The sequence below is a fragment of the Abrus precatorius genome, unplaced genomic scaffold (assembly GCF_003935025.1).
Source record: "Abrus precatorius isolate BTA unplaced genomic scaffold, Abrus_2018 Scaffold3, whole genome shotgun sequence".
In the NCBI taxonomy this organism is placed as follows: Eukaryota; Viridiplantae; Streptophyta; class Magnoliopsida; order Fabales; family Fabaceae; genus Abrus; species Abrus precatorius.
In genome coordinates, this window is record NW_020874373.1 from 33717220 (window position 1) to 33778167 (window position 60948).

Sequence of the window (60948 nt, forward strand, 5' to 3'; positions counted from 1 at the left end):
ATTCTTAACAATTAAATAAAAATAATAAAATAAATATCATAAGTATATAAATATTTATATTTTACAAAAAAAGAGTAAAAATCATTTACATAATAGAACTCATGATATCTTAATGGTTTAGTTATTCATATTAATAGTAGTAAAATTAATCAAATTACAAAAATATTCATAATCTTAACTTAAATGTAACTACAAAATAAGTTTTTTTATTTGGTTAAACCTCTAATTTAGTCTCTGAAATATATAAATTATTTATAATTAGTCTTTTAAATTTTAGTTTATAAAATTAACAATCGTCAATCACGTTAGTTCTGTCGTTAAGAAACGTTAAAATTGAGTAACAGAGTAATGATTTATCATGTTAAGTAACCTGTGGTAGTGACACAAAACGATGTCATTTTAAAATCTTTTAAAAATATATCATTTTCATCCTTGAATTTTAACATTTTTGAGCAATAAAGTCTTTCCTTTTCTTCTATGTACTTCTCTTTCTTCTATGACATCTTCTTGCTTTTCTTGGTGATTGGTACAATAGATTATCAAGAATAAAAATAATAAAACTAGTATTTTCATCAACATGCTCAAGAAAAACTACAAAAATATATTCCTTGTTAGCTTCAAAAAGATTTTGAACTATATAGAAATCATTGTAAGGGGCTATAAGGGTTTCATAAGTGACAACTTTCACAAGAATCCACACTATTGTTAATATCTCACATATGAGACATCTTCACTAAATTGATAACAACTGGTTGTCCACCCATATATTTAAGACTTGGATATGGTGTTTTAAGTGAGAAAACTCAAGATGAAGAAGCCTTTGAATATCATTATACTAGTAGTTGGAGGAAGGAAGAAGATTTCATCGAAGAAGGAGAAGTAGAAGACGAGGAATGACCTTATTACCTGAAAATGTTAAAATTTTAGGAAAAAAATGATATATTTTTGAAAGATTTTAAAATGATGTCTTTTTGTGTCATTGCCATGTGTTACCTAACATGACAAATCATCATTTCATTACTCAATTTTAATATCTCTTAACTGCAAAGACTAATGTGATTGATGATTGTTAATTTTTGGGACTAAAATTTAAAATGTAAGGGATTAATTTGATCAATGTTGCATATTTTAGGGACTAAAATAAAAGTTTACTCTTATATATTAATATGCTCTCATTTCATATAAAGATAAATCTTACATGTGTATGATGGTTTCAAGGTTTTAATCTTTGTTAATGGAAAGAGATGAGACAAGAGATTGATGAGGAATAAATTGAAGAATAGATGATAAATTGATATGAAAAATAAGATATAATGAATAAAAGAATTACAAAATATACATACATAAAAGATAAGAGAATCAATGTTTAAGACAAATTGATTTATCTTTAATAGTATATTTTTCACAATGCCTTTAGAAGAAGAACTAGTTTTATTTGCAATCTACACAAAAAATTAAGCAGGGTTAGATGCTTTCATACCTAATTGATGATAAAGAGAAAGTAAAATAAGTTATTTGAAAATTCTAAATCATGAAAGCATTGAAATCATGAGAAAGAATGATGTAAGAGATATGAAAATTTCTTAGGTCTTCTAATTTTACAAGAATATTAGTAATTGTATCTTCATCTTGCATAATGCTTTTTTCAATAGGAATGTAATTCTTTTTTCTCTACACATTTATTTTTCAATTTTGCATTACCCTTCTCTTGTACTCCTCTTAATAAAAGTTATAAGGTTAGCAAGTGTTTACCACTTTTGGTAACTTGACAATCTTTGGAGAAGAGAGATTTTTAAATTTAATATCAAATTTCTGTTTAAGCATACTTTCTCTAATTTTGCTTGTGTTCTTCTTGTCACCTTCTTAATTCCCTTAGATAGGAATAATATTAAAATCTCTTTCTAAATGTTCATTTTCTTTCACTTCATTGTGCCTTACTTCAAATTTTATGACTCGTTTCTTAAAGTTGAGTTTAGGTTGAGTAGGTAAAGCTACTTGTTATCCTTTGTTTTAAAAAATTAATGATTTAGCATAATTGATTATTTAATTTTTAAATTGTGATTGTAAATTTTAATTTTAATTTTGAATCTTGAACTTTTTTCACAACATTCTTTTTAAATAATGACTTTTCTTCTATTGTTTAAATCCTTGTAGAGCATTAGGAGGTTGGTAGACATTTTGAGTGTGGCCTTGATGTTGATTGACTTGGCTGTCCAAATAATTTGTCTCTTTAACTTGTTGGACAAGGTGAGCATTCATTAAGCATTTATCAGTGTCATGACTCATTGAACCAAAAAAGTTTCATGTTATTTATATAGGAAGAGCAAACTAAAAATGAGAGAATCTAAGAATTTATATTTTTTTATTAAGGGCTTTTTAGCTAACTAACAAATGAAATACACTATTAACTTAATATTTTCTAATAGGAGTAAACTTATTTCTCATTAAATGTTTGTTTGAAGCTTTTCACTAAAGACTCTTAGAGGCCAATTCTTCAGTGATTCTATAAGTATCAACAAGCCTATATACTCCTTTATAAGTTGCACTCATTATAACCTAATTTATAAAAGAAAAATTATTATAAAATATTTGCATCCATTGAACTATAATTTTACAAAATTAGACCTCTAACTTCACCTATAAGCTTTTTAATATTTTCTTCCTTTTATCTTTTCCTAGAATAATTCTTGACCATATAGCTAATCACTCTATCTAATGTTACTATGATTCAATGACCATGTAATAATAATATTTATTTTTTCTTTTTTAATATTTCTAATGATTAGACAAGACTATAATAATGAGAAAAATACAAAGAAAAAATAATTTTAATAATTTAGTAACCTAAAAATTATTAAGAATAATCAATTCTTAATAAGAAAATAAAAATGATCAAGGAAATACCTTAGGTACATAAATGTTTTCATTCTAAAAAAAATGGTTAAAAACTAAATCACAGAGTAGAATCTACCATAACCCTTGACTATATATTTAGTTATTCATATCCATGAAAATATAAAGCTAACTAAATCACAAAAATAATTCATAATCTTGGAGAACTAAAAAGTAAAATTGTATCAAAATGTTTTTACATTAGAGAGTAAGTGATTGATCTTTTGAGTGCTTGATGTTTTTTTTTTTTTTTTTGATACATGGGAACAAAAAAAAACAAGGAAGACAACAACTAAGGATGAAGAGTGGCAAGACCCATTCAATGCTTTAATCCTTTTGTGAGGGAGGAACATGTGAAAAATAAGAAATTGATGAAGAAAAAATAAAGAATAAATTAAAGAATGGATGATAAATTGATCTATGTATAGTGAGATAAGATAATATATGAGGGATAAGATAATTATTAGATATACGAAAAAAATATCAATTTTAATTTAAAATTTAATTAAGCATAGTTGTAAAGACTTCAAATTCTTTAAAAATTATTCAAATTTGAAATTTCTACCCAATGCACCATTAAGTCTCTTTACACAATTTTGCAATAAAAAATAGGTAAAAAATGATCAATGAATAAGCTCAAATAATTAATAATTTATCTACTATTTAAAAAATAAGATGGTAGCTTGTTAACACATCCACACTTAAACCTATGCCAAAATATTAAAGAAGACAAAAAGAAAGAATACAATCAAGAAACCTTAAAATAAAATGCACACAACAAATAATTATTTTAATTTTTAACTAATAATTAGTTAGTTCAATCATAAGTTAAAGTTTTCTAAAATTTAATTTTTATTAAAGGATACTCATCTCACTACTTTCAAAATTTTGAGGGTAAAAGGATAGTGTTCTATCATTAGATTTCATGTATGTAAGAATAAAAGGTTTTTTTTTTTTTTTTCAAAAAGTTGTAATGAGACCTTAAGATACACAGAATGTTAAGTATAGAAGACAAAAGATAATTCATATGGCTCACTATCACATTTTTTATCACTACATTTCCATCTTTTTTATTTTGTTTGTTTTCTTTTCTTTTATTCTTTTTTTTTTCTTTACTTTTCTTCTTCTCTCTAATTTTTAAGATATATAACTTAAAGTAAGTCTTTACTTTCATTGCTTCCTATGGTCATTTCATGAAGAGTATTACAAATATTAGAAATAATTAAGCTTTAATAATATGTTGTTAGGTACTAAGAAAAACAATTAACCTTTAAATTGAAAGAAACAACAAAGAAATAACTATTTAAAATGAACTTATCTAAGAATAATATTTAAAGTGTTTAATTATTTTTAAATATGCAAGAAGATTATGATTTGTACATGATTGCAAGTCAAGTTTTAATGTACACAAAGTAAAATAAGAGTCATTCGTTAAATGAAGAAAATGAGTGTAATGAATCTTATTTTATTTTTTGCCTTTTTTTTAGTTTAATTCTTACATTTTAAAAGCTAATTATGATTAAGGATGGAAATAGACTAGACTTTGCATAAATAGGTCTAGTCTATTTAATAATTTTGAAGTTTGACCACAGACTTTTTATAAAGTTTAGTCTGACCTTTTTAAAAGTTTAATTTGGCCTATTTGTCTGTTTAAAGGCCTACTTCGTATTGAGATAGTTAACGAATCATTAAGTTTTCTTGTAAATAGGTTATTAAATTATCTAAATAGGTATGTCTTCTTAAAAGTTATAAGACTTATATCTAAATAACCTATTAAAAAATAAAATCAACGCCTTAAATACGTATAATAAAATTACATATTTCTATTTATCATTTTAAAATCACATATTTAATTTAAATATGCAAATCACTACACATACAAAAAATAAATTAGTGTAAATCAGAATCAACGATAGACATAATCAAAACAACACAATGTTATATGTATAGCATTTACAAAAGACTCCAACAAGTAGGGCTCTCTCACTTTGAGGGTATATAGTAGAGACTTTCTTCAACTCTAACGAAAAAGATTAGGATTTTTAATTTAAAATTTTATTATTTTAAAATTTAATTATTATTATATTATAATTTTTATATAAAATTATCTAATATATTATTATAAATTTTAAATAGGTCATCCTGATAGGCTTAATAGGTTTTTTTAAGCTCAAGTTTATCCTATTTAATTAATTAATTTTTTTTAAAAAATTCTAAATTAAATAGGCTAGGCCATGCTAAGTTTTAAATAGGTTAGATTGTAGGCCTCCTATCAGACAGTCTGACCTATTTCCATTTCTAATTATGATTAAGGGTTGTCAGGCAGACTATGACATCTTTGAAATGGAGGGCTTCAATTCGTTCATTCAGGAAATGGAACTTGTGGATCTTCCACTTGTGGGTAAAAAATTTACATTGATAAAAGGGGATGCTTCTATGATGAGCAGGCTGGATAGAATCCTTGTTTCTAGTTCCTGGCTTGATTACTGGGGAGATGGTTTTATTCAGGTTCTGAGCAGAGATGTGTCTGATCATTGTCCCATTATTCTTAAGCACAAAGTGGTTAACTGGGGTCCGAAGCCGTTTCGATTTAATAATTGTTGGCTGACTCATAAAGAAGTTGTGGAGGTGGTGGAGGAAGCGTGGAAAAGAGATATTACCCTCCCATGGGCTGCCCAGAGAGCTAGCTAGAGGTTAAGGAATGTTAAGATTGCATTGAAAAAATGGAATATTAAGGTATTTGGAAATGTTGATAAGGTGATCTCTGATTTGACAACTGAGTTGAACTTGATTGATGATAAAAATTCTGTGATAGAACTTTCCGATGTGGAGAAGAAGCGTCAACAAATGTTGGTGGGTGATATTTGGAAGGCTAGGAAGAATAGAGAGAGTCTCATAGCCCAAAAAGCTCGGGTGAGATGGGGGAAAGAGGGTGATTTAAATACAAAGTTCTTTCATTTATGTGTTAATGGGAGGCGGCGACGAAATAATATACATGCGCTCCAAATTGGAGAGAGATGTGTCGAAGAGGTTAATGAGATTAAAACAAGTGTGGTGTCCTATTTTGCGGCTCATTTTAGTAGTAGAAGTTGGCTTCGACCTACTATTGATATTAATAATTTACCAAGAGTCTCTGTTCTACAGAATGAGGCGCTTGTTAATGCTTTTTCGGAGGAGGAAGTAGGAAAGATGATTTTGGAGTGTGAGGGTGATAAAAGTCCGGGGCCTGATGGTTTCAATTTTGTGTTCCTTAAGAGGTTTTGGGGAGTGATCAAGGAAGAAGTGATGGGTATGCTTACTGAATTTTGTAGAAATGGGAAGCTACCTAGGTCTTTATTATCTTATTTTGTAGCACTTGTGCCAAAAGTGTCTTGCCCACAACAGATATCTGATTTTCGGCCTATCTCATTATTAGGTTGTCTTTATAAGATTGTTTCCAAGCTTTTGGCAAATAGGTTGAAAGGAGTTTTGGATTCAATAATTTCAGAAGAACAATCAGCCTTTATCCCGGGAAGGAACATGTTAGATAGTGTACTTGTGGCTAATGAAGCAGTTGATTATGTGCGGAGGTATAATAAAAGGTGTTTTGTGTTAAAGCTTGATTATGAGAAGGCGTATGATTCGATAGAGTGGGGATATCTTTTGTTTATGTTACGTAGCTTTAGATTTTCAGACAAATGGGTCAGTTGGATGGAAGCTTGTGTGTGGGGGGGAAGTCTATCAGCTTTGATTAATGGTTGTCCTACATTGGAAGATTGGCAGTTTCCCATTAAAGTATCTCGAGTTACAGTTAGGTGTTAACCCGAGAAAGCCTAGTGCATGGAATGGTGTGTTAGAGGCTCTTAAAAAGCGGTTAGCGTCATGGAAGCATAGGTATTTATCGATTGGAGGTAGGGTGACTTTGATTAATGCCGTTCTTAATTCTATGCCATTGCACTCGTTATCCTTTTTTAAGGTGCCGAAGTCGATAATAAAGGAAATTGTCACTATCCAACGGAATTTTTTATGGAAGGGTGTTAAGGATGAATCTAAAATTCCCTAGGTGAAATGGAAAACTGTATGTAGACCGCGGAAGAATGGTGGCTTGGGCATTAGGAATGTGCAGTGGTTTAATTGGTCGCTTCTTGGTAAATGGTTGTGGCGAGGTGTTAACTGTTCTAGTTCATTGTGGGTACGGGTGTTGGAATCTAGATATAGAAGATTAGCTTCTTCTTTTCAGCGTTCATCAGTTCACAACAGATGTTCTTTGTGGTGGCGTGATTTGCTGGAGGTTATTCATCAAGGGAATTCATGGCTGGATGAGAAGTTTGATAGAAGTGTGGGTGCAGGTTTACACACTCTTTTTTGGAGAGATAAGTGGGTAGGAGGGGTGCGATTGTGTGAAGCATTTCCGCGATTATTTACAGTGGCGAGAAATGCTGAATCACGTGTATTGGAGAATGGTTTTCATGATGACACTAGATGAGTTTGGAATGTTAGTTGGCAAATAGGACTCTTTCAACATGAGATCTCGAGCTTTAATTTTTTGTTGGAGCTTGTGGATGGAGTTTCTATTAAGTTACTACAAGAAGATAAATGGGTATGGAGGGCAGATTCTTCAGGTTGTTATTCAGTGCAATCTGCGTATTCACGGCTATTTGAACTTTTTGGTGGTCCTAATAGTGTAGATCAGTGTACGGCAGATGCCTTGCAAAGGTTATGGAGAGGGAAGGTCCCTCTTAAGTGTCTGGTTTTTTCTTGGCAATTGTTGTTGAATGCACTTCCTTGTAAAGGTTTACTGATTGATCGTGGTGTTCAAATTGATGATATAACTTGTTGTTTCTGTCATGGTTTGGAGGAACTTCCAACTCATTTATTTTTAACGTGCTCAGTTTCATCTCAAATCTGGTACTTTACTGCGCGTTGGCTTGGATTCTCACTGGTTTTGCCTTCAGATTTATCGACTCACTTGCTTTCTTGGGTTGGTGTTGGCTGTAGTAAAAGAGAAGGAATATGCTTATTAATTATTTGGGTAAGTACAGTGTGGTCTTTGTGGTTGCATAGAAATAGAATTATATTTTCCAATTGTATTTTGGATGAGAGGGAAGTCCTAGATTCTATTATTCTGAGATCCTGGAAATGGTTATCACTTGTTAGTAAGGGAGAAGCTATTATGTTAGCTGATTGGTATTTGAACCCACGAAATTGCATCTGTCTTAATTTTGTATAAGTATATTTTTTGTTTTTATTTCTCTGAGTAAGTAATTTTTTGTGTATATGGGTTTTGAGTTCCCCTTGAATTCTTTTTAATAAGATTTGTTTTGCCTATAAAAAAAAAAATTATGATTAAGGGTAGAATAAGAGAAATTTTATATTAATTCTTAGCTTTTTAATGAACACACTGATATCACTTATCCTATTATATATTGTATCCAAAAATATTTGAAAATTCTTAAAATAATGATTTCATTAATTTTTATTATATTAAATGACAATATATCAAAAGTAATAATTTTTTTTCTATTTTTTAATGTATATAAATTTTAGGTAAATTGAGTCTTGACAGATAACTAGGATACTCAATGCTTAAAGGTTAAAAGAGCATTTACAAAGATACTTATTAATTAAAAAAGTAATGTCTTTGTTGTAAGATATAAATCTAGTTTCTTTTATTGAATCAAATTTCATTGGTAACATTTTTACTTCTTAATGTATAAATATTATTTTAAATATAAATCTCATAACTAGTTATTTAATATATAAAAATATTGAATAAAATAATTTAAATGTGAAAACATTAATAAATACAAAATTACAAAAATTAGAAAGCTACAAACAAAACAAAATAAATAAATCTATCATTATAATGATTAGGGTAACTCTTGTACTTGAGTTGCCTCACTTAAGTTATGATTGTTTGCTAGTGTAGCCTTCATTTATAGTGTATTGTTGAAATGTTCAACTACTATAAATAAGTTCTCATAACTCTTAAGTCAATAATATAACATCTCTTTAAATATATAAAGACAAATTTCTAGTCAACTTCAAGTCTTAGCTACAACTAACATTCACAACTCCAATTCTTGATGACCTATCTTAAATATAAAGGATGGTTAGGAATACTTTGTTCTAATACAATAATCACCTAAGTTTTTTAGCTTACAAAAATTAAATCATTCTAATAACAAATCTTATATTTATAATATAACAAACCAAAATGGTGTGAAGTAATGATAAAACTTTCAATGCACTCCTTTTTTGACTCTCAAATATAAGCAAATTTAAACTAAAGTATGATGGTTCAAAATATAAACTAATTTAAATTGATTTTACATTATTTAATAAAATTATCTCTCAAATACTTTTTTTTAATTTAATTTATTTTCAATGATTTCTTATTTTTAAGATATAAGTTGATAATTTCATACAACTTCTAAAATAAAAAGAGAAATATCCTTGAAACTAGCTACTAAAATTTAATTCTCTTTAAGATGTTAAATGACTTCTACATTTAGCATGAGAACTTAAACCATCAATTAATGATATTTAATGCTAATAAAAATGTTAAATCATCAACAAATAAACTTAAAAGATATGTTAGATAATGTAGTTATTTTCTTATAAGATTGTAAGCATTATATGAAATTAACTAATTTTCTTAATTATTATAATTTAGTTAATTTTGCTTATATTTAAAATATAAATGAGTATTGTACTTTAAAGAACATAACCTATTGTATACATCACTTCATTTTTTCTTAAAGTTAATATCTTGTTTTGTCTATGGACTTTCTAAAAGTTCTCACTCGTTAGACTAAAAAATAAATAAAATTATTCTCAAAGGTTTTTCTAAACACACACATGAATTAAATTAATTTTGAAAAATATCAATTAACATAACAACTCAAGAAATTGAATTAGATAAATAAAAAAGTGATAAATAGAAATTGAACCGATTCAAAGTGACCTAATTTTTTTTAAAATTTTTAAAAACTTCATTTATATGTGTTCATTATACATGCTTATGTTTTTCATAGTTTATATATATATAAGTATGCTTTTAAAATTATGCTTATCAATCTAAATAGTTTATCAATCTAACTTAAATTACTCCAATAAATAAAAAGTTCTCAATTTAATGACCAAATGAAAGAATAATATATTTTAATTAACTTTTTCTTCTTCTATCCAAAGAAGAAAAATGATATGTTGTTACTTTACATCACAGTCACTAATTTTGTGTTAAATTATTCTACGAGAAATATGTATTTTGAATAGTTGAACATTTTATTTTGGTTAAGCATATTAAATGAAGGAATTAAGTTATCTGAGAATAAACTTAGGTCTAAAAAAAATAAAACATAGAAATAAATGTTAGGTTCAAGCTAGAATAAATAAAACAGAACATACTTATCTTAGAGGAAGATATTATAATTTGAATTGTTTTTTTTTTCTTGTTATTTACATTACTTTTTCTCTTGTTATAATTTAAAATTTGATTTTCAAAATTTTGTTTAATACATTATAAAATGAAAATTTGAAATTTTTAATTTTTAAAAATATAAGTTACTCTTAAAAATTAAATAAAAGTATTTTGCAAATGAATTGTGAAAATTAGAATTTAAAACTTACTTTTTAAAATGTATAAAATCACTTCTAAAAATTGAATGTTAAAATTTATTTAAATGAATTTTAAAATTTAATTTTTGGTAAAAATATTAAACACACTGTAAAAAAACTAAATTTTAAAAATGACAAAAATATTAATAACAAAAAGAAAAAGCCAAAAATGATTACAAAATGGGGTTTCCGTACCAAAACTTAAAGACCTCCTCTCCACCTAACATTCCACTTAGAATTGAATTATGTTTAAATTGGCAGAAATGATTAAAATAAAAGACTATATAATAAAATGACATTAGTCATCAATATTTAAAATTTTAAAAACAATGTAAAAATAAAGATAACGCATTTGAAAGATGAAAGATAGAATATAACAAACTTATTCTTAACTAATATAACTTGCAAATATTTACTATTAACTAAATAAAGATATATTTTTTTAATCATTTGTTCTCTCCTTTGACCTGTGAGCAGCACACTTGACAGGTTATAGGTAGTGTGACTCTAAATCAAAAGTGCATAATTGTATACCTTTTTTCTTCGTTGGCACGCCAAAATGAAGATTGAAATACTCCTATAATCCAAATTTTTTAATATTCATATTTTATATATAAAAGAGTTTAGTAAAAGATAATATAAAATAATTATAAAAAATATTTTAACAGAAAAAAGTAGTCAATGTTTGGTATAGACAACGATCTTAGGTGTTAATGGCATGCTTCACGGGTATTGTAGTGTCATTTTCGCAGAGATAGGCCTACAGAACATACACGACTTTCAAGAAAATTGGAGTGATATTGTTACGTAGGTAGACATGGTCGTGCTCTTTTTCACTCTCTGTCGCTCATTTTAACTTTCTGTCTCTCTGCCAAACAAATCATGGATCCAATGATTAGCGCATGTTTCGTATTATTTCCCTCAACATTGTTTTCTGTAATCACAGCAAATCTACCCCCTTCATCTCACCACCTATAATGATATCCATCACAGCTTCTGCATCAGGCTACTTTTTTTTTTAATATGGTTTTTATTTTTTAAAATATAAAAAATATGAAATTTTCTAAAAATTACAGGAATATGAAATTTAAAAATTACCGTTTGACAATTTTTGATGCAATATAAATCTTTAAAGATAAAAAAAAAATAAAAAAGTGATAAAATTTTAAAAGTCACTAATAGTAATTTTTCAAAAAAATATTAAAAAATTAAAAATTGTGAATGATGATTTTTAAAAAAATAATTAAATATTTAAAAAGCACATAAAAAATTATCCGTGACAATTTTTGACTAAAATTTGTCAATAATTTTTTAAAAAAAATTATATTTTTCTAACTTTTGCAAAAAAATTTCAAATTTTTTGAATTTTAAAAAAAAATTTATATAAAAAAATGTTTCTCTGCATCACCGGTCTATACGCATACAATTTACAAATATTAAATTAAAAGGCTTATGTTAATATAGAAATAAATCATTAATAGTAAAAATTTTATTAAAAATATTTATTATATTTTTATAATTTTAATATAATAATTATATATTTTTTTATAAAAAAATTATTTATAACTACTTAAATTTAATTCTAAAACTGAAGTTAATAAGTTTTATATTAAAATAGTCTTTAAATTATCATAATTAATTGATTAAAATTCTGAAATACCATTTGAATGTGTGATGTTAGCAATTGATAATTACTTCAATTCTTAAACTATTACAACAGACAAAAGTAAATAACATTTAATAATTTTAAAAGTTTAAGTAATATTTTATAATTTTATAATTTTAAAAAATTAAATTAAATAATATTAATTTTTTTATTTAAATATTCATGAACCTTAGGGGTAGAGTTTGAATCTTATTTAAGAAAATGTCTTTTATTTTTTCTCTCTCCTTTCCTTAATTAAAATTTATGAAAATTTTAAATATATCTTAACCCATAACTTTTAAAAAATTATTGGATATATAATCATGCTACAATACTTCTTTCCGTTCCTTCAATAAATTCCAAAACATTGACGTGTGGTAGAGAAAGGAAAGGAGGCAAGAGAGGGAGACCCTTCATAAAACCCTTCAATATTGAAGATGTATGACATCTTTTGTCAACTGAATTGATGCTTACACCTAGTTTTATATAAAATTAAAAACACTAAATAAGATTGACCAATTAAATTTTATATTTTAAATAGAAGTTTTTTTTAAATAAAATATTTATTAGCAGAGATTAGTTCGAGTTGTAAGTAGTTTAGTATTACTTAAGTAAAGTTTTAGATTTAAGTTCTTGTGTATACAAAAATTTTTTAGTGATAGACTCAGCCAGCACATCTAGACACCACATCCAAGTGTGCAACTTAGGTATGATCCAAATCAAATCAGATAGAAAACCAACTAATAATAATGTGTAACTTACCTTCTCTTTTATTGCAATTAGATTTAGAGATAAAAATTGTTAATTAATTTTTTAATTACATTTTATAAATTTTTAAATTTTTTGTGAATGCTTTATATATATAATAATTTTTTATTATGTTATATTTGGTGGTTGTAGAGTTAAAATATATTTAAAAATTTTATTATTAAAAATAAATTTATTATATATATATTGTAAAATTATATTCTTTTATTATTAAAATTTATTTATTTATTTTAAAATAAAATAATTGTGCGTTGCACAAGTTACTATGTAATTTTTTCAATTAGCGTTATCTATTTCTATATTTAACAGAAAAAAATATATAAACTAGTGATTCTATTGAAAAGACAAACACAAATAGTAGTAAATAAAATTGTATTTACATTTATCAAAATTATTTTTAAAATATAATAAAATTTTATGTAGAAAATTTAATATAAATAATTTAATTTAATACATGTTTGGAATCACTTGTTTATCAAATATTAATAGTTCTCTTAATGTTAAAACAAATTAAATCAAACACTCACTAAATAAATCACATATTGACTTAAAGCATATTCTTTATTAGTAGTTCAAAAATAAAATTTAAAGACATTTAGTAAAAGTAATAGGATTCACTTCTTTTAATATTCTCCATCACAAATTTTTTTTTTTTATTATCTTGGATTTCTTCTTTAAAGATAGTGTTAAAAAGTCAATTTTTAAATTATCTATAACTACAAGTAAAAGAGGTAAGTGAGACGAAGTAATTGATATAATTAAAAAAATAAAAAATGTAACTATTTCTATGGTTAGAGATAAGAAGAGATAAGTGAGATAAAATAGCAAATATAATTAAAATAGACTTAAAACGATAAAATATTATTAAAAAATATGTTGAAAAATAGATTTAAAACAAAACTTAAGTATAGTACTGTTGATGCAGTTACCCAATTAGAATTGGAGGTTCATCTTGATGATTTGCATAATAGGATTTATGTATCCAGATTAAGCCTCATTATTGACATATTTTTAATCAATTAAAAAATAAATTACTTAAATTTATATTTTTTATTAATTTTTTGATCCAGTTAAAAATACATATTTAATAAGACTTAACATGTGCAAAATTGCACAAGATATATAAATCCTGCATAGTAAAATTTGACATTAAAAGTTAACAAACTATTATTAAAGATTAGTATACATTTTCAAGATGAAACTACAACTTTGATTAAAGAATACCAAGAACAATGATGGTATTACACTTAAATTTTATTCATGAATTCAAATCCCATAAATGAAATAAATGTATAAAATGATAAAACAAAAGTATATCAATTCTTAATTTAAAGTTAATTATATTTATAAAATAATTAATTTTAAATTACGAATAATTAACTCTGATCACTTTCTCACTTTAAATGAAATAAATCTTTAAGGAATGATATAGCGCATAGCTATAATGTAGACTTGCGGTTATACTTGTAACGAGGGTAAGCTGGCACATGATATACGTTGTTTGGTTATCCCGGTAGTTGGTATACGTGTGCACTCTCTGTATAAATACTAACGTTGCTTTAAAGAGTTGAAGAAAAGGAGATGGAAGTGAAGAAATTGTAGGGAAACTAAGTTTCTCTCATGGAAGGAGCATCAGGTGTGAGAAAAGGCGCATGGAGCAAAATTGAAGACGACCTTCTCAAAGCTTGCATTCACCTTTATGGGGAGGGAAAGTGGCACCTTGTTCCTCAAAGAGCAGGTGTGTTTTTTATATCCTTATTTTGCACTATAAAATCATATCTAATTGATGTAATCACAAACATTTTCATACGTTGTTGTGTTTGGTATGTAGGGTTGAATAGATGCCGCAAGAGTTGTAGATTGAGATGGTTGAATTATCTTAAACCAAATATCAAGCGGGGAGATTTTAGTGAAGACGAGATTGATTTGATGATCAGATTGCATAAGCTTTTGGGAAACAGGTTTGTGTGTCTATGTATCATATTTAAGCCATAATGATAGAAACATCTACAACTAGGACGCAATTGTGCTACACACTTTCGAGTGTAGCAATGAATAAATTAGATATACCATACATTTGATATCTTAATCCATATAATGTGCATAAAAATGTATATTCATTCAAAAACACAAGTATAGAATACTGGTTAGAGAAAGTACAGATAGTTTTCTACATAAAATACTTTTGAAACATAATTTAATTAAGTGTTTTTATCGAAATATTTTCTTACGCGAGGATTTTACCATACATTTGACTATAATTTTTAAGAAATCTAAAAAGAAAAGTGAAACTATTTTAATAAGTTGTTCATAAATGATTTAAAACTAGTACGCGCACACACAAAAAAAAATGTTTGTGGACGTAGATGGTCGTTGATTGCTGGAAGACTTCCTGGAAGAACACCAAACGATGTGAAAAACTATTGGAACACCTACATGCGCCGTAAAATAGAGTCTCAGAAGAAAGACAATAACATAAACCAGCAAGATGTCAAATTAACAGTGACACCCCATGAAGTTATAAAGCCTGTACCTCGAACTTTCTCAAAAAAATACTCTCCTTCTTCTCAAGGGAGATTCATTGCCTCAAATGAAAATGGTTCCATAGTTGGTGTTAGTGCAGCATGTGCAGATTCATCAGGACCCACGAATTGGTGGGAAACTTTGCTAGAAGACAAAGGTGATAGTGTAGATACGACGGATCTCTGGGATGAAGAGCTTGCTTCGGCAACAACAGCTTGCGACTTTCTTTCTGAAGTTAATTATAATTGGAGTAATTTTCTTCTTGAGGTGGATTTGTTGGATACTGTAATCTTAAACGTTAATTAGAAGATTATTAGATTGGTGTGCGTATGTCTTTAAATTCAAATAATTTAGCTGAGTGGACTAAGACAAAATTTTATATTTGATAGATTATTAGATTATACATCCTTTCTCATTAAAAAAACCACTACCAAATAAAAAGTGTGCTAATGTGTTTTTCTATGTTAAGGTTCTAAGCTCCAATTTAAGCTTCCTTAGTAGATCAATTTTGTTATTTGTATTTGTGAATTTATATTTAAGTGATACATATATTAATATTATAGATTTATGGAACGGATTTACAGGAAAATAAATTCGTTAGAGTCATTGAGAAAAAAAAATGGCTGAAATTAAGATAAATTTACAGGGTGTGTGTGATTAAGATAAATTTGTGGGCGTTCGCGTGTACGTGTTATGTTGTTTTTATTTGAAACTCAACTCTTGTTGTTCAATTTTTAATGTATTTTTTTAATGATAAATTAAATAATTCATATAACATATTTTAAAGATATTATCAGCATTCGGTAGGATTCAAAATTACGTAAAAGTGAAAATTTGACAGATTGCCTACCAAGAAAGAAGTAATAAGAATCGAATATTTTATTTATTTTTAATAATAATAATAATAATAATAATAATAAATAAATAAATAAATAAATAAATGCTACAAGTGTATATAAAAAAATAGAAATTGTAGGAAGTGAGAGGGAAAAAAAATTACTAGATTATAATTAATAATAAGTAATTATATAAAATTGTAGGGCATATTAAATATGGGACATAAACTAACTATAGCTGATTACTTTTCTTACTAAAGCTATTATATACAGATCAAAATCAAATCTCAAAAACCAGTTTTGAAATAAAAGAAAGTGAAATTTGTTAAAAATGTGTATTTTGTTATTTTATTATTTGAAAAATCATATGTTATTGTAAAAAGAATGATGTCCATGTTTTAATGTGTAACATCGTTACTCTTACCCATCAGCTGACCATTATTTTTGAAATTATATAAATTTTAGCTCAAGTTTGAGTTAGACTAATATTCTGAATCTTTATTTTCAGTTTACTCTTTCTTTTTTTTATTGCCGGGTAAGAGTAATGAAGGGAATCTATACATTTTTGTGGAGTTACACAAGTACAAAAATAGCTTTCTACAAGAAGAATCTATATTGGTTAACAAAAAATCGATGCAAAAAAAAAGCGGTGGCATTTTTGAAATTTTAACAAACCTTTCTAAATCAGTTTGGTCAAAACCGATGTTAAATATCTTTACTACATTGGTTATAATTGACAACAGATATTAAATGTTTTCTACATCGATTGTTACATACAACTGTTGTAGAAAAGTGTTTTTACTACATTGGTTGAAATTTATAACCGATGTTAAATATTTTTTACATCGGTTGTTACATATAACCGATGTAGAAGAATGTTTTAAACTTCACTTTACCGCTTATGACAATCACTTTTTACTTGTCCAATACACAGAGCACATCAGTTTTTGTTTCTTCCTTCTCTCGCCCAAGGTATAGAAGCTTGTTTTTACAACTCAAACGCGTCATTCAAGGTACGTAAATTACTCTCAAATTTGATTTTATATGTTTCAACCTCATGTACGCGTTCTTCTCACAAGTTTCATGTTTAGAGTTTATTATTTTCCCTTCGTATAACCTTAGCGACAACAACAATCTCAATTTTGTGAAGATTACTTCGAACTTTGTTGCGGCTACCTTTGAAGTAAGTGACTTTACCTATTTGTATGATAGTTTATTAATTTGCTTTGATTATTGGATCCAATTCCATCCTTCGTTGCTGAATAAATATGGATTAATATTGTATTGTTTCTTTTATTTAACACAAAATAGTGTATTTTGAACTCTGTCATTGTATGTGTCAGTTTTTGTAATTCTTACTATATGCGCACGTTACCAATTTGATAAAACTCCTCAATGAAATATTTAGTGGAATAGGTGTAACGAGATTGAATAAAAAGCATAAGAGTTAATCAAGTCAGTTTTTGTATTCCATCCTTCATTGCAGTTGAATTGAGTGTTAGGTTTGAGAAGTTGTTTAGCTGTTCAAGTCAATTTTCAAATACTAGAAGATGTGCCTATTAATCAACCAAAGTCATTATTTTTAACGGATAATTGCACGACTATAGCATTGTAGTCAATATCCAAAGTAGATAGTTGTTTCTATTCAACTTAACAAAACATAAGGAGGTGAGGGTATTTTTGGTAGCAAATGCCATGACTTGCAAGGATTAGAAATCTTTTAGAGCTTAAGGCTTTGATGCTAAGTCAGACAAAAATAACATCTGAATTTACTTTAAAGGACACATCTTAATCAATTGAATTCAATTCAAGTAAGGAATTAAACAACCATTGACCAGAAATATGTTTGACTAATATTGGAGATGTATCTTTTTTGTTGTCATTGATGGATAATTAGCAATCATGGTTCTCTCTTCACAGGTCAATATATTGGAGAGGAGGATATGATTAGTATTCTTAGAAAAAAATATGGAGGATTTATTAAGATTAATATTAAAACCATAAGCAGAGCAAAAAGATAATAAGACTTTCTGAATATTCTCAGCTTGTTGCAAGTCAGCTTTAGCAATAAGGAGAATATCATCAGCAAAGAACATATGAGATAACTTGGAGCTAGATCCAGCAAAAGAAAAAGGGATCCAATCCTTATTAAAAACTTCATCCTGAATTAAGTGAGCAGATTGAGGGAGAGATACCTTATCCTTTTCTGGTTTTTCTTATTTTTAAGTAATTTTTGTCTTATTTAACTTCTTAAGATAGTTGCTAGATCTGCTAGTATGCTTATTATTATTTCTATTATGGTTGGAGTACTGTAGTGGGACTTAGGAACAAGGTCCCTGCTAGTATTCTGGGAAATATGGTTACTTGAGATACCATCATTCACCAGCCCCATTTGGGATTCCTGATTGCCTAAAACATCAAACTTGGACCCTGAAGTATAGTCCCTACCCTTATACACAAAGTGTGAAGAGCCACTAATCCTAGATTAACCTATTTTCTTCTTCATAGGTTTTTTGGCCAACATCCATGGTCCAAAACTACTTTGGCTTTCCTCTTTACTTCCTATAAGAGAGTCATCACTCTTATTTTCATTGTTACTAGACTGAGGAGGAGATGTATCATTTTCCTCCATGGGATCAATATGAGGTTTAAGAGGCTGGGTAGAATTTATACAATGCTCATATCTTTGGCCATATTTTCCATAAGAGAAACAGATAAGGTGCAGTTCCTCATACTCCACCTTGAATTCTTAACCTAACACCTTGAAGGATTGGATAAGCTTTTTCCTTAAATTCAATTCTACACATAGCCTAGCAAGCCTACCCCTGGAGCGTAAAGAGGTGTGGGGGTCTATCTTTAACATAGAACCCAGGCAAGCTCCCATCTGCCAAAAAAAATTTTCATTGTAAAGTTCAATGGGAAGATCAAGGATTCTCACCCAAGTCACAATTTTCCTAAGGTCTTGATCTCTAGGCCTGAATAAAGGCCTCCATCATTGCTTGAACAAGACCTGTTAAAATTGTGACTTGGGTGAGAATTGTGACCTTAGGATCATTAAACAGTGCCAACGTATAATCATTCAAGAATTAGCCAAGGATCATTAAACAGTGCCAACGTATAATCCTCACTATTATCAAATTTAACAAGAAAAAAATCATTATTCAAGTCCAAGATTTTTAATGTCCTAGATTTACCCCATATACTTTTTAACTTCTAATTAAGATAATTGAAATTCACTGATCTACCTAGAAGTTTGACTATTAGGGTTAGTTTCGACGGGGAATACTACTGTTCATAATCATCTAAAGAAACCCTAAGCTCTGGACAAATTTTCTGAAAATCATTGGGTTTATTTCTTGATCATCGTTTTCAGAAATGGGAATATTAAGTTTTTCCATAACAGTGTTCACAATATCAATATTATGAAGAGACATGTTAAAATTCCTAGATTTTAAAACTTTATCTCTATAAGAAGTAAGAGGAAAATGATAATAGGAAGAAGACACCTTTTTGGCAGATCAGCAGAACACTCCTCTGCTTGTCTAGTTGCTTGAACATCCTCAGTCACGACCTTGGCCTCGATCTTGACTTTTTCTTGCTTCGATCCACCAGCTCTTGCTCTTTGCTAAACCGTTTCTCCGCTTCAAAGTGCTCCATTTTGTCCATGCTCGTGAGATAGCAGGCTGTCTGGGATAAAAGCCGTTCCCTGTAGCTTGGTTGAAGGAAATCGAGACTGACGTCCCTCTTCAAGCCAGAGCCAGATCCAGAGGGCGGAGGAACCCTAACAGTGCTAAGTGGCGCCTTTTCCTCTAGGAGTACAGTTTGACAACAAAATCCTAGCAGAGTAACTCGAGAGAGAAAACCCCAGCTACACCTCTTGAGTCTCCTTGCAATGGAGATCCCTTCCGTCATAGATCCACGATATGCACAGGTAAAGCTCTCCCCGAGCCAGAGAAGCTCGGGATTTGAAACCTAAGCACAACTTTAGCGGCACCCCTCTCCAAGACTCTATCTTGAAAGAAAACCCTAGTGTAAAAAATAAATATCAAAATATTTTAATTTAAATTTATAACAACTAATAGTATGTATAAAATGATAACTATTTAATAAAATTATAATAATTATAAAATCTTTAATTAAATGTCGACAATTAACAATTATAAATTTATGAGATAAAATTTTCAAAATTAAAATTAAAATTAAAATAAATTAAGTTGTACTCTTATGTACAATAAAATATACATATAAAAATATTTAAAGAAAGATCGCAAGAAAAAATTTGAAAAAAATATAAATTTTAAGAAAAAAAATATAAATAAAATAGATTTTTCAGTTTCTAACAAAGTAAAGATATTTTTTGTTTACACAAAACTAAGGACGAGTAATTGTTATAAATTTTGATTAAAAATATTATAAATTATAAATCAAATATGATCAATTTTATAAATATAAGTATTTATATTTTTTTAAAAAGTTTATATGAGCTAATATTTTTTTTATAAATATATAAACATATATTCATAAATAAATTTAAAGTTTATATAAGAAAATTTTTATAGATGTGAATAAACTCATAGAAGTGTTTGATAAATAAAATAAAAAATTAAAAAACGTATAATTATTAAAAGTTAAATTTTCAAAAATTATCTAAAAAAGTTTTAACTTAAAAAAAATTAGCTACTAATATTTGCACTATATTTTTATTCTTTATTTAAAAATAAAAAAACTTATCTTTTACACATTTAAAACTTATTTAATTTTATTACTTTTTTAGTGCCATTTAATCCTTTTTACCTTTCAATAATTAATATATTTTTCTTTAAATTTTTTATATTAAAGAATTATTTTTTCTATTAACATTTATAATTAAATTTGCACTTTTCCAATAAATATTCACTATATTTTTATTTTTATTCAATAATATTTAATTTTAATATTATATTAATATAATATGATATTTTTTAAAATTATTGAACACAAATTAATTAATTAAAAAACTATTTTATTGAATAACTTTTTAATGCAATAAATTATTTATATAATTATAAACTTTCAAGTACAACTTCCCGCATTGGGATATTTTGACGTCTTCAAGTACAAACTTGCTATTTTAAAGTTCATTTTAGCGAATAAATGATTGATCTTTTAATCCCTGTGGCCCCCATCTTTGCTCAAGTACTGGGTTGAGAATGTGAACGAACGACATTTAATGTTCCTGATTTCTATTCTGCAATTCAATTGTTTCTTTCATTGGATTGTATATCAAACATATTTCTACAATGGTCCCATTTCCGTTAAAATTTAATCATAGATTTAATAATAAAAATTTTAATAAAAATTCACATAATTATTATATTAAAATTATGAAAATACAATAAATACTTTTTTTAATAAAATTTAACTGTTATTAATTATTTATCTTCAGCTCTTAAGAGTTGAGATTAACAAAATTTTATTATTAATTATAATTTTTATATTAAGTTAATATTGACATCCTCTCCCTAAATTCTGGGAAGTGTGTTGGGTTGTGGTGGCACCAACCACATCGTCTCAATGCAGCCATATATTTTAGACACGGGTTGCACTTCATTCTAAATAATGTGAAGAATGTCAACATTATATAATGTGAAGCTCTATATTTTAATTTTTTAATAAAAGCAAGTAAAACATATAAAATTACATAAACTATATAGAGATAATATAAAGAGTCGTATCATGAGGTTATTGAAAAAAGTGATTGAATGGGTATTAAGATAAAACAGTTGTATCAAATAAAATTATTTTAATTTTTGGCTTAAGAGATCAATCTTAATTGTAATTTAATAATAATTAAATAAAATTATTATAAAAATTAAATATTTTTTAATATAATAATTTAATAATAATTAAAAAATAGTTATAGTATATTTTTATTATATATAAAAACGGTTTAAAACCGATTTTAAACTAAATTCAAATTTTAAAACTAAATTTAAATTAATTTTTAAAAAAATTAAAATAAATTAATTTATAATCTAATCTATATAATTAGATTTTAAATAGATCTAAATTGATTTTTAAAAAATCTAATCCATGAACACCCTATTTACCTTTTATAAGTAACATGATTTTTAAGTATATAAGGTCAATCATGCAAAATAATGACGTGGGGGGTACTTTCGGTGTTATATATTTAAAAAAACTTACCATACAATTACATTAAATTTACCATATAACTCAAGCAAAATGAATGTTGGGATAAACACAATGTAATATGATACGGATAAAAAATTACATTAAATTAACAAATATAGCAAATAAAATGGGATTTTGAATGAATGCATTAAAAAAAGTTAGAGCAACATTTATTATACAAAATGGTAAAAACATGCCATAAATATTAGTTTGGACATATATGGAAAGACTCAAAGAAGCTCTAATAATTGAAAATATATTGAATGAGATATAGTTCAATCATAAAATTAGAGTTTAATATTTTGTCTATACGTAAACATGATTTATGAAAAAATATTATATATGGAATGATTTGTTTTATACAATCGTACTTGTACTTGATGAGAAAAGACGTGAAATGAGTTTGACAGAACTACAAATAGACTAACCGAAAGTTGAAAAGCTGAAAAATTAATTGATCGAATTAAAAATAATCTTTTAGAAAAATTAGTTAACTAGGTATAGATGAATAAAAAGTAAAATTTAAAGATATTATGAATTTTTAGTCCCAAATTTAAAATTTAATAGTTATATATTTTAGAAAATTCAATGAGCATAAGTAAATATTATTAAAAAATAATAAAGACAAAAATAAAAATATTACTTTCACCTAATAGCTAAAAAATAATGTAAAATAATACTAGTTAAAGTAGTATTAAAAAAACACTAATTATTATCCTTTTTTTTTTTTTACTATTTTACTAAATAGAGCTATTCTTATTAAACAATTTTTTAGTTAGTAAAACAAACTCTTAGTTAACTAAAATACCTTCTCAAGCTCACTCCTTTAATTATTATTGTAAATATAATTTTAAACAAAAAAAAATCTTCGAAGATAAGCATGATAGAATTTTTATGTTTTTACAAGGTTGATCACCATGCATTGAAAAGGTTTTAGACCAAAAATTTAGCTGAATGTTTAAGTTAACTAGAAATTAAAGATGTATTTTGTTTAAAAATTATAATATATTTTTAAAAAATTTAATAAATAAAAAATATTTTGTGAAATTATTTACTGAAATAAAAAGCATTTGGAAAGTTCCCTCAAATCTTGTTCTGTCATAAAAAAGACAGAGTAAGGGGAAATTGCTCCCTGCCTGTCTTAGAATCAGACAACATGGGACCCTCTAATAATATCAATCTTTGTCAGTTTCTCCATATTCAGAGCAATTCAACAGTAAAAAGGCTTCAATGGCAAGTAAACAAATATTTCAAAAATGAAGCCTCAATCATAGCTTAGTTCCACAATCCACAAATGCTAAAAGGAAGAGCTTCTGTGTTTTTCATTATGGTGAGTAGTAAAGATGATTAAAATAGAGAAAAAAAGTGAGAATGATAGAAATAGAAAAAATAGAGTAAAAATGATGTGTTGTTTGAATGTATAGACAACTAAAAAAAAGAGTGAATGAGTGTAGAAATAAATAAAGAGATAATATAAAATATTTTTATATTAATTTTAAAGATAAAGTTTATCTTATTTAAGAAACTGAAATTTTCATTATATAATTTTTCTTAACATAACACTGCATTTTAGGACAAAACAAGAAAAATTAAAATTGTCAATCTCACTACAATATTCAAATTTCATGCGTTTTTCATTCATATATGAAAGTAGACTAAAATGTTTAGTCTATAGTATTTTAAACCCTTTCATTACATTGAAAATCAATATAGTTTTTCAAAATTAAAACTAGATTATGTGCCTAATTAAATTAGATTTTTTTTTCTTTGCCAGTGAACGACTGTTTCAAATAATTAAACACAGAATTAATTTAGCCATACTATAAATATTTTTAGTCGAATACAATTTCTTTTAGTGTAGTTGTAAAAATAAACTTCTACTTGGCTTTAATTAGAATGCAATATTTGAAATCACAAAATCCAAACACACTTGTATTTATCTTAAACATATTAGTTTTAATATGTATCTGTTTTCAAAGATAAACAAACACTCAATCTTGACACTTATATAGCTCCCTCATCTTCTATCCCAGATATGTTTATATAATTATATAGCCCTATTTTCTCCATCATCTTCATGTTCATAAGTAAAAGGCAGGGGTACTGACTTGAATGCTCGATAGTTGCCAATATTGTTCAAGTGCTCATTCTCCAACCTGTTCAATGTTAACATGAAAATATCCAATCTTATTAAACAAGTAGTAATAACTAAATAAATACTGAGCTTATAATGCACTGAATGGCAAAAATACTCATAACTTGCACATATAATAATATACACTAACAAATAGGACAATAAATAGCCAAATTACAAGCTGCAAATTCTTGAAGAACATTAGAAATCTAATATTGTTTGCCTCTGCATATAATCTCTATAATTGCAAACAATATTAGCAACTTCAGCTATTGAACATTATGAAGCTCTACTTTTGCAGACAAGGGTATACGTCAAATCTAGTTATAAATTTTCCGTCCCACATCTAATATTTTCTTTCTACCATACCATAAATTAAAAATGCTAGAAGTGATCTATATTGTTCCTTAGTTTCCAGCAATGGCATGAAATTTGTGCTTCATCTCTTTTAAAATATTTGATTATAAAGAAAAGTAACCAAGCAATTCAATTTTCTTTTTTATAGAAAAGGGTGATTAATGCATTCTTGTCTAGAAGACAAGTATCCTGTTAGAAAACTCTTGCCTAAACAAAAGAGTTCACAACACTATCATTTCACAGTAAAGAGAAATTTTAGAGATTAATTCTGCACAACCAGAAGTGTTGTTGGAAAAGATAAACTAATAGGAACCGTTCCTTCATCCAAGAGTCAATAAGCATGCTAACTTATTATGTCAAAACAGTTCTGGCTATTTAGCATTTTTCCAATTTTAGAACATTGAGTTTGGATTACCCAATTGAACCGCTTCTTAGGCATAAAAGGTATATCATATATCATGCAGAAATCCCATGTTTGGTTAATCATGGTGCATCAGGATTCATTCTTAAAGAGTGACCAAAACCAGCATGCACTTCCATGCACATACACATTCTGCTACATTGCTAGAAAGGCTTTTGAATTAAGCACGATAAATTAAAGTACCTGAAAAAATTCCAAACGCCACGGCGAAGGATCTCCAAGCAAGCTACAAAAGCAGTCAAAGCTGTGCTATGCAGGAAAGGAGCTTCCCTAATGTCTAAAACAGATTGCATCCAAGCAAGTCGTAGTATAACATTCAACACCTAAAATGTCATATTTGCAATAATCAGAACAACAGTTCATAATCATAATACACATGCAATTTATACTACTTCGGGTCTTATTATAAAAATAACTACTAATATATTTTTGGTTCTAAATATACGAAATAATTACTGTTTTTCAATGTATTAATTGTTAAAAAAATTTATACATTTTTTTATTGTAAAATTTATGTTAACAAAACATTTACACTTTATTCATAAAAATAGATATATTCATTCATTTAATATAAAATACACTAGTTTAACCATTTAATACTATAAATATTTCTGAAATAAAATAAATTTAAATAAAGATATAACTATTTTTTTATGAGTCTTAATAACTTAATAAATTAAGTATTTGTTACCTATGAAAAGACTAGAAAGTAATAACTTACCATAGCACCAAAATATACACTTTTGTGTGGAACAGACAGTTTATCTCTCAACAATGGATTTCTTGAATTTCTTCTCATCAAACCCCAGTCTATGACAATATCCCAATACGTATTAACAATGGTTGCAACGCCTGAAGAAGTTGCAGCTACGATTTCCGAAACCATTCCTCTATGTAACTCATTAGTAGTCCTCATGACTAGTGCAAATAATGTTGAGATGTATTTTAGCCCATTGAGCCCATGCATTATATTTCTTTCTTCAAGTAAGCGTCTAAGGCACTTCAAATAATAAGTATCATGTAAGATTCACTAGACAATGATTAAAATTGGACAAATTCTATACACCAAAAAGAAACTCTGAATAAAATGTTTATCAAGTGAGTGTTTCCATTGATATACCTATATAACTATTTATTGTCACTCCATTTTAAGTGAATTTTTGTCAAATATTCTTTTTTTTTTTTTTTAACTATGACCCAATTTAAATAAACTTCTTAATGAGAATTTTAAAAAAGTAAAAAATTAGATAATAGTATAAATGAAACCTCTCTCATAAATTAAAATAAATTTATATTTCATAAATTTTAGAAATTATTTTAATTTAATTTCACTAAAACTTGAAAAGTTAAGTTATTTTTAATTTATGAGAAAAAATTATTTATTTTTTATATATTTTTTTTAGAAAAACTTATCTCACCTAAACTGAGTCTATATCAATAATAAAGGTATTTTACATAATTTATTTTTTTTTAAAAATGGGGGTGACTATATTCGTTTCCCGGAAAAATTTTGTATCACATTTCGTGTATGTATTGTTAATGTTTTTATTAGTTGTTAACGTCTTGTAGTTTTCTCAAGATAACGAGATGAATGATATTTTATAAGTCTATTAGGTGCATACCTGGAGACAACGGATCCAGAATGGAATAATAGCTACAATTAGATATAATGTATTATAAATGTCACTTTCAGTGCACTTGTTTGATCTGGTCTTGTAGTTTCCCCAGAAGTAGTGGCAAACATAGAATTCCAAACTTCTAAAGGCCTGCACCTGAACCCAAAAGTAGAGTTGTATTGGCTTGAAACAAAATATATACCTAGTTGGACACTTAAGATTCTATTAGTAGATGAAAAAAATATAATAATCAGAACAAAAAGAGCCAGTGGTTGTTCCATTAAAGCATAGATGAAATCTTAAGTTATGCAAATTCAGCCTCAAACAAATATGAGATTACACATTATGAGTCTAAGTGGTGATCAATATTAAGATTTAGTATAAGATGCACTTTTAAACCTGGCTGGTCAGCTGGTCTGCCAAGAAATTATCTGGGAGATTGACCTGAAAACATTAACAATCAATATTAATATCTTGGCAAAGTTTTGAGCATGAATAAGAGGCGTGTGCTTGGAATTCTCTCTTCCTTTACCTTGTAAAGAGGAGCACAAACACAACGAAATGCACATTGAACAAGAAAGAAGCGGCTTGATTTATATATAATGTTGAAAGGACAAAATGTTATAAGAAGCAGAACCTGAAATACAAATTCCATCAGCATACATGTTCATGGTCCAATAGAAAAGACAATAAAAATAAAAATAAAAATACAAACATCAATAGCATCATTATATCATTGAGTGTCAAAATAAGTTTGAAAAAAATATTTTTTTAGAACATACAATGACAAGGCCTAAAGGGGCTAATTCTGTCAATGAGAAACTTTTTGTTGTTTGGTCCATTTCCATATCCAAGTTTGAGAGGACAGTAGCCAATGAGAGTAGTGCAAGGCCAGTGCTAAGAAGAAAGACTTCTCTGTAGCCTAACTCTGTTCCTTCCTTGAAGCCAAATATAAAGGGGTAGTTGATCTTATAACGCTTCCAAAAGTATACATTTGCTGAGTACATGATCATATGCAAGACAATGTATCCAAAGAGACTGCAAAAAGTTGAGGTTCGTTAATCATAGCATCATTTTGCCAAAAGGGGTATACCAAGTAGTGGAAAACCATCTTAACATTTTAAATTATTATGGAAAAACAAAATTTGGGGTTGCATAACTAGATATACATGAAACTATACACACAATTATGTAATACTAATAGCATAGTAAATATTCAAACAAACATCTTCAACTTACCTATAAAGAGGAAATATATTTTGCATATATAAAATTCGACCCTCGCTATATAGAATATTTCTTGCGTACATCAGTACAATCAGTGCCACAATGAGTGCAATTGAGCCGCCAGCAAACAGCCCTGACATGTGAAATAAAAATGGCTTATTATTTCTAAGCATAGTACTGAGACAGAGAAAGAATTGAAATTTCAATGAGCAAAAACGAATCAAAGATGGCCTACATTATACACGAGAGCTACTGGATTAAAACTTGTTACGTAGACAGAATTAAATAGATATGGTATTACTCCATATCCATTTTACTTTCTGTTTGCACTTCACCTTGATTATTGTTCAATGTTCACCATGACACTAATGCAGCCTAGGATTTGTTACCATTAATCAACCTCTTCTTGGTGCTCTTACCCAATAAGAATGTAATTCTATGCCTCTCCCTCTTTGCAGTTGGTCTCAATGTGTTCATTCCTTTTCTGTGATTCCCATTTGCGAAGTGCTTAATGAAGGAATGCTCCACCCTTTCTATGAGCCTATTAACCTGTGTAGTACATCATGGAACAAGACAGCATTTTAGGTTTGGAAGAAAACTTTAGATTAATTGAACGAATATGATTTTAAGATAAAACCTCATCTGAGCTTCCAACATACGAACTGTCCACCATCTTTAAGTAATCCTTTGATGCATTCCTTGAACTGACCTGCAACGTTATCAGTCAGATAGCACTAAGCTCTAAACATTAGAAGCAATAATTATCATTCAAATGATATATCAGACCTTGTCATACTTCTTCATGATTTTTGAGAATGCCAACAGGTTTAAGAAGCTGCATACCAATCAAGCATAAAGATTAGCCTTGTAAAAACAAAATCAAGCTCTCTTCTCTGTAAGTTAAAAAAGGAAGAAGGAAGCTATGTAACCTATAGCTTTTTAGAAGCCGAAGCTTATGATAGAATTCCTTTAAGGCTATACTTATTTGTTCCTCTGCTTTCCTGAGCTCTTTCTTGCTATATGACAGGTCAGATTTTGAATTCAAGAGAATACTTTTTATGGTTGATATAGGAGTTTCTGGGGTGGTCATGTTGATCTTCACATGATCAAGGATCTCCAATGAAGCCGGTTTAAAGCCCTTTACTGAAGTCTTAGAAGTGGTTGGTTCTACAAAATTTCTACTTCTGTCTTCTAAATGCCCACTATTACTCATCTCAACTTCATGAATCACATCCAGCTGTAGACGTGAGTGACCTTCAAAATGATAATAGACAAGTGGGTTATTTTACAACTCCAAATCAACGGGCACCAAAGGTAGGAGGATTTAGTTCTCATATTTATTCCATATGGTGCATTCAACATCATGAATTGCATATAATTCTTATACTGTATGCTCATTGTATAATTCAAAAGAATATCCATAATCTTTGTTATCATATTTATTTATCTAATACAGTGGAGAATCGGATACAAAAACAAGAACATGGTCTGGCTTACTTGGGGTGGCATCATTTATATGATGCTTCATGGAAGTTGAAGTTGAGCTCCTATTGCTAGCAAGATTTTTGAATCCCACCTGATCCACCTTTATTCTGAGAGCAATCAAAGCATTCATTTGCCTACTCAACTCCTCTGCCTCCTCAGCCACTTTCTTCACCATGTTCTTGTAGAAGTTATTGACATTGTTAAACTCATGATCAAGTTTCTTGAAAAACACAAGATCTTGTTCTGTCCCTTCTTCAGAAGGCCTAAGGAAGATGGTCTGGTACAACCCTTCTGAACCTTCACCCTCCTCAGCATAAACAAGTATAACTTCATCCTCACTCTTCCTTGGAGACCCTCTTTGTCTACAAGTAAGACCACTGAAAGCTCTATAGAGTGTTAACCTTCGCTTCAAAGACCCTTTTGAGGTTGATGCCATTTGTGCTGACTCATTTAACTGCCTAAATTTTGACATGCCTTTCAGAATAGCTTTGAGAAAGTTGTAATCCATGTATGCTTCTTGCCATTCTGGCACCATTTGTGATGCAAATTCTTTCCCAAACTTCATTTTTTTTCTTACAACGAGAAACTTGTGCTGAATCCGCCCAAAACAACAAAAGTATACATTTCAATTTTATAGTAAGCTTAGAGGTACGTTTCTGGGCTGCAATGACGATAGGTTGGAGAATAACATAACTTTATTGTCTCACTATAATGTGGTATGTAACTTGAGAACATAAACAACAAAGGAAACTTGACAAGAAAAATGTAATAGGAGAGATTGAAGGTACTTTTTGTGTGTCTTATAGTATCACCTACCTACTTGGTTTGTTTTGTCAATGTCGTGATTACCTTATCATCCAACTTTTCCAACTAATTCAATTATTCCATTCAAGTCTCGAAGGAGTTAGGTTTGTCTTGTACTACTTTCCAAGCTTCTTTGTAAACAAAAGCTTAACGTGCATGTTATTGCCTACAATCACGGTTTGTACGGTTTTTATGTATATTCCTGTGTGTCTTCAAATGTCAAGGTAAGTGAGAATTTGTTGATCAGTTAAATGTATTATGTGGCCTCTAAATTTTTTTTTACACAATTCTATATGAAATTCAATTTTCTTAGATTGGAGCAAAAGTACCTATGCATGCTATGCTAGTTGTGACATAGGAAAAGGTTTGTGGCTGTTTTAATGTTGGCACAAGCTTTTGATGATTTTCTCAAATTGTGTTGAAGTGGGACCAAAACCATCCTCGACACAGTCCGGGTTCACTTTAAAGAGGGGTTTGATGTAGCTGTGAATAGACTGTGAACGTGCTAGTTATGAACATTCCCATGTGTCTTCAATTATATAACTATTCTTATTTTTTAAACAAAAGGAATGATGTTATTTATATGAAATATATCCATTAACATCTCCAAATTCCTAATTGGTGGAGGAAATTTTGTATGATAAATGTTTGTCCAAAATAATAAGCCTTATATTTATGTTGATGATATAAGCCTTATATGTTGATAACTTTTTTTTCATTGAATGTTGACATTTTTATTAATAAAAAATAACGTGAATTTTATTACTGAGATAAAAGATAGCCAGAAGGGAACAAGGATACTGAAAAAATGGAGTTTCAACAATTTTATTGTTTCGTAAAAAGAAATTTAAAAATTGTTGATACAAACGTATTAATTGAGAATGTGAACATGAATAGATCATTAAAATCAATAAGTACATCTTACATACTTTTTTTAAACCAAATGCGAACAAAGAAATACCCTCTTCAATTAATTAAATAAAAAGTTTAATGGGTAAATTACATATTTAGTTGAGAGTTCATTAAAAAAACAAGACTAAAATGATAATACTCGTAATTTTAATTACCGTTCTTCATTCCAAACAAAAAAGAGAAGAAGCTTTTTTTCATTGTTCATCCAAATTGAGAAGATTCGAATTCCATTATAGCAATGTCCAATTGGATGGTTCTTCATCTAGTTATTGGCCACGCATTGTTGTGTTGCTTTGTGAATTCAATGGAATTCGAACTGAAACCGGGTCACCCCAAGTGCATCTCCGAGGACATCAAGTCCAAAGTCATCACCGTCGGCGAGTACCGCGTCGTTAATCCCAACCAAGGGAACCCTATTCCTCATTCTCACAAGATCACTGTCAGGGTATATATGCTCATCATCATTCACAAAACCATATTGGACCCTTTCATTTTCTAATTTGGAAATTCTTCCTTGTATGTTATGTTCATTTATTACTGTGAATGAATTAAGGTTAAGTATAATTCAATCAAAATTAGAGTTTTAATCTCAATAATGTGTAAAAACTTTTAATAGGTACAACGATGTTATTAGAAAACAGTACCAACAATACCAATATCATTGCATTTTAAGTTTTTTTCCATGAATTAATCCCAAATGTGGCTCTTTTTGTTTCCAAAGTCTTTTAAGGTAGAATATGTATCGAGAACAAGAATAATTGAAGCTAGATATGACACAAGATACAAATACAATGCAATAAACATAAAAATATCACAAATTCTAAAAGTCGTAAGGTACAAGTCGACTATAACACAATGTATAAAACAAGTATTTGAAATAAGTATGAATCATTACAGACACAATAAAATGTTAAAATTTATTTAATTATTGTTATATTCCAATCAGTATTGGGATAAAAAAGAAGTAAAGAAAAACTATGAAAATGCATCAAAGTAAAGAAAAACTATGAAAATGCATCAAAGTGTATTTGAATGTTAATCATGCAATGTCTAAGATGAATATATATCTGACATGACTACTATTTAGACGCATCTGTCCTTAGGTTATTTGTTTTCTACTTGCAATAAGGTTACTCAATTGCTCTGCATTTTATTTATTATTTGGATTTTACTCTTTGATTTTTCTTTTTGAATTTTAAATGGCTTACACATTTTGGCATATATTGGCTTTGTATAATGTGGTTAGTTGTCAGGTGCGATCACCTTATGGGAACAGTTATCACTATGAGGATCATGTGTATACCGGTAACTTTGCATTTACTGCAGCTGAGACTGGTGATTACACTGCTTGTTTTTCAGTGCCGTCTGATCCCAATCCCGCATTAGTTGTCACCGTTGATTTTGTTTGGAGAACTGGAATTGTTGCCAAGGACTGGTCTAAGTTTGCTAAGAAAGGGCAGATTGAAGTAAGTTTTGGTGGTATAATAATGTTCCTTCCCTTAGCATTCAGATGTTACAATTCTCCATAGTTAGGTCTTTTAACATCTTAATTTTGTTTCCAATTATTTCTGTGATGAAGTTATACATTTATATGTGTGTAGAAGAAGGCTAAGTCAATGAAACTTTTGAGAATAATTTATGTTGCATGGATAGGGGTAGGCAAAACATGGAGCTAGCAGAACCTGTATGAGAAAGGGTGCAAGTCCTTTACTCAGATTTAATGTCATGCAATGGTTGTGGATCCAAATTTTTACCTTAGCTTAGCCCATTCATTACATATGAACAAGTACTTTCTTAGGTAAGATGTCAAAGCATGCAAGTATGAACAGTTAACACGTTTTAGTGTGATTGCTTATTCCAATCTTTCATTGTTATATTTCCTGTCTAACACCTGAAAGATTTCTTGTGAACGAATTTAATAAACATGAATGAAACAATTGCTTTCACCTTCGTAAGCTAAAGGGGTTTCTGATTTATCTAATCATTTGTTATTGTGTTTTCTATTGTGCTGTTTCTTTACATCTTAGGTAATGGAATTGGAGTTAAAGAAGTTGTATGACTTAATTACACTCATTCATGATGAGATGTTTTATCTTCGTGAAAGGTATAAATGTCATGATTTCTACCTACTAATTTACTGCTTGTTTAATGACCAATGTTTTGTCTTTGATTTAGTAACCAGTGTTTCTCCATGTGATCTGATGGGAGCAGTGTTTTACTAGGCTCATTCAAAGTTTCTTCTAAATGCAAGATATAGAGAACCTGCTGGCTTAGAGGAAATTGTAGTATTTTCCAGAGATGGATTTCTCTCTGTTTAGCCATGGTCATGTCCCTCCCCCAACACTTACATATACACACAAAAAAATACTTATGACTTCATCAACAAAACAGAAGATAAAAGGTTCTAGCAAATGTGACACAAGTTTTTTTGTTTGCCAAGTGTATGGCTGATTATTGTGTGGCACCTTTAACATGCCATAAGCTTTTGGTTCATCAGAAAAATTCCTTCTTTTATCCTACCAACATCCTTCTCTCCTGTGTTCAACCTTTATGAATCAATTTCTTTGCTTACATGTTATACTCTGTATGGTTCATGAAAGTAACCACAGACTCCTATTTTACGTTTAAACTTTTAAGCTTTGACTTCACGCGGTCATACACTCTACTTGAGACTAATATTTTTATTCATTCTGATGTTAGAGTTTTTGCTAAATTTTTTATGGCATTGATTTACTTCATATGACTGATATAGGGAGGAAGAGATGGAAGATCTTAACACAGAGACTAGCATGCAGATACTTACCTTCAGTTTCCTTTCTATTTTGGTTTGCTTGTCTGTGGCTGGTTTGCAACTATGGCATTTGAAGATATTCTTTGAGAAGAAAAAGCTCCTCTAGGATTCTTCAAACGGATTTTATTTATTTGGTTAGCTTGGTTTTTTTCCATTTATCTGGCTGTTCCTAATGTATAGAGATACATTATTTATACTATGTTTCCTTTTGTAAATTTATAATGATAATTAGTAAATGCTGCCAATTATAAGTTTTACATGCATTTTTACAATTTATAACACTTAAGGTTCTAACAAACTGATTGAAATCAATGGAAGTTGCACCAGAAAAAGAAGGGCAAGGTAGTCATTTTAAATGTGAGTAATACTGAAGCAGATCCAGGTTTGAACTTGCGATGTTACAATCAAAATTTCTTTTTAACAGAACACAAACTCAAACTCACTATTTTCCCGATCAATCTTTTTCTGGGTCATTCTGATGATAAGCTTATGACTTGTCTGAGTAGCATTGCGTTGCAACAAAAATGGGAACCGCCACTGTGGCATCAACACTCGTTAACATGGCAGAGAAGTGCAGTTGCATGCGAGACCTCAAGCTCCTCCACGCTCACGCATTGCGCGCGTGCCTCCACCAACACGCGGTGGTCCTCGGCAAGCTCTTCCGCTTCGCCGCCGTGTCCCCCTTAGGCGACTTACCCTACGCCCACCGCATGTTCGATCAAATGCCCCACCCAACCACCTTCTTCTACAACACTCTCATTCGCGCTCACTCCCAATCCGCCACCCCTTCTCTGTCTTCCCTCTTCTTTAACCTCATGAGGCAAAACGACGTTGCCCCAGATCACTATTCCTTCACCTTCTTGCTCAAGTCGCGATCGAGGACCACCCCTTTGACCCACCATAGTGACATACACGGCGCCGTTTTGAAGTTCGGATTTTGTCGCCACTTACACGTGCAGAACGCGTTGATACATTTGTATGCCTGTTGGGGAGTGACCCTTTTGGCCCGTAGGGTTTTTGAGGATCTTTTGCTACTGGGTTTGGATGTTGATGTTGTGTCTTGGTCGGGGTTACTTGTTGCGCACGTAAAAGCTGGTGAGTTGGACGTTGCCCGCAGGGTGTTTGATGAAATGCCTCAAAGGGATGTGGTTTCCTGGACTGCTATGTTGTCAGGGTATTCACGTGCAAGGCAGCCCAGAGAGGCGCTGGAGTTGTTTGGAGAGATGAGGCGTGCCGGGGTGTGGCCGGATGAAGTTACCTTGGTGAGTGTGGTCTCAGCTTGTGCGAGTTTGGGAGACGTGGAAACGGGTGGGATGGTTCACCGGTTTGTGGACGAGAATGGGTTTGGGTGGATGGTTGCGCTTTGCAATGCTCTCATTGACATGTATGGGAAGTGTGGATGCTTGGCGCAGGCATGGCGTGTGTTTGATGGGATGACGAGGAGGAGCTTGATCACATGGAATACGATGATGACGGTGTGTGCAAACCATGGAAATGCTGATGATGCATTTGGGTTGTTTGAATGGATGATTCGTTATGGGGTTGTGCCTGATTCGGTGACGATTCTAGCGCTTCTGGTTGCATATGCGCATAAGGGGTTGGTGGATGAGGGAATTAGATTGTTTGAGAGCATGGAAAGGGACTATGGGATTGAACCCAGGATTGAGCATTATGGTGCCATGGTAGATATGTTGGGACGTTCAGGGCGATTACAGGAGGCTTATGATCTGCTTACAAATATTCCAATTCCAAGCAATGATGTTGTTTGGGGAGCACTACTTGGAGCTTGCAGGATTCACGGTGATGTTGACATGGGGGAAAAGGTTATAAAGAAATTGTTGGAGTTGAAACCAGATGAAGCGGGATACTATATTCTCCTGCGGGATATCTATGTTGCTGCAGGTCGGACTGTAGAAGCCAATGAGATGAGGCAAGCCATGTTAGCTAGTGGAGCAAGAAAAAATCCCGGCTGTAGTTGGGTAGAAGCATGAAGTTTAGGTTGGAATTCACTGCAATCGTTGTGGAAGGCAATGGTGATACCCTCAGTGCAGGCTGTAGAGTTGTCTGTAAGGAATCTTCCATCCCTCTGGTCTTTGCCACTATATTGGCTGTAGAATGGTTGAAAGTTGAAATAATTGTTAGATGACCTTAAATAACCGTTTTCATTGACTGTTCAACTTCAAATTCAAATCGTTTGATCATATTTCAGATTCTCTTGCCATTTTTTTTTTGTCAAGACAATGGCACTGTTGAAGATTTTTTGGAACCAGTACTATCTCTGTAAATATCTCATGAAGCAGTGAATGTGAAACTATTCCTGGAAATGAAAGTTGTTGGATTTGTTCTATGATGAATTAGTCAAGCAGATGCTGATATTTCACTCTAAAGGAATGTGCCCGTCTCCATAACACAGTATGTGGTTTAAAGTTTCAGCCATTACAGTGTGAATGTATTCTTTTATGAGCAACAGGATGACCATGACGGTCAAATGACAATATTGAGCTGGTAATTGTTGAGGAATTATTACTTATTATGACCAAATGACAGAAATGCTATCATTCACATTAGGTAATCTTATGGCACACCAGGCCAGTGGGATAAAGCTTGATTGTTGTTGTTATGACACACATTAGGGGCACACATGTGATCAGGTTTGTTTCAACTTAGAGGTTTTCTAGACAGGGATTTATGATCTGGTACTTACCTGATAATGCAATGCAGGAAACGCGTCTTAATCTGTTCCTTTGTGACTACCTTCAATCCATATGATCATAAAGAGAAGTTGAGGTCCAAGACTCCATGATATGAAGCACATTCAAACCAGCAGGTATATGGTGGTTCCGTTGTCCCTAGCATCAAAAGCAATTTGATTATGATAGAGCCCTTGTTCTTAACCTTCTAAATAATTTTGTGGTAGCTTTTTTCAAAAGAACTGATAGGTACTAGAAGATAAATCGGGAATTAAGAAGAATGAGAGAGATGAGATTGGAGACTAAAAGGAGAACTTTCATTATGCATCAGGATAGCCAACTGAGATACACAATAGGCCTTTTGTACAAATAGATTCCTAAAACATCATTGTCATTTTACAATTGCAATACTAACCCTAATATCCATTTTAATCGTATTGATCTTATTGGTGACTAAATCGAGGGAATGTACTTATCGCTTGAATTATCTTTAGATTATATACATGCTGCTGAAACTATGATTCATTTGAGTGAGCATTGTTCTTGAAATACTATACCTGGACATGATACTGTAACTTTTTTCTTTTCCCTTGCTTGTCGGTTGCTGGAAATACTTTTGCAGAAATATTTACGTGACTTGATTATAGTGTTTTACTGTTATCTTTATAGATTCATCGCGTACTATATTTGAGTATGTCTTGGTTTCAAGAGTTCTTTTGTTCATTAAGCACATTTTATGAACTATGACCATAATAATTTTTGATATATTTTGGAACGTTCCTTTAATTTCATGCGGGCAAAGTGGATAGGGATTGTGAATCAGATCTAGACCGAATACAAAAGGTTTGTTTTAATTATAGTATGTTGGTAGGTCTTAACTTTCAAGCAATACCATATATGACACAGTTACACTTTCAGGCGCTCAAACCCGAACTAGAGAGGCAAATGAAGAGGCTGAAAGTAAAGATGAATGTTGCAAAGGTAGATGTTGAAATAGTATGAAGACCTTGGTGAAATCAGAACAAGGTTTCAAAGACAAATTTTGATGATGTAGTAGGACATGGAAGATCATAGACTTGTCACTTAATGAATAATTTACCTTAGGTATTAGTCCATATATGTAGCAGATAAACCATCTATTTGTGAATAATTGAATGTACTTCTGGGTGTTGATGCAAGAGAAATGCAGGACTGACATAATGTGATCACTCATTATAACAATTCTTCGGTGACTATACAATAGCTTTTAATTATTGATACATTGAATACTTTCACATTAACATACGACAGGTTAATGCTCTAGTTTTTGAAAAAGGTGTACCTCATGCGTACATACAAAGTTAAAATGAAAATAAGCAGTGATGTATTCATTTCTAACTAAGTTGTTATTATATGATAAGCAATTAAAATATATTGGGCATCTACCAAAGAAACAGCTGGAAAAATGATGATAACTTACAATGTTAAATAATTGTTTCTAAAAACATAGTGTGTCGTGTGGAGGAGCATGGAAAATATAAGCTAGTCACTCATTTTAATTTGTTATCAAGTGATTTACAAACGAGTAATTGCTAAGTGAAAAAACCTCTAAATCTAAATAGCATTACCCAAATCTACAAGTGCAAGAAATGGAAACCAACATTAAATACAGACAGAGTCACACACTCCACACTATTACCAAAATTAAATACGGAGATTTGTTTTTAACTACTAGTTAGTAAAGAAATTCTACAAGTGCAAGAAATGGAAACCAACTTACCAAACAGAATCAACGAATGATTTCTTTTTTATTCATAAATAAATTCATACAATATTGTAAAATGCTACATAATCAGGCCAATTAAAACCATATGATTCAGTAAACCAGATCCTAACCAAGTAATTTGGCAATTCGCAATATCACACGATGCAGCCAAGGCTAGGCAAACAGGATAGATTTACGTTGGGTCAGCATGTCAAACAAAGCCGAAGTATGATCAAGTTCTTCATATTTGGGTATATTGTTTCATCTCCACTTCTCTCTTTCACTACAATAAAAATTGTACGCACTGGACTTAGACATGCGACATGAATAAATTATCATACAGACCCTGCACAAGTATATTTATCATTTTATAAGAAAATTCAATCAGAGAATACAATATAAGATCATATTCACAGTTAGTCACACGAGACTACTAATTTAATAAAAAATTATCAAATACTAATTAAACACCACACGTTATGTATCAGCCTACGACAATATCTTGTTTTGATATAATTTGAAAAGAAAAATAAAATGCAGTCAAAGTAGATGTTAGCTTACCAAATAATTGTATTCAGATAGCAATATAACATCACGAATGTGTTCTTCAATCAATGGAATGACAGAAACTTTAAAGAGTCACCCTTATCTGATTCACAGTCAATGGCGTATCTACAAGTATATTTGCTAGGGGAGGAGGGGAAATGTGTGCAGAGATATCATACAATAATGATGTCCAAGAAAAGCTGCAAATGGAAAGAAACAGGATATTAATATACAGATGTAGCCAGAAAGGTTGTGCAAAGTAATCATATTGATACTTGGACATGAATCTGGCAAAAATAAAGTAGAAAGATGAGGGTATTTACTTATGAAGAGTGGATTGAGAAAGAGCATCAAATACAATATATCCAGATAAAAGGTATTTGAAAATCACCTGAACTAAAATAACTTTTTACAAGAACAACTAAAACAAGCATTTTGCAACACTTAAAGATCAGTAAACTCTAAACTAGGGCAAAGGCAAAACATCTGTCCTTATTCTACAGAACGTGTTAAAACTATGTCTACATGTGCGTCCAAAATACAAATTCCCCAGCAAAAAATTGATATGGCCTAAAAGCTAACCATGTGGAGGACCAAGGAACAATTGGATACAAAAGTGGAAATGCAAGACTGGAAATTTACCTGCAATGTAGGCTTGACGTTTAAGAGAAAAATGATAGTATTCAGCTGCATCATCATTGTTACAGAATAAACATAAGGAAAGCAAACAAGGTTGTTAGGGGAGAAAAGAAGGCATCATATCATATCATACTTCAGTCTTCGTTTCAGTGTCAGATTACAATTATTTCGTCTCTTAAAAACATATTATTCATAAAGAAGCATTTCAATGCCAAGATCTAGAACAAGTACATGAAGTATGTAGATAGTGTAAGGGCCATATGAGATACCTCTACAATATTATCAGCATATTTCATCAATCAGGAAACCAAAAGACCAGTAGGCCCAATATTTAATACCACCATCAAGGCAGTGATAGTGACAGTGTACCTACTGAAATTAAATTACCACTGGGATCCATTTTCAAACATGTGTAAAATCATTCAAAAAAAGTCGTGCCACACTGAAAATTGTACCCAACCTGGAGAGAGAAATTAATTTAGTATCTATTCCTCTTGTAGATAACTACAATATTTTATCGTGATTCATAAAAGGAAGAGGGGATAAAAAATTCTTACATTGAGCTTCCTGCTAGCTAGAATTGTCAAATGGCTTTTGAGTCTCTAGTTGTGCTCCTAAAAGCCAGAGGTTGCTGAAAGGAAAATATTCTATTCAGTTCTTTTACCCTGCATTTTGACATTTCTTTTAACTATTTTTGTTTAAACATAGCTATAGAATATAGTCCCAGCAGTAGATTTGAATAAGGCTATTTGTATTAAATTTTGTCTGGGGTTAGCTTTTGTTTCTGTTTGATGGCAAGCTTCCTTATTTAGTTTTGTAGGAGAAGAAATGCCTTATCATCCCTCTTTTTTATCCATATTTTTCTTCTTTTAGTAAATTCTTTAACTGACAAAATTAATGAAGACATCTAAGGACAAATCATTCCATTTTATTGGAAAAATTCAAGATGAACTTTCTTGAATTCTGCTTAATTACACTACTTATGCTTTCATAATTACATATCATTTTAATTCAGTATAATGCAGAACCATACCTATGTACATTTAACCAATCTGCAATTCGCAAAGCTCTTCTCATTCTAACCTGTAGAAGGAAATACATTCTTTCAATGCAATAATTAAATAACTATGTTTCAGTCATAAGTCTCAGCAAATAAGTCAGTAGCATGTGTGATTCTGCTTTACCTTTAGGCATTAAGAAATTGGAATAAATCCAAGTGCAAACAGTCTAAACTGATTAACTACTTCTGAAATTGCACTTTTCTAGCTTTCACAATACCACGTTTTAAAGCCGAGATGATATGCAAGCCTGGTTGAATTCCCTTAGAAGACATTTCATTAAGAAGCATAACAGCTTTCTCAATGTTCCCTCTGTTACAGAAGCCAGAAACCATAGCAGTGTATGTTACGGTATCTGGTTCTAGTCCTCTGTCAATCATTTCATCAAAGAGACTAATTGCTTCTTGGAAGTTATTTGTCTTCATGCGATTATCAATCAACACAGTGTAACTAACAACATCCGGACTTATTTCCATTTGCTTCATATCTCTCCAAATGGTGGAAATACCAAATGGTGTTGTCTTCCCTTTTCCATGTGAATGAGAGAAATGTCTTCTTAAATTTGCTTTTAAGTTCTGATCAAGTAAAACTGTGTAGGTAATGACATCAGGTTTGATCCCTCTCCTCTGCATGTCTTGGAAGAGGTCATGAGCCTCTTTCAAACAATTCATCCTACAATAACTATTTATCATAATTGTGTAAGTTACAACATTAGGGGTGAATCCTCTCTGAATGAAAATTTCAAACAAAGAGTGAGCTTTCTTCATATTCCCAGCCTGGCACAAAGCAGCTAATACTTTAGAACACATTATATTGCTAAGTTCCACATTCAACAGCAACATTTTCTCAAGTAACACAATGACTTTGTTAGTTTCATTTGCCACACAGAGTTTGCTAAGTAACTTAAAACAGGAACTTTGTTTTGCAATATCTCCTTGGTTTGACAGCTTAAGGAAAAGTTCATAGGATTTTTCTATAAGGTCTGCTTCACAATAGCCATTCATCATGGCAGAATAGATTTCAACATTCTTGCCTTCCAGACAGTTAAAATATGCCTCAGCTTCTAAAACCTTTCCTCCTGAACATAAACCTTCAATGATCTTCTTGTGTGTAGTAGTGTTTGGCTGCACACCTTCATTCTCCATACAATCCAAAAGCATAAATGCCTCACAAGCATGACCATTTCTAGCCAACCCAGAAGCCATTACATTATACGTGACAATGTCAGGTTTAAAACCCTCTTCCTTCATTTCTTTAAACACGCTGAAGGCATCAATGAGTTTACCCTGAAGGCAGTACCCACTGATAAGGGTCGTGTAGTGTTTAATATCTAAAACGATACGCCTACCTTTCATGTCTTCCACCATTTCTATTGCATCATCCACTTTACCCATCTTACATAGCGCATCAAACACAATATTGTACGCTACCCCATCAAGAAACATGCCCGATTCCTGCAATTCTTTAAACTGATCTACCACTTCCAAAGTCATGCCCATCTCACCCAAACAATGAAGGATGTAGCTAACAATCACACAATTTGTTTTTATACCCCTCGAAATCATGTCATTGTGCAAAGCCATAGCTTTATGCAGATTATGAGTCTTACAGTACCCATGGATCAATGCAGAATAAACATACACATCAGGAACCACCCCATCCCTTTCCATATCATCGAATACACTCTGTGCCTCATCTAATTTCATTTCATTACAAAACCCACGAATAACAGCCGCGTAGGCATAAACCTCAATAGGAGCATTCCCCTTTTTGAATGCTTGAAGCACCTTATATCCCAAATGAGACTTATGATTATTACATAGCCCCTCAATATAAGCAACATAGCAATAGGAATGAGGGGTGACTCCAACTTTCTCCATTTCTTCAAACACACAAAGTGGCTGTTCCAAATCACCCTTCCTACAAAGCGCCTTAATGAGAATGGCATAGGTGTAATCATTGGGAATCAAACCAAACCTCTTGAGTTGCTCATAAATGGCCAATGCTTTATCCACCTCACCATGCTCAACCAAACGGTTGAAGAGAAAGTTACATGTAAAGACACGGGGTACAATCCCACGCCTCCTAGTTTGGAACAAGAAATCAATAGCCTCATCAAACATGTTAAGACTAACACAAGTTTTAACAAAACTATCATAAGCTCTAAGCAAGTAGTGTTGACTTTGATGGTTGTTCCCATTAAGCCCCACCAAGAGTTCTTCAAACAAGTCATAAACTTGAAAAGAAGGGTGTTGTTTGGAGAGAGAAATAAGGTGAAGGAAGAGAGAATCCAACCTTCTATCCAAACCCCAGAAACAGAGGATTCTGATGATTGCAGCGTAGGTGGAGATGGTGTGAGGAAAGCCACGCTGTTGGAGTTGGGTGAAGAAGGAGAGTGCAAGAGAAGGGTGGTTGTGCAAGTGGTGAAGAGTTTGAAGGACGTTGAAGGTGGTTAGGTGTGTGAAAGATGAAGATTGTTGAAGTTTGGTGAAATGGGTGGGAGAGAGAGAGGGAGAATCGGAATCAGAGTGGGCGAGTGCAGTGGTTGCAAAGGTTAAGCCGTGTTTGGTTTTGTGCTTGGATTTGAAGGGAAGGCTCAAAGGAACAAGCCGCATGGACATGGAAAGGAAGAAGACAACAACATGCGGTGGCGGCTACACCCTTCGATTTGATTCTATGACTCTCCCTCAAATCCTCATTTCAAATGGATTTTTATTATTTGCCGTTATGACTGATTATAAACATTAAAATTGTAGTTTCATCCTTCACCAATGCTAGATCATATTTTTCAACACATTTTCCATAATTAAATAATTTTTAATAAATTAATCAAAAGCAAAATTTATTTACAGTTACTTAAGTGTTGTTTAATAATTAAAATTAATTTTTTACTTAAAAGTGATAATATTAAAAATAAATACTTTTCTAATGAAATATTAATTTTAATTAATAAATAATGATGTATACAATAAAGCATAAGTTTGTCCATTAATTGATCGTAAATTTTTTTAAAAAATATGTTAAAGAAATACATTACTAACATTTTTGGTACTAATAAATTAATATAATTAAGTATTAAATTTGAGTACTTGTAAGTTAATTTTTGAAATTATATAAATTACATATTATAACTCTTAAAAATTATAATTTTTTATTTTATAAAATAATATTTATTTTTTTAATCAAATAATAATAAAATTTTCTCATATTTTAATTTCTTAATTACTAGTCTTAATAGTTAATTAGCTCATTTTAACATTTTAGTTGCACTTTTAGCTCCTATTTTTCCACATTAGAATTTAGGGGACATGTTAGTATTTTATTATTTGGCACACTCTTAAAAACAGATTTTAAAAAAATAGAAAATAAAATTAACACAAATAATTAAAAAAAAAACAATTTTGATCCTGGACTACTTTCTGTCCTCTTTACGTTACAGGAGTGAAACAGTAATGAATCTTACAGCAGTGCCTAAACGGGTCTGTCTGCCAGCAACTGTGTCTCTACCTTCACAGCACATAATCTATCATCATTCGGGTTTATGTGCTTCTGAGATGTGAGTCGCTGTTACTACCTTTTTTTTTTTTTTTTTTTGTGCTGCGTTTCCGTTTCTCTCTTCTTTCTTTGACAAAAAAATTCACCTCTTTCTCTGTACAGAACACAATGGCAGCTTGCATATTCACGGTGTCACAGGATGGAACCGCAGATTTTCAAACGGTGCAGGAAGCAATCGACGTCGTCCCGTTCGGCAACACTCGCCGGACGGTGATTCGGGTCTCACCGGGAATCTACCGGCAGCCGGTGTACGTTCCCAAGACCAAGAATTTCATCACCCTCGCTGCTATGCGGCCTGAGGACATTGTGCTTACTTGGAACAACACTGCCACCGGAATCGATCACCACCAAGTACCCACCTTCTCTTCATCTTTTCATCATTTCGGTTAGTGGGTATTTGTCATAAAAAAATTTTTTTTTATCATGTTTTCGTTGTTTGGGTTAATGGGTATGTGTCAAAATTGTTCATTTGTTTTGATAATTTATTCGTTTGAGTTAATGGGTATGTCTGAAAATTGTGTTTTTTTGTGATGGGTTTTCGTTGCAGCCTGCGAGGGTGATAGGGACTGGGACGTTTGGTTGTGGAACTGCCATTGTGGAAGGGGAGGACTTCATTGCTGAGAATATTACTTTCGAGAATTCTGCTCCTCAGGTAATGCCTGTGTAGTGAAATTTCAGTGTTTGCTTGTTTGTGCTAATTTCTTTGTTAATTTATTCACTTTGCTCAATAAATGATGCAATTTGGATAGTTCCTCCCCCCCTTGTCTGTAGTTGACATGTAGATGGCTTGTTCTTACCTTACTTAGTGTTTATTTGAGAGAACGAATACTGGTAATTTGAAGTTTTTCCTCGATGAATCTGCCGTTTGCTGAAGGTAGAGATGCATTGACATTTATTCTTCTGCTTGTTGAATATCTGGTTGTAAATTCATTAATGATTTGGTATTGTTGCTTTGTACATCTACAACCCTGTTAGTATCTTCGTGCGTTTGATGGAGACAAAATATACTGAGGCAAAAACTGTGAAAGACCTTATAAAGTGATCCTTCCTTTTCCTTCTCTTCCTGCCAGGGTTCGGGACAAGCAGTGGCAATTAGAGTAACAGCAGATCGATGTGCCTTCTACAATTGCAGATTCCTTGGGTGGCAGGTAGCTCCACTGACTTGTTGTATTAGTGTATACAGGTTTGGGGCTTCATGATCTTGTTTGTGTGTGTGGTGATATATGCTTGTTGCATAGCTGAAAAAAATTTGAAGACCCTAAAAGAATCCATCTTTGCTTATGATCTTTAAAATTGCATTGGTTAAAGTTATTCCCTTGTTGGATGTGATCTTAGTGTATATTATGATTGTCATTTTTCTACCCTGTTCTCCTGAAAATAACAGTTTCTTAAATTAACTTGGGGCCATGATGGGGCAGACTAGCTACTAGCTAGTGTGATGTTCATTTCCCCAATACTATTTCTTTGACAATATTCAATGGAAGGTACCAAGTGGATTTTTTTTTTCAATGATTGTGGTGCAGGACACACTGTACTTACATTATGGTAAACAATATTTGAAAGATTGCTACATTGAAGGTAGTGTGGACTTTATCTTTGGCAATAGCACCGCTCTTTTGGAGCATTGTCATATCCACTGCAAGTCTGAAGGCTTCATAACCGCACAGAGCAGAAAATCATCACAGGAAACAACTGGTTATGTATTCTTGAGGTGTGTAAGTGACCACTTTCCAGTGTCAACAATCTCATCTACCACCTATTACTGTGTTTTTAGTCTTTAGAAGTTCTTAAACTCTCCAACAAGGAAAGAGTTAGTTCTTAATCAAATTTTTTATTCAACAATGTGAATTGAGTTTTAACTTCTGTATATTATGGGGAAAAATATAGTGATTGCTAATTGCTACTTGTTATTCTAAGGCAACATTCTTCTCTCTTGGTGCTTTTGAAATAAATTTGTAACTTATTTTAGGGTCAGAAGTCTACAATGACTGAATGGTTCTGAATTTAGGAGAATGCTTGAGGAAAAGAGAGGAGTGAAAGAAGAGTTTGGATAATATCATGATGTTATGAGGTGGATAAACAATTAACCTAATGCCCATATTTATACTAATATTTAGGTCAAGTAATAGTGCAGTTATAACTTATACTCCAAAAAGTAAAACAATAATTATTCTAATATTTTAACATTAATTTTTTAATAAGATAATTGGGTTTGTCCTTTTAGGCATAGGATTTAGAACTTCTGAAATTTTATATTAAATTAGCTTTCAACTTTGGAGCAAACTATTAAAAAGATCTCATAGTAAATAATATATGTGAGAGTACGGTTTTTTACTAAGCCTAATGGTGTTGTGTGATCTATGTAACTAATATCACCAAGATAAGACTTTTGTTGTAAGTTGCTTTAGAACTACTTTTGATATTGAATAAGGTTCAAAACTTTGCCACCCCCACCCTCTCTACAAATAGTTCTCTGCATTTCTTTTATAGAAAAAAAAAAGAAATACTTTAATTTGACATGTGAATTGTCCTTTTTTGAATTACCAATACTGTAGAAGTCCTTTTATAGTAGAAATGTTAGCAATACATTTTTTGTCACTTTCTTTTAACACACTGTTATTATGCTAACTTCATATGGATCACACCAAAAAATGAGTCCACTCTCTTTTTAGGGAGATTCACATGAAATTTACCAAATAACAGCGGGTGTCGAAAAGAACAGGTTCCTAGCATTCCTCAAGCCTTAGAATCTAATACTAAGATTAATTCTTAGAATTTAATGCTGATTCAACGTAACTGCATTCTACTTATTATGAATTATGATATGAATAAATGTTCCATTCTTATATTTCTTTTTCAATTGGTTTACGAATGTAATCTTGTTATGCTAAGACATAGTTATTGGCTGTAGTCCTTCCTTTTCATGGAATCTTTCTTTATGTTTGGGACCATTTGGTACCTTACAAGTATTTTACCCGAGTGGTCTCTGGTGCCATTGCAGATGTGTTATAACAGGTAATGGAGGAAATTCATATGCATATCTTGGACGACCATGGGGACCTTTTGGAAGGGTGGTCTTTGCATATACTTATATGGATCAATGTATAAGGCATGTTGGCTGGGATAACTGGGGGAAAATGGAGAATGAGAGGAGTGCTTGCTTTTATGAATACAGGTAGGTCGTGTCAGTTTCCATTTTGCATTGTTTTATGCTTTGCAGGGGTATGAAACAGTTATAGATTACTGCAACCATTATAAATGTAGGTTATTAGATAGTGAAACTCCTTCATGTTGCCAGAAGATTCAAAATTGAGAAGTTTGATTTTAATCAACAATTCAATGAGTTCTACTCACATAATATGCTGGAGGGTGTGTATTTAATTGTAACACTTTTTACTTGGCTTAAGTGCAAAATTTCTGTTTGTTGAGTTCAAGAAGTTTGGAGTAATTTTATCATAATTATAGGTGTTTTGGACCTGGTTGTTGTCCATCCAAACGAGTAACATGGTGTAGAGAATTGTTGGATGAAGAAGCAGAGCAGTTCCTCACTCATCCTTTCATTGATCCAGAACCAGATAAACCTTGGCTAGCTCAAAGGATGGCCCTGAGGATTCCATATTCTGCTTAGAAATTACTGAAGACACTTGATGAGAATGTTCCAAACAGTAAATCACACAGTTTATAAGCTTAATGGCTTGTCTGTTCGATTAAGAAATGTGCCATGTTCTGATGAATGGGAAATGCTAGATGATGCGTTTTTCCTGTATGAGATTTCCCAAGAGGTTAAATTTCCTCCATTGAAGAATTTTGAGATCCACACTTCGTAACGTGTATTGATTAATGTTATTAGATTGGGCTGGTAGTTCATTGTCGCTAGGTCATTGGTTGAATTAGTGAATCAAATATATATTTATATACGTAATAAATAAAATAAAAAGAGCATCATAGCCAAATTACAAGTTTCATGCACAACAGTTCGACAGTCTCTTTTTGAAGTAAGAATTAGCAAACATAGCCATGACCAAAACAAAATAGTAGCTATACTTAGCCTGCCTTTTCCCATCAATGCTCTCATGAGTGAGTTTGGTTACTCTTAACATGATTGTAATATGGTGATTATCAACATACATCATGGTGGGAACAACATTTGATTCAACGAATTAGAGCCGGTTTTCCTTTCAAAGTAGTAAATTGGTCAATTTGTGATTGACCAACCCGAGAACTACATTGATCATTTACTAGTTTGTTAGCTGATTTATCTTGACTATTGAATACAAGGGTACGGTTAGGATATTTGAAATATAGAAAGCTGCTAAAGAAGATCCGAATAGCATAGCATTCTAGAGTCACATAAACTTAATGCAATAACTTAGTAAAAAAAACATCAAATTTTCATACATGACGAAGTATGTCTAAAAACAAATTAAAAACCTTGTGATCGTGAATTCAACCTAAAAAGAAACATACCATACATTCAATGAAGAGGGGAAAAAAAGAAACGAGCAAAAGAATCTAAAGCCTTACATGTTGGCGATATTTATCAACCAAAAATGAAAAGGCCTGACGTGTATGATCTTGAGGACACGTGTACTTGATGAATCCACGTTTGTTATTTGATCTTTTTTTACCATTAATATTTAATAATTAATTACTGTTGTATCTAATTTTTTAGAATGTAGAATATTACACAGAATAATAAATTATATATTATAAATTTGGATTGAAAATTATCATATTTAGTAGTATTAATGTATTATATTCTATTATTTATATTTCATTTCTTATTAATCATAATTAATAAAAAAAATGTCTTTTAAATTTTCTAACCGTAAGTGAGACAATGAATCAACGATTCAACTCTCTCACATGCACACGTAAAACTTAAAAGCAATGTTTAATTGACAAGTGGCGTGGGGTTTCATGATTGCCACCAAAAAAAGCCGGAGAATGTTGACGTGCATGTGCATGTGCATGCTCATTTTCACAAACAATGTTCTCGATGATGCATTTCTCATGTGCTTCGTAATCAGGTTCTCTCTTCACAATTCTATCATTTGGTCTATACTACATGATCTTTGTTTCTTTATGAATCTTTGCATGTGCCTTATTGTCATTTCTATCAAAAATTTGTAAAGCAACGTACCCTTGCATGGTTGCAACTTTATAGTTCTAAGAAAATTGCTTTATTTTTTTAAAGGAAACTTTGGATGTAGATCCGTTTCATGAACTGTCGATAAACCTGAATCTGCAATCTTGTATCAACCTTATGCAGTTCTACCTCCATGCTGAATTACTGGAGAGTTTTTAAGGCAAAGATTTCTGCTCATAGCGGAGTTCCTGGAGTTTGTACCATAAACAACTTTCTTTTGGGTTAAGGTAAACTATAATGCATCATTATGATATAGTATTTTCCTAGAATGAGAATGTCTCAAGGTTTTTGTTTCTAGAATTTTCAACTTAAGGGTTGTGTATATAAGAGAAGATACAGTGTAATAATTGATCAGTCCATTGCATAGCTTATATACTGTGTACAGTTTACTGTATAGGCTCAAACATTGGGGATGGAAAATGTAATATATATGGACAATTAGCATAAACACTAATGCTATGTACAATTAACTTTTGAAAGTCCAACTCCAAAACTTAATCTATACCAAAATTACTTCCTCTATAATCTAAGCCAACAGCAGAAGGAAGATTAGATTTTCTGAGTTGCCAAAATTACTTCCTCTAATCTGATGCTATGTACAATGTTTTAATTGGTTTTCTCCTTCTTCTGGGAAGTGGATTGTGTCCTCTTGTGATTTCACTTTACTAAATTGGGTTCAAAGTGTGATTATTTGGACATGTGTTCCTTATTCAGATTCAACAATTGAGAGTTTCATTTTATTTGATTTCAGGAGTCAGGAATACAGTTGTGTTGTCAGGTGCAGATTTGGTCTGCTGGTTTTGAACCAGATTTCAATAATGATTCTTTCTGCTCTTCTAACTTCAGTTGGAATTAACCTTGGCCTATGTTTTATATTTTTCACCCTCTACTCTATATTGAGGAAGCAACCTGGTAATGTTGCTGTCTATGCACCACGCTTAGTTTCCCAAAGAAAACGTCAAGAGGGTGATCAATGTGACTTGGAACATTTGATACCTACTGCTGGTTGGGTGAGAAAAGCATGGGAGCCCTCTGAAGAAGAATTTTTATCAACTGCAGGATTAGATGCTTTTGTCTTCATGCGCATATTTGTCTTTAGGTGATTTAAATTATTCAGTTGATTCTAGGTTCCAAGAAGTATCGTGTCATTTCTTATTAAACGCTATTCTGTGGCTTAACCAAGTTCATGCATACTTAGTATAAGTAAAAAGCATAGGTGGTTTCTGCATTAGAATTGGACTCACTTTGTCATCATTTATACCCTGTTGTAAATTTGATTCAAATGTATTTTCATTAGTTAACTTGAAGTGAATTTTAATATTGTTGTCCATATGATATAATATATCCATCCGTAACCTCTAACTACTCTTATATCTGAATTTCTTTAAAATATATGTTGGTCTTTCTATTCGTTGTTGTCTTTTTTGGTTTAGCTGATCCTCATTGCTCTTTACGGTATTGTGCAGTTTGAAAATATTTACTTTTGGTGGAATTGTTGGGATACTGATTCTTCTTCCGATTAATTATATGGGGAGTCAGCTTCGAGATAATTCTGATTTTCAAAACAAGTCTTTGGATTCCTTCAGTATTTCTAACGTTAACAATGGTTCAAACAGGTGAATATTATTGATCAAGATGATCTTAAATCTTTATGTATTATTTATTCATTAGAAAGATATAAGCATATATGAAATATTAATTTATTGGTTCTATTTTGGCGTCAAATTCAAGAAGTCTGATATTCTGATTGACGAATCTGCATATATGTGAACTCCTTGCTATGTTTATATGAATTATTGGGATGAGCTTTGTGATGAGAACTGAAAAGTATACTCTTTCTTTAATTTTTTCTCACATGCATGGTAGGATCTGAGTGCTTAAAAGATGTGAAAACAGTCAGATTTTTCCCTAAAATGACCATTTACTGACTGTCTTGTGAACTCCACCTGATGGATTTATCTTTTAACTTGCTTATGGTTGTTTACAATGCTTCCAATATTCTTGAATTAATCTTTGCAGTCACTGTGCATAAGTTGTTAATCTTGCATATAATTCCCAGTTATGAATTAAAACTTATCAGCATTTCATGGAGAGCTGTCAACTTAATGGGAGACTCCCTTATGGAGTGCTTGTACATTTTGAGATTTTGAAAACAAACCTAGTTGATATTTGGAGTTCCAGCATCATGATATTCTACAACAAATTATTTAAGAAGTTAGATTTATTTCCCTTCTCTCCACCTTTCTCCTCTAGTTTGGGTGTTTGACCATTAGTTTTTTAAACTTGTTATATAAAGTGTTAAAAGGAAATCACTGAACGAAATTAGGAATGAGCCATTCATCCTATCACTAAATGCTGGAAGTTGAAAACTTCAAGGTATGTCAATGGCATGGTTATTAAACAGCCATTTCAAAGATTTTCCACTGACTATGCATAGGGTGTTTCAAGACTGGGGTATCAAGAGTGTTTGGTTTATGTAATCTCAGTTATAATTATTGTTTTTATACTATTATATTTTTTCAATTCTCAGATTGAGCTGATTTTATAATTGTGCAAAAATATTATTTCATTGAATGACATCAGGTTGCTAGTTATGTTCAACAATTAACTTTTCATTCACTTTTTCATTTCTGCTTAAAAGATATACCATTGTGGTTTCAAATCTTATTCAGATCTCCCTGTTCCTCCCATGAATGGAAAAGGAAGTTCTGATAACAAGACTGATTTACCATTGTCATGCATTTACATTGTGAAGTCCTGGTTTTTTAAGTACTTATTTTCTTCCCCAAAATATGCAAGTCCATCCTAACAATTCTGAAAAATAAATAAATAAACAAATAAATATATATATTTGCTGTTGTAATTACACAACTTGTATAAATGAAAGATTCTTCACGTGTTGTTGATTTTTATGTAAGTTATAACATGGGAAGTGGGAACTCTGATCTCTAGATTTGACCTTTCTCAAGGTTATGGACCCATTTTTGCGCCGCATATGTTTTCACTGGATTTGTCTGCATTCTTCTTTATTATGTAAGTTATTATTATCCAAGTTTTCTTTGTATGAGCTGTCACACATTTCCATTTCTCTCAAACTATAAAGATAGTGAATGAATTTCATGCTTGATATTAATGCCATTTGCAGGAGTACGAGTATATTTCATCCAAAAGAATTGCTTGCTTCTATTCATCCAAGCCTGAGCCTCATCAGTTTACCATATTAGTAAGAGCTATTCCTGTTCCACATGGAAGCACCTGTACCAATACTGTTGAGCAGTTCTTCCTGGAGTATCACCCTTCTACTTATCATTCACACTCGGTTGTCCGTCGAAGCAGCAAACTTCAAATTCTAGTTGTAAGCAGTTTTATGGAGTTCTAATTGATTCATTTTTTTTCTCTAGACATTTGCTTAATTCTGCATCGTTTGTGGTTCTGTTATAGTGCCTCAAATTCTACATAATCCTGAAATTATATGTCTTCAAAGTATCTGTTGAAGCCTCACATTAATTATAGATATGGCTAAATAAGAGCTAATAAAGGTTAAAACAATCCCTATCTTATGAGCTAATTCTTGGGCTTGAGTTAGGCTTAAAGCCCAAATTCAACATGGTGAGCGCATACTTGATTTTAAACTCCTCCAAAGATTTCTCCTTTCACAATGAGCACAAGTTCAATTTACAAATGAAACAATCCGCTTCCCATACATCCTCTTCCTCATATTTGATTACCTCACAAACCCCTTCTACTAACTAACTACAATAACTGTCCCAATTAACTTCCTAACTCCTAACAGCTTTCCTTCTATATTTAAATCCAACTTGCTTTTTTGCAATGTTTCTATTTATCCTACTTATATCTTAATGAGAAGAATACCAGCAACATATTCTTAGGTAATTTCTTTTCAACACCTCATTGTTGGGTGAAATCTCATGCTGGTTCCATGAATAGAAAGTGACTCAAGTTATTTAGTGTGGCTAAATGATGAAAAAAAATTGTGTTGGTTGGATTCCTCCTTAATGTGTTGTGTGAGTTCCTTTGGAGTGATGCTTTTACATACAGAATACTGATAATAAGTCAAGATTGAAATCCATTCTTTGGCCATTGAATAAGGTGGAATTATTCCTTGACAACGTTAAAAACCTTCCTGCCAATAATTTTTTGGTATGAACCTTGAGCTGGGTGGACAGTGCACAGGCTCATCCTACCTTGTACTAAAACTTAGCTCTTGTTCAAAAGATGGGGTGACATGGATTGAACTCCTCACCAATAATGAAAGTTTAAGTGGTTAGGTGAAGGTTCATAAATGCTTTTCGTGTACCAATTATTTTTTATTATATTTATATAGCAACCGAGCCCGATGGATTGGTCTTTTGTTAGATATTATATCCTCTCTCCTCAGATAAAATGTGAAGCTTATAGGTTCATAGATGTTTTGATTGGCATAGGGCTGGTGGTGAGTTTGGGTTTGGATCAGTCATCATATATTGTGAAGCTTTGAATTTCTGAGAAATATTTAGTTGTACCTAAATTCAAATCTTTTTTTTTTACCAATATTAACTTCATTGTAGTTTTAACTATTAAAGTTTATTATTCCACACAGACTGATGCAGAGAGACTGTACAAAAGACTTACTCACCTAAAACATGAAGATAATACTCCTCAAAGGCATAGGCGAGATGGATGTTTTGGACTTTTTGGGCATAAAGTTGATATGTTAGATCAATATGAAAGGACATTAGGAGACATTGCAGATAATGTAAGAATGTCAGGAAAGGTAAGTATCACGTCTAGGCGTTAATAATCTTCAAGAATTGAGTAATAATTAATTGTGTTTCCTATAGGGCTGTTTAATATTTGGTATGGTTTACACCCTATATAACATCAAATCAAATAATTGGATAATCATTTCATTTAATAATTAATTAAATCAAAGCATCAGTAAGTGAACTTATTACCCAAATTTTTCTGTTCATAATCGATTCTGTTCATTCTTATGTATATGTTTAATACTGGCACAATGCAGTGGCAGCACAATATTTGTACAGCCTCACCTTCAAAAAGAAGGTTTAAATGATATTGGAGAAATACAATATGAATGGGAAAAAGTAGAAGAACTAGGATGAAGGTGTCTAAACCTACTTTATTAAGGATCAATGCTGCACATCCTGAACTGTCCACTCCTGACATGAACACAGTTTAGTGGATGCTTAAACCTGGTGAATTAGGATTTTACTTTCAAAGATTTAGTCTCTATTTTAAATAGTAAAATGTCAAAATAAAGTAAACGTGAATGGAATGAATATCAAAGGAGTGAGAACTCGCTCATGTGCATCACATAGGGGGAAGTAGAATCAAGAGTGTAAATAATTCATATAGCACAAATTTGTCCAAAAGAAAATAAAATACCAAAAAAAAAAAAAAAAAACTTAAAATGTATTTGATTGGGCCATGGAGCAAGGAGTTTCCAGAGCTGTCAACTATACCCTGAACTGAAAAAATTTCTTTCTTTTGATGGAAAATAAGACTTAATATACCATTTTGTTACCCAATGCCAAACTTAAACCAATAAAAACAAACTAGTCATGTGACTCATGTAATCAGGTTTTGATTCTGCATGATCTTTATTTTCTGCATATTATCTGTTGAATACTACCTTTGGATTTTGAAAAGTTTCGTACATTGATATTCCATTTTACACTAGTTATACTTACAAGTTTTTATGGTTAATTTGAATATCCAATATATCCACTTATTTAATAATTACTTTCAATTTCAAAGGAAGTTCCAGCTGCCTTTGTCTCATTTAAATCACGATTTGGAGCTGCAATAGCTTTAAACATTCAAGAAGGTGTCAATCCTACAAACTGGATAACTGAGCAAGCTCCAGAGCCTCATGATGTTTATTGGCCTTTCTTTTCTGTCACCTTCATTAAAAGATGGATCAGCAAACTGGTGGCTTTTGTTGTCAGCAGTGCTCTTACAATTCTATTTTTAATACCAGTTGCTCTAGTACAAGGTCTTACCCATCTTGATCAGTTGGAAACCATGTTTCCTTCTCTGAGAAGCATATTGAGAATGTAAGTTGGAACTAATACCTCTAGAATTTCAAATTTTTTCTTCCTCTACTTATGCACGCTAGAGTCAGATCAATATATAATCACATGTGCATTTGAATCACATGAGGAATGATAATTATTTTTCATCCCAAATTTAAGTGCACATCTTTGGTAAAGACTTGTTTTCCAGCCTCTTCATGTCTTTCTTAAAGTCTTTTTTGTTTGTTTTATCATTGAGTGTCTTCATATAGTGGGACTAGGGTTGGTGGTGGTGGTGGTGGTGGTTGTTGAGTGTCTTTATACAATAAAGGGATTGGAGATCTGTCTTCAGTTGATGCTTTTGTTTTTTAATGTTTTTGTACTTTTCCTGGTTTTTTCTGTTTTAGGAGTATTCTTGTGCCTCTTCCTTTGAATTTTCTGAGTCTACCAATAAAGACTACTTTTATTAAAAAAAAAAACTAAATATTATTGTATTTATGTAAGAAGCAACTGAGAGAGTTTTCCAATATTTGTTTGCAGGGCAGTTGTAAGCCAAGTTATAACAGGATTCCTTCCCATTCAGATTCTTCAAGTGTTTCTGACCTTTGTGCCGCCTATTATGATCATGCTTTCATCCTTGCAAGGATATATATCATGGAGTCAGATACAAAAAAGTGCATGCTCTAAAGTATTACGGTTTACCATATGGAACATTTTCTTTGCAAATGTACTGTCAGGGTCAGCTCTCTATCGATTGACAGTTTTTCTTGAGCCCAAAGAGTTTCCCAGAGTCCTTGCTGAAGCTGTACCAGCACAGGTAAGAATAATGACTTGTTTCGTAAGTTACTCAAATTTGTGCTATATTTCCTAAAGTTCTCACCATTTGAGGGAATGCTTTTCTGTGGAATGACAAGTGTGATTATTTGTTGATGTGAGAAAATGTCTCATGTTGTGAACTTTACAGGTTTATCAGTTATTCTTTTCTACGTGGTGAGATGCATTTCCATATATGCAACAATTTCTTGATGTTTTAAAAAATCATTTTAGTTTCATGAATATTTTCTAAATTTTAATGCTGAAATGAATTCATTAACAGAGCAAGAAACCAGTAGAAAAATGATAACAAAGGCAAAATGTCAGCTCAAAGGAGCTTTCCTACCTGTATGCATAAAAATTTATGAGCAAACCTAGAAAGAATCTAGGAAAACTGTTATATCTTAAAGAAGCATGGGTGAGTGCAACCAAACTTTGAAATTATTTTATTCCAATATTCTCTTTCAATTCGTAAGAAATTATTTTTATATGAATGATAAAGGTTTTGCTAAGGTTAAGGATAATAAAATTTTACAACAATCACAGTTTATTCTGTCTTCTTGTGTATATTGATGCCTGATGGAGTAGAATGTCTGCTTATTCAAGGGTATCTTTTTCCCCTTCTCTTGTTATGGGTAAGAATTTGTTTTCTTCTGTTTCTCACAGTTATTCTATTTATGGTAGCTTCAGTTGATTTTTATTTATAATTTGTTGCAAGATAGGACAACTTTCTTACTGTTTTGAGTCTCTTTATCAGAAGTTTGTTTCCAGTGGTCAATAAATAGTTCTTTTATTCACTGCTATTTTTCATTAGAGTTATTTACTTGTACAAAATATCTATTACTTGTGCATTAGATATTATTGCATTAGTTGGAGGATATGAAATTCATATTTTACACTCCATATTTTGTGCAGGCATCATTCTTTATGGCATATGTTGTGACAATCGGATGGACTACTATAGCATTTGAACTATTTCAATTGATTCCACTTTTTTACAATTACATTAATAGAATTTTTATTGGAGATAGCGATGATGATTTTGAGGCACCATCAATTCCTTACCACAGCGAAATTCCCAGGATTCTTTTCTTTGGTCTTCTTGGCATTACATACTTCATCCTTGCTCCTCTAATACTTCCATTTCTTTTAGTCTACTTTTGTTTGGGATACATCATTTACCGGAACCAGGTTTGCGACCTGTTTTTGTTTTCCCCTTTTTGATTTATACATTTATCTCCCGACTTTGTTGTATAATATACATTTAATAACATGGCAAACAGACTAACTGCTTATTGAAAGTGCTCACTTTGCACACTTAAAATGATAAATTGATCGTACTGACTTAGAGATGAAAATAAATCTTATCAAATGATCATAATTAAAGTTTGTCACGCATATCGTTTTACTCTCTGGCAACTAAAACCGATTGTTGTTACGTTAAAAAAATGGCTACAAGAGGGTGGGAAAAATTCAAATGCAATATTCTGAATTTGAATTTGTTTTAAGCTTTCTGGATTATCTTTGGTCTTTCTCACTCTTGGTTACCGTACAATAGTCTCCTTTTCCTTCCTCAGTTCAACACTATACAATGAATCAATGCGATGAAAAACTCTTTCATTTTTGTCATAACTCAGGCAATGCAAAACTGAGATAAGATGATATTGTACAATAGAACCATTTGTATCTAGTGATATCGCTAGCGGTTGATCACATGCTTTTAAACATTTAAGTTCTTCAATGGGACAGAAATGGATTCTATCAAATGAAACTCTTCTGGGAGAAAATAATTGTATAGGACCGGTGGGTGCTTTGTAAGTTATAAACCAAAAATTTCACCCTTTCCCTGAACTCAGTCCCCTAACCACTACATAAAAGCTGAAAAAAAAATTGTGATCATGTTTCCATCAAATGCTGATAGTTTCGTCAACGAATTTAAATTATTTTCCTTTGTTCTTGGTTCTCTCTGATATGATTCTAGAGGAAAATAAATAGGGAAAGTTCATGGCTCTATAGAGATGAAACATGGTAGAAGGCTTCATTGTGTCTTTAAAATAACTATTAATTATTTGATTCTCTTATGATTACTAAAATTCTTATGATATCCTAAATATCTTTCTGTGACAGCTCTTAAATGTTTATGTCCCAAAGTACCAGACTGGAGGAGAGTTTTGGCCTACAGTCCACAACTGCACAATTTTTTCATTGGTACTGATGCATATTATAGTAATTGGGATTTTTGGGCTGAAGAAGCTTCCAGTAGCATCTGCCTTGACTCTTCCTCTTCCAATTCTCACACTTCTATTCAATGAGTATTGTCAGAAACGGTTCTTTCCTATTTTCAAGGCTTATCCTGCTGAAGTACGGTGGTTGACAATTCATGCTATTTTATCTGATTCTTTTGTTGATTACTTGATTATGATTTCTGTGTTTTTCATCTTCCCTTATTTATTTGTGAAGTTGTGATTATTTAAGGCACTTTTGCATGCCCTGATAAACAATTTTCGTTGCTGATATTGTCATGGCTATTGTTAAAATGTGGTCACTCTCAGAATTAAGCAATCGTGGTTACTATTTAGTTGTTCACTCAGGTCTTCCGGCCAAACTTGATATCAGGAATTGATTGACAGTAAAATCACTTTCATCTGACAGTTAATATAGCACTGGGGGTCTTAAGTTGATGTTAGATGTAGAGGAAAAGTGGAATACATGCTCAATTGTCATGATATTATTATGAGATCAAGTTGTTAATCAGCCTAATGTGGAATTTGTTTAAAATTTTCAGCAACAAAAATACTGGTAATCAATGACACTTGTTGTAAAGGATGCATTCATCCCATGTATTTGGAATAGCTTGGTTAGGCTTATGAAAGTCACCTATTAACATCGCATTGTAGTTCTTATGATGTTCACAAGAGTAAATGTTGCACTATACTAAGCGAAACACCTGATGCTAATATACTTTTGGCATTTTCTTCTGCTTCAAAATGGCATATATTTCTGATTATTCTTTGTTCAACTGTGAGTTTTTTCCTTTTCCATTTTGTGCATTCTCATGAAATTTAGTCTCCTGCAGTGTTTGACCAAGAAGGACAGAGAAGACCAAAATGATCCCAAAATGTCTGAATTTTATGATAAGTTGGCCAAAGCATATAATGATCCAGCTCTCATGCCAGTCAAATATTCAAGGAGGGATGATAGTCACAGGTTTCCTCTGCTTCGTAGCTCAGAAGAAGCTTAAGTTGATAATTAGCTTCCTATGGCTTGGCTTGTAACTAACAACGTAGAACATAGCATATGGCTTGTGATATAAGGCAATGTACCTTCAAATTTTAGTATTTTTAATATTTTTCTTAACTTATTGAGTTCACTTTAAAATATGTGAAGAGTAGAGCGGTATGTGTAATATATAATGAATTTTGTAAAAACAGGACAAAAATGTCTCTCTTTGGCATGTTGGTCGAAGTAGACCTGCCAAATGTGCCTCACGAAAGTAATTTTCACTTTCATTCATTTTAATTTGCTTATTTTATTGTCCAACTCTTATATTTGTTGCCAATTGTTATTAAAAGAGTTTCTGTTCTTGCTAAGTCAAGACAAATAAAATGCATCCAACTGGACCAAGCTTTGTCTAAAATCTGTTTCTCTTATTCTTGAATTGATATTCAAGGAAGACAAATAAGAATACTATTTAAGACACACAATTATAATGATTAATGAACTTGTAGTTCAATTACCACAAATCTAAGTCCTTAAAACTTATGTGTGATCTCGATATTAAAGGTTTGATCTTTTATTAAGCCATATTTATTTTCTCTTTTAGGTATTTGCATATAAGTTCACTAACAATTTATAATAAGTTAAATTTTAATAATTTTATAAGAAGATGATTACTTGCACATTAAAAAAATTACAAATAATATAGATCAAATATGAAGACAAATTTTTCATATTTTTAGTAATTTATTATAATAAAAAAAAACACAAATTTGTCGGCAAGAATATTTTTACGTTTTTTACTGTAGTGAACCTACATTTATGTTATGGAAATCAGTATATATTATCGTTATTTTTATGCAATTTACTTAAGCTTTATAAATTACGCATGTTATACAAAATTACGATATGTTAAAAACAATGACATGAGAAAGTCGTGTTTTAAATACTTTGATTTTGAGATTTTGACCCAGAAAATACATAAAATAAATTATATTCTAAATAATTTTTTATATTTTAAGTTTTTTATTATCAGTAAAATATTTTTTAGTTAATAAAATTCTTTCTAAAATTGCTTATAAAATCATTGCCTATCTTATTTGGGATTGGTGTATTATAGCTTATGACCATCTACAATATGTCACAAGGAGAAACTGATTGATAAGTTGGTCCAGAAACATCACCATCTCTGCACAATGTATGATGAATTTTCTTTTTAAAGTGTGGATAATAAAAACAACATCAGATGATAACATAATTATGGTTAATCAAAGTTTGATGACACAACATTGCAAAAACATTTGAATAAATTTATATTC

The 60948-nt window shown here is 31.0% G+C and overlaps 6 protein-coding genes and 1 pseudogene across 18 annotated transcripts; 5 read left to right on the plus strand and 2 right to left on the minus strand.

Moving 5' to 3' along the window:
* The first annotated feature begins 14499 nt into the window (after positions 1–14499).
* On the plus strand, positions 14500–15733 carry LOC113862538 (transcription factor MYB90-like). Its single transcript, XM_027495620.1, has 3 exons — positions 14500–14642; positions 14736–14865; positions 15271–15733. The coding sequence occupies exons 1-3, from the start codon at positions 14525–14527 to the stop codon at positions 15731–15733; spliced, it is 711 nt and encodes a 236-aa protein (XP_027351421.1). The 5' UTR covers positions 14500–14524.
* Positions 15734–24484: 8751 nt separating this feature from the next.
* LOC113862539 (phosphate transporter PHO1 homolog 9-like) lies at positions 24485–30242 on the minus strand. The gene is given in 14 exon segments (XM_027495621.1): positions 24485–24593; positions 25533–25672; positions 26071–26349; positions 26972–27121; positions 27365–27409; positions 27498–27602; positions 27748–28003; positions 28205–28325; positions 28612–28762; positions 28764–28790; positions 28830–28901; positions 28979–29027; positions 29122–29446; positions 29690–30242. Coding segments are annotated over 14 exon segments (2382 nt in total).
* On the plus strand, positions 28162–48364 carry LOC113860658 (pectinesterase 31-like). Of its 2 annotated transcripts, XM_027493119.1 has the most exons (8): positions 28162–28173; positions 44377–44417; positions 44519–44767; positions 44964–45068; positions 45487–45564; positions 45940–46127; positions 47418–47591; positions 47882–48364. In XM_027493119.1, exons 3-8 carry the CDS (start codon positions 44525–44527, stop codon positions 48042–48044), a joined length of 951 nt encoding a protein of 316 aa, XP_027348920.1. In that variant the 5' UTR covers positions 28162–28173; positions 44377–44417; positions 44519–44524; the 3' UTR covers positions 48045–48364. The 2 variants fall into 2 exon arrangements, with proteins under 2 accessions (XP_027348920.1, XP_027348919.1); XM_027493118.1 differs by lacking the exon at positions 28162–28173 and having other exon boundaries at positions 44323–44417.
* LOC113860654 (pentatricopeptide repeat-containing protein At2g26790, mitochondrial-like) lies at positions 31434–43569 on the minus strand. 11 transcript variants are annotated; one of them, XM_027493115.1, is made up of 8 exons: positions 43157–43548; positions 40988–42946; positions 40837–40886; positions 40361–40434; positions 39180–40263; positions 38750–38964; positions 36889–37033; positions 31434–31830 (listed from the first exon to the last, which is right to left on the minus strand). In XM_027493115.1, exons 1-2 carry the CDS (start codon positions 43480–43482, stop codon positions 41044–41046), a joined length of 2229 nt encoding a protein of 742 aa, XP_027348916.1. In that variant the 5' UTR covers positions 43483–43548; the 3' UTR covers positions 31434–31830; positions 36889–37033; positions 38750–38964; positions 39180–40263; positions 40361–40434; positions 40837–40886; positions 40988–41043. The 11 variants fall into 11 exon arrangements, with proteins under 11 accessions (XP_027348916.1, XP_027348910.1, XP_027348913.1 ...); XM_027493112.1 differs by lacking the exon at positions 31434–31830 and adding an exon at positions 34518–36292 and having other exon boundaries at positions 38750–38901; positions 39180–39364; positions 39807–40263; positions 40988–43546; XM_027493109.1 differs by having other exon boundaries at positions 40988–43546.
* Positions 31632–34290, plus strand: LOC113860659 (transmembrane emp24 domain-containing protein p24delta9-like). Its single transcript, XM_027493120.1, has 4 exons — positions 31632–31838; positions 32647–32859; positions 33421–33497; positions 34146–34290. Exons 1-4 carry the CDS (start codon positions 31632–31634, stop codon positions 34288–34290), a joined length of 642 nt encoding a protein of 213 aa, XP_027348921.1.
* Positions 34626–38058, plus strand: LOC113860656 (pentatricopeptide repeat-containing protein At1g74630-like). Of its 2 annotated transcripts, XM_027493117.1 has the most exons (5): positions 34626–36250; positions 36394–36596; positions 36753–36835; positions 36906–37011; positions 37793–38058. In XM_027493117.1, the coding sequence occupies exon 1, from the start codon at positions 34709–34711 to the stop codon at positions 36173–36175; it is 1467 nt and encodes a 488-aa protein (XP_027348918.1). In that variant the 5' UTR covers positions 34626–34708; the 3' UTR covers positions 36176–36250; positions 36394–36596; positions 36753–36835; positions 36906–37011; positions 37793–38058. The 2 variants fall into 2 exon arrangements, 1 of the variants encoding a protein (XP_027348918.1); XR_003503998.1 differs by lacking the exon at positions 34626–36250 and having other exon boundaries at positions 36453–36827.
* A 2019-nt stretch (positions 48365–50383) lies between the features above and the next one.
* On the plus strand, positions 50384–59654 carry LOC113862540 (annotated as a pseudogene).
* The last annotated feature ends 1294 nt before the right edge of the window (positions 59655–60948 follow it).

Excerpts from the sequence above, each read along its gene's own strand:
- LOC113860659 (XM_027493120.1), top strand. The coding sequence starts at position 31,632 with ATGTCCAATTGGATGGTTCTTCATCTAGTTATTGGCCACGCATTGTTG. Across the intron at positions 31,839-32,646 it reads CTCACAAGATCACTGTCAGG|GTGCGATCACCTTATGGGAA; the intron begins GTATATATGCTC and ends GTTAGTTGTCAG. Across the intron at positions 33,498-34,145 it reads ATGTTTTATCTTCGTGAAAG|GGAGGAAGAGATGGAAGATC; the intron begins GTATAAATGTCA and ends TGACTGATATAG.
- LOC113860654 (XM_027493109.1), bottom strand. The coding sequence starts at position 43,482 with ATGTCCATGCGGCTTGTTCCTTTGAGCCTTCCCTTCAAATCCAAGCAC.
- LOC113862538 (XM_027495620.1), top strand. The coding sequence starts at position 14,525 with ATGGAAGGAGCATCAGGTGTGAGAAAAGGCGCATGGAGCAAAATTGAA. Across the intron at positions 14,643-14,735 it reads CCTTGTTCCTCAAAGAGCAG|GGTTGAATAGATGCCGCAAG; the intron begins GTGTGTTTTTTA and ends TTTGGTATGTAG. Across the intron at positions 14,866-15,270 it reads CATAAGCTTTTGGGAAACAG|ATGGTCGTTGATTGCTGGAA; the intron begins GTTTGTGTGTCT and ends TTGTGGACGTAG.
- LOC113860658 (XM_027493119.1), top strand. The coding sequence starts at position 44,525 with ATGGCAGCTTGCATATTCACGGTGTCACAGGATGGAACCGCAGATTTT. Across the intron at positions 44,768-44,963 it reads CCGGAATCGATCACCACCAA|CCTGCGAGGGTGATAGGGAC; the intron begins GTACCCACCTTC and ends TTTTCGTTGCAG. Across the intron at positions 47,592-47,881 it reads GCTTGCTTTTATGAATACAG|GTGTTTTGGACCTGGTTGTT; the intron begins GTAGGTCGTGTC and ends TCATAATTATAG.
- LOC113860656 (XM_027493117.1), top strand. The coding sequence starts at position 34,709 with ATGGGAACCGCCACTGTGGCATCAACACTCGTTAACATGGCAGAGAAG.